The 53,404-nt window shown below is 33.6% G+C and overlaps 2 protein-coding genes and 2 long non-coding RNA genes across 4 annotated transcripts; 3 read left to right on the top strand and 1 right to left on the bottom strand.

The window, feature by feature from the left end:
• Nucleotides 1-9,902: 9,902 nt before the first annotated feature.
• LOC105341798 (uncharacterized) lies at nucleotides 9,903-52,225 on the top strand. Its single transcript, XM_066085659.1, has 25 exons — nucleotides 9,903-10,131; nucleotides 10,248-10,535; nucleotides 11,763-12,047; nucleotides 14,085-14,129; nucleotides 15,954-16,082; nucleotides 17,308-17,523; nucleotides 19,623-19,898; nucleotides 35,319-35,374; nucleotides 37,140-37,299; nucleotides 43,414-43,614; nucleotides 43,908-44,042; nucleotides 44,368-44,703; nucleotides 45,336-45,521; nucleotides 45,799-46,275; nucleotides 46,471-46,652; nucleotides 46,744-46,925; nucleotides 47,028-47,217; nucleotides 47,307-47,469; nucleotides 47,638-47,733; nucleotides 47,839-47,996; nucleotides 48,079-48,217; nucleotides 48,317-48,556; nucleotides 50,101-50,268; nucleotides 50,430-50,688; nucleotides 50,966-52,225. The coding sequence occupies exons 1-25, from the start codon at nucleotides 10,053-10,055 to the stop codon at nucleotides 51,345-51,347; spliced, it is 5,028 nt and encodes a 1,675-aa protein (XP_065941731.1). The 5' UTR covers nucleotides 9,903-10,052; the 3' UTR covers nucleotides 51,348-52,225.
• On the top strand, nucleotides 20,374-22,514 carry LOC136275747 (uncharacterized protein KIAA1958-like). The gene is made up of 2 exons (XM_066085660.1): nucleotides 20,374-21,557; nucleotides 21,826-22,514. Exons 1-2 carry the CDS (start codon nucleotides 20,618-20,620, stop codon nucleotides 22,410-22,412), a joined length of 1,527 nt encoding a protein of 508 aa, XP_065941732.1. The 5' UTR covers nucleotides 20,374-20,617; the 3' UTR covers nucleotides 22,413-22,514.
• On the bottom strand, nucleotides 27,676-31,240 carry LOC105349179 (uncharacterized). The gene is made up of 3 exons (XR_010714246.1): nucleotides 30,955-31,240; nucleotides 30,207-30,359; nucleotides 27,676-28,381 (listed from the first exon to the last, which is right to left on the bottom strand). It is a non-coding gene; the product is annotated as an uncharacterized lncRNA (long non-coding RNA).
• Nucleotides 31,387-34,792, top strand: LOC105334094 (uncharacterized). The gene is made up of 5 exons (XR_010714245.1): nucleotides 31,387-31,422; nucleotides 33,220-33,309; nucleotides 33,404-33,468; nucleotides 33,672-33,772; nucleotides 34,704-34,792. It is a non-coding gene; the product is annotated as an uncharacterized lncRNA (long non-coding RNA).
• Nucleotides 52,226-53,404: the final 1,179 nt, after the last annotated feature.

The raw sequence follows: 53,404 nt of genomic DNA on the forward strand, positions 1-53,404 counted from the left end.
TTGGCTTAAGTCCGGACTTACGCCAGGCGTAAGATTACGCCGGGCGTACGCCTTTTAGTGAAACGGGCCCCAGGTTTTTAAATTTTTAAAAATTCGGACAAAGTATATATCAAAATATAAAAAAAAAATTGGTTTACCATTTTAGCATTGTGGCCTAATTGTGTAAAGTGTTTATTCCTGCGCTTGTCCGGGATATCATCTAGTTTACCCATATATTTTTTATTTAGTTTGTGGTTTATACTAATTAACTTTTAAAGAATCGGATTAACATTTATTTCTCAAAAAAGGAATCTGAAAATGTGTTTAAAAAAATATTACTATTAAACATTTTATAAGTTTAACCATTTTTAAATTCATCGTAAATTGTATATTAATTAAAACTATTCAAGAAATAAATTTTTTAATTACTTATATCTTTATTTTGTTTCAATTTAAGGATGTCATCTGAACATAATTTCACGTGTTTTGCGATAGCATGTGTGGACATTATAAAACTGCCACTCATAGATATTTTGACTGATTGTATTGAGCCTAAAGAACTTTACAACGAAATAAAAAAATCATCGTCGTTAAGTATTGGGAAAAATAAACTTCTCCCAGAACAATTAAAAAGGTGTTCCGTTCTTCCACCCGACCAGCCAATCTACGAGAAGTTTGATGTTTCTTTGCTATACACTCTTATTAGAAATCTATGCCCTTCATTTAAACCAACACAAGGATGGGGAACAGAGCCAAAAACCACGGATACGCAGGTTGGGGATGACATCGAACGTCTCAGGTTGTTTAGAAACAACTACTATGGACATGCCGACTCGACAGAACTGCCTGACGGCGATTTTGAAAATCTGTGGAAAGAATTAAAATCTGTGATCAAAAGACTTCAAACGAAAACATGGAGTATAACTGATTATGAAGAAGAGTTGAAAAAAGTAGGAAATCAAAGATTTACAAGAAGAGATTGGGAAGAGTACAAGTCCTATCTGGAAGTCACACTCCGGTTGTGGAAACAAGCCGAAGGAAAAGGTATATAAGCTTCAAAAACAAGAAACCAATGGGCCAAATCGCTCACCTGAACAACATTATATACAAGCATTTTTATTAATGTTGGCATTTCTGCCGCAGTTGTTCTTTCAAAGAAAATTTTTAAACATTTTTTCCATGTAATTCTATGTAATTCTATGGTAAACTTTGAACCCCGCATAGGGCTTCAGCTTTTGTCCGGGGGCCACGATTTTTACAATTTAGAATCTTCGCTACTTCACTATATATACAAGCTTCTTTGTAAATAATGGCATTTCTGGTGTAGTGGTTCTTAAGAAGAGGAGTTTTAAAAACACATACCCTATACTCACTCTTTTGCGATTATCTCCCGTTTAAAAAGGGTTTCGCCCATTAATTTAATCATTTAAAATTTGCTTTCCATAAGGATGCTTTGTATCAAGTTTGGTTAAATTTGGCCCAGTGATTTTAGAGAAGAAGTCAAAATGTGAAAAGTTAACAGACGGACGGACGGACCTTCGGTTCAGGTGAGCTAATAAAAACTAAACATATTTACTTTAACAATCAAGAATATGATTTTAATTTTTTTTTGTTCAATCAATGGTATGTTTTGTATTACAGATGATCCAGAAGTTTCCTTAAGAGGTTCAAATGAAGTACTATGTGGAAACAAAGCGCGTTTTGAGTTGGAAGTGAAACACGCAGATCCCGCCGATTATAAAGTCACATGGTATAAATGGAAAGGAAAATCCAAAGAACAAATTGAAACAAGAGATGAGAAATATATTGGTAGTTCCGACGAACAGCTTATCATTAACGTCGTGTGTATAGAGGACGAAGGATATTACGAAGCTAATCTCTCAAGAGAATCAAACGGGAACACATTAATAGTCAGCAATAAAATTCATCTAATTCCTTTAGGAGGTAATCGTTTTAAGTCGCCGAGCTAGAGGATTAAATAAATGTTTAAAGTAGTCCGAGTATCGCACTACGTCATAATACGGATTTTACAATATTGGTTCGACTTTTACAAAGCGTTTTAGATACCCGGTATTGATTTTGTTCTACATCGCTGTTGTAAACAATGGCAATAATAAGCAATTAGAACGGTAATATATGTATTCTATGAGAGATAGAAATGATTAATGTTGAGAAACTCGATTCTGTTAAAGTAAAATGAAAAACGAAGTTTCTGATTAATCAGGATCTCAGGTATGCTTATATCTTCTTTGTTTTGACCCTCCCCCCCCCCCCCCCCTCCCCCTGAATTTTTCTTTTTCTTTTACTAAAACCGGTTTAAATTTAGAGACAAAAGCTATTTCGAATTTAATAAATCGTCAATTAAATAATGTTTAAATGATATCTAACATTGTTGACAGATCTAGGCAGAAAACTGTAGCAAAATGTGATTTTTACGGATTTTTTCGTCAGGGTCTACTTGGTTTAGAGCTAATAGCGTGAAAAGTAATCCGTCAACATATAATTTATTTTACCAAATCTTTTTTCTAAGATGTCAATCTATAGAATAAACACCATGAATTTAAGTTTGAGTCCATAAAATAGTAAAAAATTACCAAACGCGATACTAGCATTGCATTTTTGTATTCTATTTTGATACATCAGGTCCATAAAGCGTACTTACTTACAAAAATTTGCGCAAAATTATTAATGAGATATGGATTAAATAAATATTTATACTCTATTTTGTATGTTCAGTTCTAATTTTCCCAAAATTGGTAATTATATTTAGGAAAAACGGACGTCTGGCAAATTTCATAATTGTCAATTATTTTCGCAATGGGGTACACCCGTCTGAGAGGTGATAACAAACAAACTAGCATGTAAACATACATATTTTCTTTTGTATATGTATTGCTAGAATGTATATATATCATTTAAAGCTAAGCTTTTAATGATTGAGCCCATTTAGTGCCGAGTATAGGACTACCTTAAAATCAAAACAAATTTTCGGCGGAGAAAACTTTTTACATATTTTACACTTATCTAGTACTACTACAGGACCGTCAAACGTTCTGTTTTGGTCCAGTAAAAATAATCCTTCCTTACTGTAAAATAATAAAGTTCTCCCAATGTCAAACAGTTCACTTTTTTGAAAAATGGAAGGGTGAAACTCTGAACATGATGCAATATATCTGAATTTCAGTTTCCGAGATTCCTTCGACTATTAACCCATTCCTCCTTTCATAAAATGATGTTTGCCAACATCAAATGATAAATGTGGGGGTAACAATCAGAACAGTTCAGATTAGGTTTTAGACATGCAAACATGAGACTCCCTGAAAAGTCAATCTAAGGGCTATGTACTTAAGTGACCCTCAAGTCATGTGAGCCTCGTGGTTTTTTTTTAAAACAGTGGCCTTCGGACTATAATAATATCAAAACAGGGGTGAAGAACTCTACAAAATTAAGAGGGGTGAAGAATTCTACAAAATTAAAATAAGTTGAAAATCCTTTACACGAAAGTACATGTACATTAGCTGAATTAGTTTGTTTCTTGTACATACATAAGCATATGTCTTCTAATAACAAGTGTTGCTACAATAAGAATTAAAATATTCAAAATAGTGTGAACTTTTACTTAGTAGAGAAATGGGGTCTATAGGCCTCATATTATCAAATAAAATTAATAATTATAAAAAGTAAAACGAAATAAATATAATACAATTTGCATATTTAAATTTCAGAAAAGCCACATTTTGAAGAATGGAAGGTAACAACAGGAAGGGAAGGAATTACTATTCATTATAATTATAGAGTTCCAGAGAAGTTACCAAAAGTGCAAGAGATAAAGTGGACAAAAAATGGAGCTCAACTGGATTGCGGAGGAGATAAATATAAAGGTGGAGGTTTAAATGACAAGAGTTTCACAATTACTTCACCAGCTGAAGACGACAGAGGTACCTACTCATGTACAGTGAGAAATCCAGTGGGATCGGAGACAAAGAATTTTGAATTCGGTAAATAATACTAATGTTCAATGAGATTTTAACCAACAAACCTCCGTATACAAAACATTTCAAAAACCTTTTAAGTAAAACATTAAATAGATTTTACTAATGGTATGGAATTTCCAAGAGGTATTCTTTGATAAAAATGTACAAATATTAAATAGTTGTAGCTGCTTGGTCCGATTTTATGTCAAATTTTGTATTTGACATACATGATTGTTATGCTACATGTAAGTGAGCAATGATAGTTATGCTACATGTAAGTATGTGTATAATAATGGACATTGCAGTAGTTTTACGGTCAATTAAGCCAAATTTCAATGAAAAAGATATATACAAATTTGTTAACAAAACAAACGACATAAAAAGGGTAACGCATTATTTCGCCTCATGTTAAAATTTGCCCCTTACGTCGAGACCGGTATGGTTGTATTACGACTCTGATATAGCTATACATAAAGGTCATAATGTTCCGGAAAATAAAAAAAAACCTCTGTACATTTTTTTCGCTAATATTTATGAAGTTTGTTTTGTTTACAATCAATGCATAATAGGCGGGGTGAATAAACTCAATCATTCGGGGGACGAAACCAAACGGTGTCCTTTTTAACCGGGTTTTCCAACGGAAAAATCCGGTTATTAAAATGGTGAAAATGGCGGGCGGGCGGGCGGGCGGGCGGCTGCCAAATGGGTACCCTCATTGTACGGATAACTCCTCCTACAGTTTTCAAGATAGGAAGTTGTTCTTTTGCAGATTAATTGTACATATATCATAGGTGTGCATATTGCTAGGATTTTGATTTCCGATAATTCATATTAAAAAAATACCAGCTTTTGAACTTGGTCATTTTTTGGCAAAATATTGCATATAGGGTACCCTCATTGTACCGATAACTCCTCCTACAGTTTTCAAGATAGGAAGTTGTTCTTTTGCAGATCAAGTGTACATACAATGTATATCATAGGTGTGCATATTGCTAGGATTTGGATTTCCGATAATACATTAAAAAATACCAGCTTTTGAACTTGGTCATTTTTTGGCAAAATATTGCTTAAGGGTACTCCATTTCACTGGATACGGGTTGACATGGATTATGGATACAGTTCACATAAAAAAAACCGGTTTGCTGTCACATTGACAGCTTTTCACTTGTCTAAACATTCCCATGATGCATTTTGATTTGTTTTTTTCGTTTGCCCAAAAAGAAATTATTTTTATTTACTTTGTATATTTCTAACTTTGAAAGGAGACCGATTCTGCTGGTGTAAATAGGAGGGTGTCTTCCCACTTAGCCAACATTTTGAAAAAATACAGGTAAATTTGTGTTGGTTAAGTGGGAATGGGGTGCAGGTTGAGAACAAAAGAATTTAATTACTGGTAAGCTATAGTCTGTTTTCAGATAAAAGTAGGAGAAATAAAATATTTGTTAGCCTACAGAGAAATAAATATGAATTGAGCTTCTGTCCTAGTACTTTACATAATTAATTCAGATGAACACATAATTTTAAAAAATTAACAGTTAAATATTCCCTTATAATTTATGCCCTTGATTAAAGCTGACATGAATTCATAAAAGCATTTGGTCGCCATATTAGTTTCGATCGCTCCTCTACTGCCACTGGGGTATATATACCGGTTGAAAATGTTACGGTCGGTTGCTTTCTAATCGAGGCATTCAGGTTGCACGGACTTCTAAATGCATGAACTACACATTGTAGTAAAATGTAGTAATAAAGAATTAAGAGAACAACAGTTAATGAAATACAAAATATATTTATTCTTTGAAAGGATTTCCGAGGTATCCGTATTATTTTGCACAGACAGGGTTGCATTACTTCGCATGCACATCGAACACGTGTGTCGTTCATACAGAGAGCGTAGCGTCTGCATCTTCTTGAAAACCCGGCGGTACTACATCCAACTCAGTAGCTAAATGATAGTAAATCGAAGAAAGTAACAACGTAACATCGTTTCCATCCGTTCCTACAAAAACGCCCCGTTTCTAAAATCCATGCGATAATTGACATTGCTCGATCTGCCACAGTGTGTGGTTTGCGCATGTGCGATGATATAATATACACAGGAAAACGGTCTACAATTATCAACGAATTTTTAAAGAATCAGCCTAGCTGGATTTCTGTCTGTCTTATTTCGCCGTTCATTGGATATATCTTGCCAGTGCAATGGTTGTCATATTATTTTTCTCCAAAACGCGTTTCTCCATGTCTTTTCGTCCAAGGTAACGTGTTCAGGTGTACGAAATTCCTGAATGCGGTGAAGCATGAATAGTGCTTTTGGCCTTATATAGGGGTTTGTGTAGCGATGAGCAGAACAATAGAAATCGACAACTAATATGGCGGTAGTTGGAGATAAAAAGAGAAACAATGCGTATTTATGAATTCATGTCCGCTTTAAGGTACAATTATCTTGGTTTGTCCATTTTCATCATTTATTGAGATAATTATATAAGCTGCCTTTTAAACTTGGCCTTGAAAAATATTGTAATTATAAGAGTCACGTTTGAAATTTTATCTATAAATCATATGGCTCATATTTCACTTTTTTTCTATGATTATTTTGAATATTTCCAATCTAGATAATATGAAATTAACACTTGAGTAAATTAAGTCCTTAATTATATTCTTAACGGTGATACTTCACATTTTATGTGGACAGTTTGTTCATAATTTTCAGGCTTTTGATTCTGTAAATTAATCATAATTAATAATGCTGATCAATTTCAATTTGTTTATTCTCTCAAACCATTAAAAAACACGTGAACATGAGGTACAAAACTGTGCTATTTGCGTTAAATTGTCATGTCAAAAGTTTAATTAAATATAATATTATATTATAACATAGTAATACATGTTTCTAGTCTTTTCTTTAAAAACTGCTGATCTATCTTATTTATGTATATATACATCCAATTTATAAACAGTTTGTAATTTACATAAATGTTTTAATCATGCAAGTTCTGGGATTGGTTTATACATATAAAATGTTTTATGTAATGATCTTGCAGAAAATTGCTGATCTATTTTTGAAAAAAAAAATATGCTTTGGTTATTTTTATTTAATTATTTATTTTGATTATTATATGCATGTTATAGCTAAAACTAAATGCTATTTGTTTATTTGCATTTTTTTTCACTAAACTATTCTTAGGTACCAGGTAATTGATAACAAATACACTTACATGTGAAAACAGACTATAGCCTCCTGATCACTCAGGTGTGAAAATCAAAATGTTGGCCAAGTGGGAATTGAGAATTTCAGAATGTTGGCTAAGTGGGAATAAACCAATAGAAGAAAGTCCATAACTTTTTAAGATGATTGCTTTGTATGGAAAATTATTTGATACAAAAAAAAACCCCGGACCAAGCAGCTTTAAACTCTGTTTTTAATTCTAAAATTTGTGAGATTTAAATAATTATGATTTTAATAATTTTCAAAAGTTTCAATAGTTATATTTACTACTTCTACGCATTTAGAAAATTAATATTTCATTCATAGAATTCCAAGAATTCGTAAGAAACTTGAAAGAAATACTATTATTTGCATGAAAGTATCCGTTTCTTATTATTAACGTTAACAGGTTTTTTTAAATGCTGTTATGAGCTATGCTATGGTACATGTACAGTATATGCTATGACAAATGAAACCAATTATATGATCTGAGATTTGCATGCTATAGTGTGAGATTCTAATGTTATGGTATGAGATGTAAATGATATGGAGTATGTTGTAAAAGAATTATTTAAACTGAATGAACATATTAATAAAGATAAGATTTAAGGAAGGAGTCTTCTCGTTATCAGACAGCCTTCTTATATTAAAAATTCATCAAAATTTGACACAGTCAAACAGATCATATAACCAAATGATTCTATCAGTTTAATCAAATTTGGCCTCCTTGTTTTCGTATCAAGGTCAGGTCAAGGTCACTATCTTTTTTTCCTCAGCGTAAAGGATGATATAAATAAATGTAGTTATCTGCCGTTGTTTAGACATCTGTTTAAGATAGGAATTTTCTATTCTTCAATAAAATTAGAGAATATCAGAATGTCTATCAGCTTATCCTACTAAATTGGAAGTAATATTTAAACTAAAATTGATATTGCTTAGCCTGCATTTCCTCTAATTTTCTTATATTTTGAAGATATTTTGATTTTTTTATGCTTCCGATTTAAAAATATTTTTGATTTTTACATAATACGAAGACCTTACATAAAGATATAAATTGACAGTAAAGCTTTTATATTGACCATTTGATAAAAGAGAAAATCTGATTTTAGTGTTTTTTCACACAAATCTTTTTATAGAAAGAGTGTTTCAAAAACCTAATAAAAATGTAAATTGATAGGTAAATCATATTTTAAAAACATATTCTGAAATCCAAGTGCTTTATCATTAGTTTACGTTAGTTGAAAAAATCCAACATTAATGTTATTGTTTTAAAAATGCTAAATAGACTCATGAATCTACAGCAATTCTGAATAGCAAAAAAATGTGAAATTTTCCTACGCCAATGTTCCGCCAAAAATAAAGTCCTTGTAAGATTCTAAGCTTTGATTACTATTTCTATGCCAAGTTGTATGATTGTAAAAAAGAAAGAAAAATATGATATTTTACTTTCTTTTTATCTTGATTTAATGACCATTTAATCAAATTTACTTTTGACAAGTCGAAAACCAAAAAAAAGACTCCTTCCTTATAATGGTTATGATTTTATAAAACACAGCTTTTGTATTTGTAATACATGCAACATATCATGCAACCCTTTTATTAACCGGGTTTTCCAACGGAAAATTCCGGTTATTAAAATGGTGAAAATGGCGGGCGGGCGGATGAGCGGGCGGGCGGGCGGCTGCCAAAAGGGTACCCTCATTGTACGGATAACTCCTCCTACAGTTTTCAAGATAGGAAGTTGTTCTTTTGCAGATCAATTGTACATATATCAGAGGTTTGCATATTGCTAGGATTTTGACTTCCGATAATTTATCGAAAAAATACCAGCTTTTGAACTTAGTCATCTTTTGGCAAAATATTGCATATAGGGTACCCTCATTGTACGGATAACTCCTCCTACAGTTCTCAAGATAGGAAGTTGTTCTTTTGCAGATCAATTGTACATATATCAGAGGTGTGCATATTGCAAGGATTTTGATTTCTGATAATTCATCGAAAAAATACCAGCTTTTGAACTTAGTCATTTTTTGTCATTTTTTGGCAAAATATTGCATATAGGGTACCCTCATTGTACGGATAACTCCTCCTACAGTTCTCAAGATAGGAAGTTGTTCTTTTGCAGATCAATTGTACATATATCAGAGGTGTGCATATTGCTAGGATTATGATTATCGATAATTTATGAAAAAAATACCAGCTTTTGAACTTAGTCATTTTTTGGCAAAATGTTGCATATACATGTAGGGTACTCCATTTCACTGGATAAGGGTTGACATGGATTATGGATACAGTTTACATAAAAGAAAACCCGGTTTGCTGTCACATTGACAGCTTTTCACTTGTTTCCATTTCTCTTAGCATGGCACACAGATCTCATAGTATTACATTGAAATCTCATAGCATATCACTTTTAAAAAAGTGCATATCGTTGCATAAAATATAAATGTTATCATGTATTAAATGACTTAAATCCTTTCATAAACATATTTTCTTTAAACACTTTTTGTCTAAAGCTGAAGAAAAAACAACATATTTTGATGGTTTAAACTGACCCCCCCCCCCCCCCCCAACCCCCAAACAAATTGGATAGAAAAATGATAGTTTATATTTATTTTTCATTTCAAAGAGAGGAAAGTTTTACTTTAAATGATTTTGCAGACGTTCCAAATGCAACTATTCCAACAATACTAACAGTTTGTTATGGATCCGAAACAATTTTTAACCCCGAAGTTGTATCTTGCCCACTGCCTGACGGAGTGCGGTGGCAGAAAAGCAAATTTGATGAAAACGAAAGATTTGAATGCATCGACATCAACGAAGCAAAGTATTTTGGAAGTTGCCTTGATCCCGAGTCTCCTAAACTTGTTATAACGAAAACAACATTTGAAGATATGCCTTATTATCGTCTTCTTATTTGGAATAAAATTGGAGAGCGTTACAGTAATACTACACATTTGAACGTCACAGGAAGTATGACTTTTGCAGTGTCAATTATTACTATTTTCAAGATATATTCAACAACTACTGCAGTATTGTATATCTTTTATCTACATGTAATTGCAAAAACGAATCATGTTTTGTTGTAGGAGCTCCTCATGTTTCGACAGGTCACGAAATCAAAGACATTGTAAAACCTTGGTCGTTAAGATTAATTGGCAAAGTGTTTGTATATGATCAATCTCCTACAATAGACACTTTTTACTGGACTAAAGATGGGAAGAAAATAAAAAATCTTGAAGGAGGAGATAAATATTCCGAAGGAAGCACTGAAGATCCATCACTCTTCATCCAAAATGTCAATCCTCACGATGTTGGCACTTACCGACTCACTGCCATCAACGCCGTGGGATCAAACGAGAGCAACATTGTTCTAGGTAAATAAACACGAATCCGTTGTTTCATGAAATGTTTTGAGCGCTCCAGAGCCGAAAGCTGAAAGAACTAATGGATTTACCTCTTTCGTATATGTGCGTTTTGGATTGATGGCCAAATCTCAACAAAAGCTTTGCCATTTTTTGACTTTGTATTTTGTATTAAAGAAGAAGGTACAGTTTCTTTTAATATTTGCCCTAAAATTCAAAAGTAGTTTAAATCTCATGAAAATACACATATGCTATCTTGAACATGTATGTGTATAAAATACCAAGTTATACACTTTTATCTTGATTCAAAAAATAATTATGACTTTAACATTTTAAAATTATCGGAGAGCTTTTTATTTATCAACTAAATGAAAATAAATGAAACGATTAATTCAAAAATGATGAAAAATGGCACATTTTCTCATAGTTTTTTGAAGAGGAAAATGTGTCCGCAGCCGTCGCCCACAACAAAATTAATATATTCTATGTGTCATAACATGATAAAGTTATAATGTGAGTTTCATCGTGGGCGAAAGCTGCGGACATAGTTTTCTATTCAAAAAACTACTGAGGAATTGGTGTCTTCTGCTCAGTTTTATGAAAATTACGAAAAAATGCACTGTTTGTGACGTCACAATTACCCTTGTGAAAGTCTTATCAGTAAACTATTTATAGATTCTTAGTTTATGAATATCATTGTGTAGATAAATGTTACATTTCCATTTTTTGTGATATTTTTAAAAATTACTCTGAAACAGGGCAAAATATGACTGAAACTGTACCTAGTTCTTTATATTCTAAGGGCTTTTAAAATTACTTAATTGAGGACGTGTCCCTCATGAAAACTATATAGCTAAGAAAATAAAAAAAAGAAGTAATTGTTCAGAGATCGTTTTCCTCAGCACTACTAAATTAGCAATTAAATATTTTCGGAACGATGATATGTTTCATATTAAAAGTGTTTAAGGTGCTACCGAAGTAAAAAGGTTGCTTTTCAAACATGACCCCCACGCTGACATTTTATTATGACTTTAATATTTTGCTCACCATGTTTTATATAAAATAATACCAAATCAATTAATGCATCTTAAAACCTTACGACATTATATTAATGACAATTACTATTCTTAAAATATACAATCATCTGCAAACGATTCTGTTACGTGTATAAATTTCACTTGAGCTATAAAACATTTCTGTGGTCATGGTTCTATAATTATATACTGTGTAATTAAACAGGGGTTCCTCAAATTTTTATTGAAAGAAGTAAAAATCTGCACGACGATCAGTGTTTCACGGCGACAATCGAGTCGATCCCAGCAGCATATGATGCCTATTGGAAGGTAAAGCGCAAAGATGACGGTTTGTTTTCACCAATTGATGTCAATGCTGAGGAATACAAAGGAACTTCCAGCTCTCTACCTTGTCCCGTATTAGTTGTAAAAAAGAATGAACTACTAGAAAGCCAACAGTTCTGTATTGAAGTACATAATTTTGTTGGGAGCCAGATCAAAGAAATTTCAGGTAAGATTACTCTATGTTTTGTGTGTGCTTGACACTAATCTATAGAATTAAATGATATGAATGATTAGTTTCTTCATTTTTTATGCTTTAAAGAAAATTGGAAAGAACTTTGTTTTGTTTTAGATATTATATACAATGCAACTTTATGTAATATATAAGTATTCATTTTTTATATAAGCGGTAGTAAATCATTTATCAACAAAATTAAATCCTTAAAATCCAGGATAACAAACTATGGTTTCGCGTATACATATTTTTGTCCCCCGCCGCAACGCGGAGCGGGGACATAGCAATGCTGGGCATCCGTCCGTGCGTCCGTGTTTCCGTCCGTCACACTTTTTTGTAAGCGCTCTCATGCCTACAAATTTTGACGGAATTTCATTAAATTTATACCAAATGTTTATACCACTAATACTTTGGTCAAGTTCGAAAATCAGCATTGGTCGATACGTTTTGTTGGAGTTATGGGACTTTGACCACAATAATGACTCCGTTTTATCCAAAAATTGACCTTGTAAGCGCTCTCATGCCTACAAATTTTGACGGATTTACCTGAAATTTATACCAAATGTTTATATCACTAATACCTTGGTCAAGTTCTTAAATCAGCCTTGGTCGATACTATTTGTTGGAGTTATGGGACTTTGACCACAATAATTACTCTATTATTATATCAAAAATTGACCTTGAAAGTGCTTTCATGCCTACAAATTTTAAGATATTCATAAAATTTATACCAAATATTTTATGCTCACACAAAGACGAGCTGGAGGGGGCATATTGTTTTACTCCTTTCCGTCTGTAATTCAGTACAAACGTGCGTCTGTTTGTCCATCTGTATACTGTTATATCGCGCTCCGCCCCATCATCGAATATATTGCTAGTTTATTAACATCTGAAGACATCAGAGATATATGCCAGTATAATAATTGACCGGCTGGGGACCCAGGAATTCTATTCTTGTAGTAATTGTGAAGGAAGTGGACCAACATTTTACGGTTTGAAAGATGGTGTACATGTACAAGTTTTACAAAGAATTTTGCTGTTCATCAGTGTATAAAAGAAAAAGAAAAATAATTTTATAAAGCGCTTGAGGACTTGGAACATGCTAAGACAGTGTATAAATGTTGTCGTTTTAAAAATGGTGACAAAAGCTTCATATTCATGGTAAGGGTGGTTCAGATTCATAACGTTGAACGAATTTTTATTTTCATATAAAACAATCAAATATACATTCAAAACTCAACACACAGCCTTCTTCTTTATCAAAATCACTATTTGCAGTTTATGGATGGGGTTTTTAGGGGGAGGGGGTACACCTAAAATGTATGTACAGACTTTTAACAAACTTTAAATGAAACGACGATTGACATTTAGATAAATTACCTTTGAAAAATATGTTTTGAACTTTAACTGAAAGCGATCGAAAAAAGTATCCGCACATATTTTATAACATATGAAAAAAATGTCTACGAGTTATGAAGACCATCTAACCATAAGGAGGGGACACTCTCTTTCATGATCACCGCCTATAAAGTCTAATGTAAAAACAAATTAGAAAGAGTGGTAGAGAGGGCATGGTTTCGGCAATCTTCCGAGAAGTCGAATGCAGACTGACGTTTTTCAGAGTTATTTTAATGCTATAGCTAGTAACCGAATTGTCTACAGATTTTCCCGTTTTCCTGTTTACGACAAAGAGCGGCGGCTGTGACCGGTCAGCAGAGGATGCTAGCTCCTCCATAGCACCTGATCCAACCTCTAATTTTGTAGAGGTCCGTGTTTGCTCTACTCCTGTTTTGAATTTTTTCTTTTGAGCTTTTGATTTTGAACACTGTTCGTTATCACCCCATTTCATTTTTGATGAATTCCTTTTTCATAACTCTGTTTTTCTTTAAGTACTCGAGCAGCAGGATAAATTCTAGTTAATTTTAATTTTTTTTTAAGTTAAGTTCCCATGTTTCTATTCATTTAGATATAAAATGAGATAGATTATAACATCGCAAGAAAAGCAATGTAACCAATCATTTCAATTTTTAGCTGAGGAACATGCTGAAATCCCAGATACATCATGCAGAACAAAAGGTGAGAAAATTTTAGGGTTTCCCTCTGTGATTGTAGTTGCTCAATTTCGCTTTTTGTACATTATTTACAACACGGTATAGAAAAGTATGCTTAAAAGATATTTTCACTGTACAATTAAAGGTATCTTAAAGATATGACCTATCCTTACATCAAACTTATACTACTCTTTTGTGAGGGGTAAGCGGCAGGTTCCATGTTGCAGCAGACTGTTGCTGTTCGAATATTTAATTAAATGGGCATGGTCACGATTTTGGTCGAATATTATTTCTCCGATTTTAATGTTTACAATGCTTCAGTAAGGCATTTTTAATAGGCAACCGAAATTTGAGTATCATTTGTTGAGTTTTAAGCGAATTACAGAGTTTACAATTCTTTACTATGTAAACAAAGCTTTTGTTTACATTTTGAATGTTGTAGTGAAAATTCCCTTTTCAGACCTAAAATGAATGTGTTAAACGTTAGAAACTGTTAATTAATGCTTAGAATAAATAATAAGAAGATACAAATCAGATTGTAAAAAAGATTTTTTACTGGTATATTGAACCTATGTAAACAAAAACAGGGCATGAGCCTTGTTTACATGGCCAAGAGTTGTGAACCTAGCCTTGTATTTTGCTCTTAATTCTACGACTGACCGTCAAATTTCACTTGATCATCAGAAATACATTCCTAAAGAATTGTAAATAATAAAGTAAAATTGAATTTGACCAAAATCGTGACCAAGCCCCTTTAAGACTTGCAGTTAAATTAGAGTTAGTGTTTACTAATACTGAAAATAATGCAAAAAGATAAGCCTACCTAGTACATCTTCTAGTAAGAAATATGTGGTAAAAGCAACAAATTAAGTTAAATTTATTAAAATTCTTGTTAAAAACTTTATTAAAACAAATCTATTATATACTGGATAAAAATTGTTTTGTGGTTATTTTCAACAAAATAACAGTAGAAATATTTGATTTGAGATGAATTTGATAAATGCCGTAAAGTACCTGTACTACGTGTCATAATCACTTAAAAACTAACAATACACGTCAATTGAGATCACATCTATATTCAATACTTTCAAAGCTATCGACCAAATATATTTTTGTATCTTGTAAAACGAAGGTAGTCCTAAATCTAGCTTTAAATTTAAATTGTTATTTTATTTACTTCTACCTTCATACAAGTTCCATGCATTTCCATTGCAGGTGTCCTTAAAACAATGTTTAGGCAAAACTTTTGAAATCTCAAGAGAAAAAATATACCCCCTTTAAAGTTCACCCAACTATTGAATATATAGTTAGACTAAAAAAACTGCAGAGTTTAAAGTTTTTGAAACCTTGTGAAATATTAATGACCGTTCAATAGGAAATTTTAGATTTTTTATTTATACTACCAATAGATATGAATAAGCACATTTATATTGATACATAAACATAAAGTCAAGAAAAAAGAACCTTTAATGAATATTGAACATAGAGACATCGTTATGTAGGCTCTTTGAATATCATCAAATTAACAATCATTATGATCTTTTATTCTCGCGTTTTATAACACAACTATCAGTTTGTAAGGCAAAAGTCATTTTTTACCTCTTTTTAAAGTAGGGATATAAATCATGACTCCATGTCTGTTCAACAAATCAAACGTCTGGTGTTTACCTTATAAAAACTCTAGTCTTGCTTTGAAATTAATTGACTCTTGTCCTTTGCAGGATCAGCTGCCTTTCTCACCATTTAGATAGATTCTTTTGAAATGATTTTTTGGTGCTTAAGGCATTCTTCACTTTTTCAATCTTTAGAACAAATATGAAACTTCACGTTAGTTAATTTTAAATTGTAGATGATATGTCATCCAATATTTTCAATAAAAAAGGATTAACAATACGGTTTAATAATCTCCGACTAAACCTCATTAAGAGCCTCAAAGACAGAGATACAGATGTGCATGAACTTAGAGATTCACTTGAGGGTATGTATTTTAGAATCTGTAATGGTTACTATAGTTTTTCCCAAAGTATTTATGCAGCCCATTTGGGCATTTAAAAAACATACACTTACCTGTGAAAAAAGTGCAGTTGAAATCGATAAAAGGAATCATATCTTTGATATCTTCGATAACTATCATTTTTCACTCGTAAAAATTCACAGGAATGAAAAAAGATTTCTTACGGAGATTTAGAATGGGAAATCTTTACATCTTTTTTCCATTCAAAAGTCACTCGGAATACCTCGCACAATTTGTCAACATTATCATCCGGGTACTCTAATCTCACTTGCAATGCAAAATCCCTATAGAGTTTTTATTTTTATCCGTGTATTGAAACCTGACAAATTAGAGTGGAATTTTTAAAAAAAAGTATCTTGAGATTTTTTCACACTATTGAATGAACATCATTTGAACCCAGCTGAATTTAAAAATAAAGAATGATTTAAGAAGATGTGCGGCATAAATATCTTGGGACAGACTATAACTGTTTACGATTTAGGTGATCGACAGAAATACTTTAATTTCTATGTTTCAAACACTAATGAACATATGGGCATTTGGTCATCCTGTAAATGAATGAATTTGTTACACCATCTACTTGGATGCGCTCTTTATTTCATTTTTCCGGGAGGGAGGAATGTCAACATGTGAAGTCAAAAACTCTACGTTAATGCCTCATGGAGAACCTAAACAACGAATTCGACCAACATTTAGAACCATTTTAACAAGACCTTGGGCTTTGAGTAGGGCGTAACTATCTATTCCTTGCGTCAAAACAAATTGAAAATGACGCGATTTCAAGCGATTATGTATCGATTGCGTAGTTCTAGCTCAAAAGCCAGACACATCTTGTTGATTTCAAAGAGCCTTGGCTGAGTGGCTAGCAGTGAAATAGACAGGCCTATGTCACATTGCTGTTTGACACAACTACCCAAAGTCCAAGCTCTTGTAATTGACAGGCCTACGCCACTTTGCTGTTTGACACAACTACCCAAAGTCCAAGCTCTTGTTGAAATGGTTCTAACTTACCTGTACATATGAATTTGTATATTGTTGAATGAAAAGACCTAAACGATCTGATGAGGTCAACGATTAGCGATTAAAATCATTATATCAAGTTATAAATGACAAAAATTGATAGTAAGTGTTTGATTTTGAATTTGTTCTTGTTGGATTGATTCACATGTATCTTCTGGTTGAATTGTAGCGATTACATCGGAGAGAAGTTTATTTCGTAATATAAACTCAATTGAAGACTTTTTCCGTCAAATGTTAGACAAAGGGGTGTTGAATGAGCGCAACGTCATCATAGTACAGTATTTGATGAGACAAATAGGCCGTCCAGATCTTGAAGAAATGTGCTTTGAATATGCGTCCAAGAGCAAACAAGTTTTGTGTTATCATGAGAATCCAAGGTGTCAAGGTAGTTTTATTATAAATTTGATGGATTCTAACAAATGCATAACTTTACATTGTTATAATAACGGAGAATCGATGTGTTGCATCAAAAAGATATATTTTATCAATTTAAAAATTATTTCATTTTTTAAAAGGATATACTAGTTACGTATAAACTGAAATAAAGTACCACTCTTGAATGTATGAACTTAATACGCATTTTTAAACAATAATAATAATGCCAGATTTTTCTACTAACTTGAACTAATAACAAAAAAACTACTATTTTAGAATATGCCGTTTTAATTATGACTTTCCAAACAACTTGGTATCTCACAATTTTAGGTGCTTTTTGTGCGCCTTTTTTAAATATAATAATGTAAAGAAAAGACTAAAGCCGGATTTTTTTTTATCTTACTATATGGTCAACATATATCTTAATGTCGTATCAAATTATATCTTTCTATAAAGCCTTCATAATTAGTCAAATTGTCAAAATCAGGAATAATTCAATATTGGAAGCAACGAAAAATAATCAAAATATCTTCAATTTTTTTAAAACTGGGAATTGCGAACTAAGCAATATCAATTTATTTTTAAATATGTATTGCAGTATAGATGTAAAAACTGATATACATTGTGTGTATTCATCATCTCGTAGTAAAATAAAAACATTGCTTGTTCTGATTTATCAAATTTTATCCATGTTTACAAATAAGTTTTGTAGTATGTGTATGATAACTGACATTGCACTAGTTTTCCCAGTCAATTAAGCCATATTTAATAAAAAATTTGTTTACAAGACAAACTTTACATTAAAAGGGTACCGCGTTATTACGCTCCTTAAGGTCAAGATTTAGTAAATGAAAGGTGCCTACAAGTTTATGAAATTCAAGATATAAATTCTTTTAATGATGCTTCATAACAATATCTTTGTTTCATATGGTGTACCGAGGCTTAAATCTTTGATAAACACAATGAAAAATCATGTTTTGAACAACCATTTTCTATGAAGTATGAAGGATAAAAGTACAAAATCTCGGAGTTTTGTCCATTTTTTACTATTGAAATATCTAGAATGCCTACAGTCTCTCCAAAAACGGAAATAAACAAACTCTTGACATCCTCTTTAAAATGATGTCAAATTGAATATAGGTACCGGGATTACTTTTCCCGTGTTTAAATATAGAATGTCAAAATAGTGTTTTATTTTCTACATGGTTCCATTTAAAGCGGTAAAGTACGGGAAAAGATTCATCAAGTCAATTATGACGTCATAATGGTTCTAGCACCAAAAAGACACTGGTTTCATTTACTAGGTCTTGACCTTTTATAATAAAGATTCGCCCCTAGCGTCAAGCCAGGCGGGTATAATTGTATTACGACTTTGATATGCGCGCTATAAATAAACTGAAATTTTAAAAAATGTTAAAGCTAATCACGAAAAAACCTGAGAACCTTTTTTCCGACCAATATTTCTAGTTCACAATTAATGAATAAAGTGGGGGTTGAATAAACTCAATTCAACGGGAGACGCAACCAAACAATTATCTTTCTAAACATTTCCATGATGTATTGTTGTGTTCCCATACAAAAATTAGTTATATTTACTTTGAAAATTTTTATCTTTATAAGGAAATCTATTCTGATTGTGTAAACAGGTGAAAGTTTATACTTTTTAAAATGGTTAGTTTTTATTAAAATAACTTGATACTGTTTAAGCAAAACAATCGGACCGAGGACCTTTATATCTTATGAGGTCTAAGCCACCCGAGTAAATGTATCTATTTTTTATCATTCTTTAACAGGTCGGGCACTATTTTATACAGCTGTTTAAGTAGGGTAAAATGACGATGACCTACATTGCTGCAAAATTAAAATGTTACCATATCTTGTTAATGTATTGTCTGTTTGACTGAGTACAATTTCCATGCATTGCTGCATACAGCGTATGAAAAGGCCTCTTCCTAAATGTTTATCAAAACAAACTGGCAGTTTAAAATTTGATCAGAGTGGGACATTACAAAATATTTACTCTTTATTTTTTTTTTTACATATTTATATATTCTCATTAGAGCAACAGAAGTCATGTTGTCACGACATAAATGTATATTATGTTTGTAGACGAACCTAGGGTGTTATTGCACGTAAACGACGACATAGAACACTTTACTACTATGGAATCCCTTCTACAGACAGTTGCCAGCATCGTGGATTGTACGCTAGATGATATCAAAATTGTTAGATTGCAGCCAGATCAAAGTTTCATCATCATTATTACCATGAGGGCAGAGTTTATAAGTATCCTGAAAGATACAGATCCACATTATCTCAGAAAATTGTTACAATTTAATGTGGACTGGATACAAATTGAAAAATGTGTTGTAAAGATTGTCACTGGTAAGTACTTTTATCATGTACTTTTTATTAGGATAGTCAATGTTTCCTTATTTAAAACAATTATCATAACAACATTATCAAAAAGTATATTATCATTAGGTTTGCCTTCAATAAAATTATTAAAAATTTTAAAGATCATACTTTACCTTCCTTCTTATAACTGTATACACCAGAAAGCTAATTTAAGCTAATATGATCTGCACAGGACTACATTTTGGAAGAACAAAAGTATTTAAAAAGTATTTTATAGGTACTGATTTGAAAATAAAGATTAGAGTAACAAATTGAGATCATGTAATTAGACAATATAAAAAATAAGATGCAACTACTTATGTTAAAATAAAATTCGGGTTTAAGATATCAATGTTTTTACTATGACCTCTATATTATGTATTATTTAGAGAACAAGACAGGTTCTCTATGTTTGATACAAATTTGGGGGTGGACGAGTGCGTAGCACGAGTCTACCCCCAAATTTGTATCAAACATGGAGAAACTGTCGAGTCTCTCTAAATGATTTGTGACACGATTCAATCAAAATGAGCAACTGACACATCTAACTGATCAGAAGTGTCATGTAAATTTCACTTCTTCCTAAATCGAAAAAACGGGTGCATTCCCGGGTCAATAAGTGTATTTGAGTTAGATGTTTATTACACAATTTCCGCAGATCGGGTGAGACTTTGTATCAGTTTAGATTTGACCACAGCTAGGGTAAGATGGACGGTAAGATGGACATGAGCTCTCTTGATTTCCTAACGGACGAGGTAGACGATATTACCTTATCGCAGGTATGCGAAAGTATAGAGACAGAGCATCACGTGTTTGAAGGACTTCAAAATCTTAGTTTTTGCGACGATTCGAATGCGGGCAATGCAGACAGCTTTTTAATGGACTTTGATTGCGGGGATATTATGACTTTAATGGACTGTGACGTTCAGAAAAGCGAAATGAAAGAAAACACTGCATCTAGATTTGGACCAGTCGTAAACGATGACGAATTAAGAAATCTTATTGAAGGTCAGGAAAACCGAAACACAAAATATAATACAAAATGGGCCTTGAATGTGTTTGAAAAATGGCGCGAGCAGAGGGAAGGGGGCGTTATAGAACTTCACTTAATGGATGCTACAACCATGAACCATTGGCTTGAACGTTTTATTGTTGAGGCTCGAAAGAAAGACGGATCAGAATACCCCCCGAAATCACTGTACCTTATTTTGTGTGGACTTTTGAGGCATTTGAGACAGAGAGGTGTCTATGATAAAAACTTTCTTGACGAGAAAGAAACATTTTTTATTGGAATGAGAAACGTTTTGGACGCAAAAATGAAATCGCTCATTGATCGGGGAGTGGGATGTGAGATCCGCCAAGCTGATCCTATATGGCCGGAAGACGAAGAGAAATTATGGCAAGAGGGTGTTTTTGGTAAAGAGAACAGCGAACAGTTACAACATACACTGTTTTTTTATTCGTGTAAATTGTTTGGTTTAAGGGCGTGTGATGAACACCACAAATTGCAGTGCGAACAATTCTCCATTGGAAACGATGTTCATGGACAGTTCATTCAGTTTCATGGGAGAGCATCGAAAACTTACAAAGGCGGTTTGGGGCAGATGAATGTACAGACGAAGAATTTGAAACATTACAGTGAGCCTGGTATGTATTAGCGTTTATTTGATTCAATTTATGGCGGGGTGTCACTAGCTTGTATTTCAATGGCTAATCATCATAGGCGTCAAAACCGGGGGGGGGGGAGACAAGGGGATGCTTAGCGCCCACTTTTTTTGGCAGACATTTTTTTTTGCTGTCATTATTTCTGATAACTTTAGCCTCCCCCCATCCCTGCTTTCAGTTTGCTTCCAACGCCACATATTATTATTACACGTATATATATCTTAGCAATGTATTGTTTTAAAATTTGCAGGTAATCGGTGCTTAGCAGAGTATTTCCGGATCTATCTTGATGCTCTAGACGGCCAGGGGCCATTCTATCGACGTTCTCTACCTGGAACCCCCGACAGGCCAATACGCTACGGCACACAGGTTGTGGGAATAAATAAAATAAAAACTTTTATGAAGTCTATTGCGAAAAAAGGGGGACTACAAGGGAATTATACAAATCACAGCGGCAAAAAGACGTGCGCAACACAGCTTTACGTAGGAGGAGTCCCGGAGGCCGAAATTATGTCCGTGACAGGGCACCGATCACAACAAGGAGTGAGGAAATACATGCGAAGTAACGTTGACATGAAAAAGAATATTTGCAAGATCTTGGGTCCGCCTATATCAACATGGGAGGAATCGCTGGAACCGTCAACAACCCAGGAGTCGCTGGAACCGTCTTCATCATTGCAGGAGTGCAGAAAACGGTCCTTATCTCCGGTAAATTCGGATAATTCTGAAGACGACGCGAAAAGGTTTTGCCCGGAAAACCAACACATTTTAAAGGAATTGTCCAACACTGCTTCAGTTTTTAATAACTGTCAGTTTTCCTTTTCGTTCGGACCTTAATAACTCTCAGTGGAATTAAGTGTATGTGTTCCTGAATGTTAAAAATGTCTTAATTCTCTTTGGGAATTTTTATTGAGATGTCCAAGAAGGACCCCTACTCCCTTTTTTGCTATGTTTATTTTAATAGTTTTGAATATTATTTGCATATTGATTTCTTAAAAATTGAAATTAAAATTGAATCTGTTGTACTGATTGTTGCATTGATTTTTAGATCGTTCTGTATTTAAGATACAAAACAGTTGGCTAATACAGAATGGTTTATTCGGTAATACAGTACAGTTTATCACCTAATCAGTACAGCAAATAGCTCCGCCCCCAGAAGCCTTGTACTGTGTTGTTAATACAAAATGGTAAACTTCAAAGAAAAACACCGCCATTGTGTCACAAGTAAAATATATAGACCGGGAAAGATATTTTTTTTAAATTGTTATCAGATATTGTGACACGATGGCGATGTTTTTCTTTGAAGTTTACCATTTTATATTAGCAACACAGTACAAGGCTACGAGGGGCGGAACTATATGCTGTACTGTTTTAGTTGATAAACCGTTCTGTATTAGCCAACTGTTCTTTATCTTAGATACAGAACGATCTAAATATAAATCAATGCAACAATCAACAAGAGGCCCAGGGGCCACATCGCTCACCTGAGCCTTAACTCTGATCAAATTAGCAGTATAGTATCAAAATATCTTGACAACTAAGTACAGCAGATCTTGCTAAAAAAAAAATTCAAAATCTGCCAATTTTTATCAACATCTTTTTTTTTTTGTAAATACCAAGCCCCTTTTGTTGTTGTACCTGTAAGAAGATTTTTCTCTATTCCTATATACCCCCCCCCCCATTTCGTGGCCCCATTTTTCTCTAGGGAATCATGGTTTCATCAAACTTAAATCTGCATAACCTGTGCTTTCAAATTAAGTAGGCCCCCTACTGACTTTTGGACCGAAAACTTTTCCAGAAGATTTTCTCTATGTATTCCTATGTAAAAATTCAAACTGCCATCGCGGCCCCGCCCTACAGCTAGGGACTGTGATATTGCAAACTTGAATTTACACTACCCAAGGATGCCTCTACACAAGTGTAAGCTTTTCTTGCCAAATAGTCTTTAAAAAGAAGATTTTTAAAGATTTTCTCTATATATTCCTATGTAAAAATTCATCCCCCATTGTGGCCTCACCCTACCCCTGGACTATTATTTAAACAAACTTTAATCTATACGATCTGGGGATGCTTCCACTCAAATTTGGGCTTTCCTGGCCTAATAGTTTCTGAGAAGAAGATTTTTAAAGATTTTCTCTCTATATAAATTTATCCCCCATTGTGGCCCCGCCCTACCCCCAGGTACCATGATTTGAACAAACTTGAATCTACATTATCTGAGGATGGTTACATGCCAATTTGAGCTTTCTTGGCCTAATAGTTTTTAAAAGAAATTTTTTTAAAAGATTTTCTCTATATATTCCTATATAAAAATGTATCCCCAATTGTGGCCCCACCCTACCCCCGGGGACCATGATTGTAACAAATTTGAATCTACACTATCTGAGAATGCTTGCACTCAAATTTGAGCTTTCCTGGCCTAATAGTTTATGGGAATAAGATTTTCTCTATATATTCCTATGTAAAACTTGATCCCCCTATTGTGGCCCCACCCTACCCCCCAGGGACTATGATTTGAACAAATTGGAATCTACACTACCTAAGAATGCTTCCATTTTAATTTGAGCTTTTCTGGCCTGATAGTTTTTGAGAAGAAGATTATATTCCTATGTAAAACTTGATCCCCCTATTGTGGCCCCACCCTACCCCCGGGGACCATGATTTGAACAAACTTGAATCTACACTATCTGAGGATGCTTCCATTTTAATTTGAGCTTTTCTGGCCTGATAGTTTTTAAGAAGAAGATTTTTAAAGATTTCCTCTATATAATCCTATGTAAAACTTGATCCCCCTATTGTGGCCCCACCCTACCCCCGGGGACCATGATTTGAACAAACTTGAATCTACAATACTTGAGGATGCTTCCATTTTAATTTGAGCTTTTCTGGCCTGATAGTTTTTAAGAAGAAGATTTTTAAAGATTTCCTCTATATATTCCTATGTAAAACTTGATCCCCCTATTGCGGCCCCACCCTACCCCCGGGGACCATGATTTGAACAAACTTGAACCTACACTACCTGAGGATGCCTCCACACAAGTTTAAGCTTTTCTGGCCGAATAGTTTTTGAAGATTTTTGAAAAATAATAACAAATTTTCAATAATTCTCAATTATCTCCCCTTTAAAGAGGGCATGGCCCTTCATTTGAACAAACTTGAATCCCCTTCACCTAGTGATGCTTTGTGCCAAATTTGGTTGAAATCTGCCCAGTGGTTCTGGAGAAGAAGAAGAAAATGTGAAAAGTTTACAACGACAACGCCGCCGACGCCAACGCCGACGACAGACAACGGACAAATTTTGATCAGAAAAGCTCACTTGAGCTTTCAGCTCAGGTGAGCTAACAAAACAGATTTAATTTCAATTTCATTTTTTGCAAAATCGATATGCAAATAATATTGAAATCTATTTAAATACACGTTACAATAAAAGGAATAGGGATCCTTCTTGGACATCTCAATAATACTCCCCAAGAGAATGTAAAACCTTTTGTTTTACATTCAGGAACACATGCACTTAATTCCACTGACAGTTATTTAGGTCCAATCGAAAACGAAAACTGACAGCTGTTAAAATCTGATGCAGTGTTAGTTAATTCCATCATTAATTAATATGTCGGTTTTCCGGGCAATACCTTTTGCGTCGTCATCAAAATTATTATCCGAATTTACCGAAGATAGGGGCCGTTTTCTGCACTTCAGAGATCCCTGCGATGATGAAGACGGTTCCAGCGACTCCTGGGTTGTTGAGAACGGCTCCAGCGACTCCTCCGATGTTGATATAGGCGGACAAATCTAGAGGAAGTGGTTTTTTCTCTTCGCTTTTCTGAACGTCACAGTCCAATATCTCTGCAATCAAAATCCATAAAACCGCTGTCTGCAGCGTCTGCATTCGAATTTTTGCAAAAACTAAGATTTTTAAGCCCTTTAAATACGTGATGTTCTGTCGTCTATATTTTTGCATGCCTGCAATATAGAGAATAATACATACCTTTTTCAATATCACAGCCAGTATAAGCCTGATACAGGCTGTGATATGGAAAGGGTATTTATCATTATATTTATTACATACTTTGTAATAAAATTTTTAAAAAATAAAATTGAAAAAAAAAGATTTTAAACATTATTTGAAAGTACATGTACTCTGTACATGTATTAAATCAAAATATGGGATCTTAATGTTTTACCAAACATGTAGCTACAGAACCGGAATTTCCTCAGCTTTTAAAATTTACTGCTACAAAAAAATGTTGACTTTAATAACAAATGTTTTATTTTTTTCATAAAAACCGAAAAGAAACCGCAAGGGGTGTGATACGGATCCGTATCAGCCATATGGCTGATAACCTGTATCAGCCTCGGAGGCCGATACGAGTTTTGTACTGCCATCTGTATCACATATGTAAACAAGCAAAACATATTGACGCAAAATATAATTTTTGTATGAATCATCATTGGTTTTTTCCCAAATAAAATTATTAATCTTATCTACACTTCAGTTTATGAAGATAATCATGGTTATTTAATTGCATGGGGTTCTCAAAAGTATTAAATATAAACCAGGTCAGCTCAAATTTTCAGGTCAATTCAAATGTTCAGGTCTTTCTTATTTTTCGTAAATAATTGATATGGATGTCATTTCATGATATTTTCTACCACATCTCACATGGAAATATTATAAATACTTACACAAAGTCATTTATATAAAATATCATGTCATTCAGGACTTAAGTATTCGACTTTAGTATGTCCCGTATGCCGATCCCGATACAATGTTTTGAAAAGAATGAAAGACTCCGAAATTTTCCGAATAGATTATGGTCTCGATAAAAACGCACTTACATGTAACACGACAGTCTATGACCTAAATTATTTACATTTACGAGTAAAACAAATATTATGTAATATTTTTTAAAGGCATACAACATATTTCTACATGCAAATTTACCTTTAATTCATAAAAATAGGCATAATAATAATACTATATATAAAAACTATCCCGCAGAAACGCAGTTACAATATTTAAATTATATCATACAAGCATTCTGAGAGTATTTCATAAGTAATACACGTCCCCTACCGGTTTGTGGAAATTGTGAAAACAATGCACTGTTATGCAGAATATCGAACCCAAATATTAAAAAATTGGAATATAAAAAATCATTTATCTCGAAAATATGTCAACCAGATGCTAAAAAAGTGTAAACTTGATCTGTAGTTTGACATTTTGAAGCTGTTCAGCAAATTTCATATTATTCCTCAGACGCATAAAGAAAGAAAGTGTGGAAAACTGAAGTGGAACAGACAGACGGACAGACAAACGGACGGACAGACGGACGCAGATGAAAGATGGGGACTAATAACGGACCACCTTCCTCGTCCGTTAGGAAATCAAGAGAGCTCATGTCCATCTTATCCTAGCTGTGGTCAAATCTAAACTGATCTGCGGAAAATGTGTAATAAACGTGTAACCCCCAAAAATGTATAAACCCGGTAATGCACCTGTTTTTTTGTTTTTGTTTTTGTTTTGTTTTGTTTTGTTTTTTTATTTAGGGAGGGGTGAAATTTACATGAAACTTCTGATCAGTTAGATGTGTCAGATGCTCATTTTCTTTTAATCATGTCACAAATCATTTATTGATACAGATTTGGGTGAAGACTCGTGCTACGCACTCGTCCATCTCCAAATTTGTATCAAACATAGAGAACCTGTCTTGGTTTCTAAATAATCCTTATAATTTGCACATTCTGTATTCTTGAACTACAACCCTCAGAGCATTATAAGGGCCAAAGGAGAATTTGGATATCTACACAGGGAAAAGTGGCTCGCATAATTTTCATGCGATTTCCTTTTCGCATGAAAATCATGCGCTAATCATGCGAAAATCAGATGAAAAGTTTCTCATGCAAATATCATGCGAATATGTTCGCATGATATTCGCATGAAAAATGTACAATTTTCATGCGAATAATTTTTCGTATGTTTTTCATGCGATTAGATATTTGTGTCATATTCATATAAAATTCATGCAAAATTCACATGAAAATTGCATGTTTTTCATATAAAATTTAATTATGACAAATCAATTTATAACACTTTAAAAACATTCTTTCATTCATATATTGACATACTAGTGTCTTTTTTGTTAACAAATTTGACATTAAGACAACTAAACAATTTCTACATGTGTTGGAATTAATACATGTATAAATAAAAATTAGAATAGAGTGTACATTTCATCAAAATATAAATGTTTTCAAAACTTTAAAAGTCTTTGTTTATGTAAACATGTAAAACTTTGCCTTTACAATAGTCATTCACACCAACTGAGAGTTATATCTCTCTTCTTAGAAGGTCAGTAAACATTAAGATTTTATTACATGTGTAATACTGTGCTGATTGCATTGGTCATTATTTAGGATACATACTTTAAGTCTTATGTTTTTGAGATACAATTTATGAGTTTGCGTGTACCAAACCTGTTGAACGCAGTAAGTGAATTACATATAGGAAAATTTCCAGCTATATATTCAAACATAAAATTAATTATTTCTATGCTAGACATTGAAAATTCACTGAAAATTGTTAACACTGTGATACAAGTTTTCCATGATTCCAAGTGATATTGCACAGATGACAGTATATTTCAAAAGAATCCAGGCCTTTGTGGTCTCAAGTTTCAGGGTGTACCAATGTTATTGGACTGATGTTGGTGTAATCACTCTGGTGTCTGTATCATGTGCCTTTATCTTCCTTATTCTGTAGCATGTCTCTTTATCCCTCTCCATATTTAAATATCTTTGTCAACCTTGTGTATATGCAAGACAAAATATAATTCATAATGAAACATGCAAACAAATGTACATGTATTGAGTACATGTATAACAGCGTAAAAGCACAAGATTTATACACTCAGATAAAATTAACAAAAAAAACCCATCATAATGTATCTCCGTATTGAAATAACTTACAGTATGTTTTATTGATCAAAAGCAAATGAGATCAAGAGGTATGTCCGACCTCTTTTATCAAATATATGTTAATCCATGTCTGATTTTATTTAAGGAATGAATGTAATATTTTTTAGTTTTATACGATATAAAATGGTTTGGGGCAGTTTACGCTTTATAAACCGCGAAGCGGTTTATAAAAAAGCGTAAACTGCCCCAAACCATTTTATATCGTATAAAACTAAAAAATATTACATTCATTGCTTATAATTTAATTATTTTTGCTATTAATTGTAGATAAAAACGGTCATTTGACCATCAAATTGATATCAAATTGTACAAAATTCAAACGTTACGTCAGGCGGATTAATACATTTTTGACGTTAGTCTTACTATGACGTAGGCAACATTCTTTATACAATATAAAATAATTTTTTTATCCAATCAGAAAACGCGTTACAACCAGAATTAAATTATTAAGAAATGAAGATAATAATTTTTCTATTGATCGACGTATCAAAGAAAAAATTGACCGGAAAACTTCATCAATGCGCGTAGCGCATTGATGAAAAAGTTTTCCGGTCAATTTTTTCTTTGATACGTCGATCAATAGAAAAATTATTATCTTCATTTCTTATCATTTAATAAGACATTTTCAAATAAAAAAAATGTGAAGTGTCATTGATCAAAAATGTAAATAATGTAAATGAAGCGGCGCGTATGAATACAAAACAACAACAGCAACAATATTCAAAATGGATGCGCCTTTAGCTGATGCAGAGCTATTGAGCTGAATTTAAATGATTAAACACAAATAGTGAGTTAAAATCTGAACCGGCTGAATTGAAAACGATAGGAAAATACATGCGATAGCTTGTGATATTATTCACTGTGCAGAAAAACTCGTAATAAAACTAGTTTTCATGTGAGATCGCTGGAATACGCAACTGGACATAACCATCCAAGGAAAGGCAATCGTGGACGAAAATAGCTGATATGTCGACAAATAATAGTATGTATAAGCGACTTTTGTAAACATTGTGGTAACTAGATAGCCAGTGATGTACTTAAATGGTATATCTGCCGCTTGGAATGCACCGAAGGAGTTGATGCATTACTCATAGCTTTTCTTTACGACGCTTATTCTGATGACCGATCATGTACGTGTGTAAATTTAAAAATCATTGTTACCAAATTTGAACAGCGGTGTTACCGTGAAAGTTTATAGGCATATATATGTTCGCTATAATATTCCTGGAAAAGGGAGAGTCAGCTTAGCTGTAAATGTTGATTGATCTCAAGCAGACGAAATCGTGAGAAGACGCTTAATTTTCTATTTCGTGAATCAAATAATGTGTTTTGTTTATTTTTGAAGGTTAAACTTTCAAGATTTTATATTCACAAGGTTGCATTTTGTTTGGTGACAATAAAACAGACACAACTTTGCATTTTGTTGACAGTGTTTATCTTGGAAATTCCCGTTCTATAAATAGTGTTAGATCAAAACAGTTGAGAAAAGTAGATCCGGCAAAATTTTTATTGATGCAGGTATCAAAGAAATTTTTCGACCAATCAGAAGCGCCGATATCTCATCAAACGAATGAATATTAAATTATATACATGTAATTACAAACTTTAAAAATATTCAAAACGCAAGGCATATTTCACCAAATAAATACTTACATGGTATCATCATATGGACAGTTTGTTGTGCATGATTTCCCAAGTGATATACATGTATGTTATTGCTATAGCCATCATATATACAACATATACTGGAACAGCATTCACCTATTCTTCTGTCTGTGTAACATTGCTTTGGATCTTAAAACAACCCTGTAGGGGAAAAAATAAAATGTTATGAACATTTTCACACTGCATATATACTCCTATAAATGGATTCACCGTGACAATATGCACAAAAATTATACATGTAGACCGGATCTAGGAGGGGTCAAGGGGATCTAGACCCCCTTAAAAACTCTTTAAATTTAAAGTTTAAAATTCATAAAAATATGGCTTACTCCCCCTCCCAACCTTGTTACTCAATCAATCACCCCCCCCCCCCGTCCGAATTTTTTTTTCTGGATCCGCGCATGAAATCAGATTGCATGCTTGCAACCGTATGTTTAAAATATATATCTGCAGATTTATTTCGTAATCATTACGGTTACACTGTGTTCATTCATTCTTGTATAAGAAATACACAATAGATAGAAATTTATCCGAAGCTCTTCGGAGAAAATTGACAGACCCTCTGTCAACCCGAATTTCCCCGTACATTGTATAGTTACATATAAAGACCTGCATCTAAGTTTAATAATAACAGTAGATTTTTTAGTGTTTAAACACGTATCTGGAAACGTTAGTTAACATATAACATGTAAACATACAATATGCACACACTTGAAACATCGTAGTTCTAGGGTACCTGCATGTTGACGATCCGCTCCTCTCCAATCCAGGATCACGAACTTTTCAATCGCTGAGTATATAATCGTTCGATAGATCGGACACATCTTGATGACGTTGATGTAAAGTTTCTGCTGGCTTGCATCACTGATCAGCAAGTGCCGATGTACATAACTTTGCAGCTAGAGAAAATTCAGTCTGTCTGCATATGAGTTATCGCGGGAGATAACTCGAACGGGATTTCGGAAACGAATAAAATGTTTGCAAGGGCTTACAAAAAAGATGCACATCAACCCGTAGCGCTTTAAATTATTAATGATTATTATTCTAATCATATCTAAATTTCAAAATCTGATCTGATCTATTGATTTTTGGTATTTTGCTCTATGTAAAATCAAACACCATCCTGACGGTTCTCAGTACCAAAAATTTACGCACTATGTGACGTCAGCGGGAACGAGACTCGGGTAAAAAGTGAATGACAGAGGTAAGAAACATAGGCCTAAATGACATATTTATGTATTATCGGAAGATATCTGCTTCCCGTTTTGATAAATAAAAACCATCATTCGAAATTTTTGCAAATTATTATAAAGAATTCGTTACAATTATTTATAACTGCAGTGTATAGACCAATCCACACTTTGCAAAAGTTTTTCCCCTTTGCGGGGGGATTGGCTGTTCGTTCGCCCTAAAACGCGCTCGCCCTTGACGCCGTTCGCTCTAGTTTCCGTTCGCCCTAGGTCCGTTCGCTCTTGACGCCGTTCGCACTGCGTCCGTTCGCCTTATTTTTATATAGGATTAATTTATATATTTGTTGTGTATTCTGATCAATTTAAACATTATGAAGATATATATAAATTAATGAAAATAATACCACTTCTATAAATAATGACCATTTGACTTACGGTGGCATTATTATATCGTTACGAAAACTTGTGAATTGATTTATTTTATTTTTTTAATGTTACTAAATCTAATTTTCTTATGTATTTATTTTGTAATTATAATAAATTTTACCTCATAATATAACCGTATCATAATTATGAAATTTGTGGTTTTCGACAAGGGACCTATATATCAGAGAGCAGTCTTTGCAAAGTTACAATTAAAAAAAAACATGTACAGTTGCTGTATATAACTTTAAAAAGGATATACCGCTACATGCTTGTCTCCCCACACACAGTTATAAATAAGTATGCAGACCCGCCCGTTATAATTGCTCTGGAAAAATAATGAAGCTTTGAATGAAATTACGAATTCAAATAGAACCAGGTGTAGTTTTCCTATGCTATGACAATGTATGTAATGTATACGCCGATAAACTACTACTACATATAAAATCATACACAAATTTATGATTGTTCAAGCTATTTAATTCACATTATGTCTTATGTTATTTATCAATAATACGTATACATATATATATAGCTATTAAACTTAATTTACTCACGATATATGTTTATATCTTATGGCGCGTTATGTATCTCATTTAGAGATCAAAGGATTGCGTTACGTAAATAGTAGAATAGGTGATAATCATCTGCTAAGCTTCTCAATGAGCCAAGTAAGGTCTCAATTTCTTTAATTGTTTAAAAAAACCACCAAGCGGATCATTATAAAAACAAGACGGTTATCGACAATTTACGGCAATAAAATCTTACAATTATACCAGGTACGTCTTTTTTTATGAAGAAAAAACATAGAATATACGAATAATTGATAAAAGTTTTCAGTTATTAAGGTAAATGAAATAACTTATGATGTGGTTTATTAATAAAAATAAAGGGGCGAACGAGGTTTAGGGCGAACGATAATTTGGGCGAACGATAATTAGAGCGAACGGACCTAGAGTGAACGGACTAAGGCGAACAGGTGGATAGGGCGAACGAACCCGATACCTTGCGGGGTCAACCCAAAGGTCAAAAGGGAAAAAAAAAACTTTTCCCTTCTTTATTCAACCAAATATTTGGGTGTCCTGTGAAGAAATCTCTTGGAATTTAATGTATTCCTTTGATGTGTGGGTTGCCCCAACTTGGGGCAATAAATTTCACAGCGGAAACGGATTCCTAATGCCAAATGATGAAGTTACAACCCTCTAAACTACAAAGGCTACTGTGAGAAATATATGGGATTTTCCCCAAAGATGGCGGCCAAGGGACATAACTTTTGTAAAGTGTGGATTGGTCTATTGTGATGATGAAAAAGAGCAAACTTTGCTTATATCCTTAGCGTAATGTTATGGGCTTATGCAATAAAATATCTGATATCTTTTCCATTGAAGCATGATAAAAACATCCCTACACGGATATGGAGTTGGTACTATTTGGATGGAGGTGTGAACATGATGACATGCCTGTTGGCTGTATAAAAGGTGAGGATAAATCAAAGTACTAAATATACTGAGATTCTATACTCGAGCCAATCCTGAAAATTGTTCATTATATATGCTTGTTTTCTTCCAAAAGTCAAAAGAAGAGAAGAAAAGATCCTTCCATATTTTTCCAGAGTGTCTTTCCGCCATTAATAGCAGGTTGGTAATTGAGTAAGCACAACAACTGACATGTAGTTTTGTTAAGAATTTGTGTAGGAGATGTGAAAAATATTAAATAAGAAATTCATTAATGAATATCAAGATTACAATAGCTGTATTACTTAATTATATCTACCGTAGATATTTATAAGATCAAACAGGAATGAAATCATTTAATAATTATACAACAATAATATTTGCAGAGAACCTTAAGTTTGCACATGCAGATTTGCAAAGACTCTTTGGAAAAGATTTTAACAGCATGACAACCAACAACATTCCGGAAGAATTCATGGATACAGTGGTAAGTAATACTTCTTCTATTTAAGAATTGTATAATAATTTGGATCAATGTTTAACATTGAAGCTCATTTAAGTGATTCAAACAACCGGCTTGAGCGAAAAGTTCATGTGTTGATCACTATTGTCTGTCTTAATTCTGTCCCAGGACAGTCTCAATCCCTCTGTAAACTTTTGACATTTTCTCTTTCTCCAGAACAGTTGAGCCAATTTTAATCGAACTTGACACAAAACAATATTAGTTGGAAGGGAATTCCAGTTTGTTAATTAAACAATGAAAAGTCACACTTTCTTTTAGTGAAATTAGAATGATAAAAAATGTGTTATTTTTAAAAAAAATCTTAAAAGCCTTTGGTCCAAATAGCTGAAACTTGTATGCAAGCATTTTGAGGTATCGTAGATTCAAATTTGTTCATATACATGTAATGGTTCCTAGGGTTGGGCCACAATAGAAATTGTTTTTGACATTTAGAAATATTTTCCTAAAAAATTGAAATAACAAAAGGGGCTTGATGATTATGTGAGGAAAAATATGAAAATCCTCTTAAACAAAACGAACAGTACTCTTTAAAGTTGTCCAAATGTTTTGTATTTGGCAGCATAAAGTAGATTTGATAAGTTATGGCTATTGATGCTCAGGTGAGAGATTTGGTTTATGTAATAAACTCACAAACTGAAAGCATAAAATAACAACAAGGACATGGATCAGAGTGATATTTTAAAGTGAGAATGGTAGTATTCGGACATTTATTGTATCTGATCAAATCTGCTTTAACGAGCATTTATCATGTTATCAACTGCATGTCATATATCAATGAATTTAGTTTTTATCTGCCAATACATGTATTAATAATTCACATTCAAAATAGATACCGGTATGCCATTCAGTAATAGGTAAATTTCAAGAACACTGCATTATGTATATTTTCTTGTAGATTGATGAAGAAACAAGCCTTTTCGAGAAGTGGAAGAAGAAGAAATTTGAATTATGTTCTTATCTAAATAAAGAAGATTTTCCTAAGAAGATTATTGTCATTGTTTTCTGTTAATGTTAATTCTGTATAAAGCAAATTATTTAGGATTTCAGTTTTCTTTTCAAAATATAACAGATTATATTCTCAAATTTAGATAAAAAGAGATCAAGATTTCAAGATTATTGGATTAAGCTGCATAGTATTTTGTATGAAAATTGCATGATATTTGCATGATATTCGCATGAAACAACAGTGAAACATAAGATATACATTTTCGCATGAATATCGTGCGAAATTTTTATCATATGATATTCGCATGAAAATTATGTCAAAATCGCATGAGGTTTTTGCATGAAATTCATGCGTGTTACTTTTTGTCTCTTACTCATGCGAAGAATTTGCATGAACTTCATGCGAATTTCACATGAGATTCATGCGAGCCACTTTTGCCTGTGTAGGGGAAATCTTCTACATCTTTATGATCGTACCTTAGGTCAATGTAAAAATTAAGTTTAAAAGTAGTAACTGATATAAACAATTTGACTTATGGCCTCTTGCTTTTTGTTGTTTTTATAGAAACCAGTTCCGACTCGGTATGCGATACGGACGGTAAACACAAACAACTTCCCCAGGTATGTTACAACTTTTAGTAGACTTTTCCGTTTTAAAATCAAAGTACTGAAGTACTGACGGGAGTTGATTTTATCGATCATCATTTATTTTAAAATCAATTTATCTTGCATGGCAATTAGTTTCTAGTTTGTATTTGAATTATGCACTTTTTTATGATATGAATTTTTAGACTTTTCCAACAAGAATTTCGAGAAACCCCATATGAATCAGGTTGTGTAATATTTAAAGATAGATTTCAACTACTAGTATGTATTAGTTATCAGTTATCAAAACAATTCTATAAATTGTGTGGATCCAAGCACCATTGATATCGAATTCTAGTCTCGTTTAACTAGACGCTCGGCTGTCTCCGACAAGCAAGAGAGCCCCTTCTCTGCCTGTCGCATATTTACGGAGACAGCCGAGCGTCTGGTTGAACGAGACTGTATTAACTCTGGTGTAGGAATATATGAGACTACAAAAATATCTAAATTGTTCATAGTTAAGGTTGATGAAATGCGACTTTAATATTAAGATTCTCTCAATTTTACTTTATCGAGGCCTTGAATAATTTTATTACGGACATTGTAAAGTCTAACCCACAATACAAGCTACTAGTATAACTTTAAAAATCTGAACTTAATGGACTTGGACACGATTTGACTTAAAATTTTCAAATTTTATTTTTCCATTATCAATGTTAATACTGATACACATGTAAATATAGACGTTTATAATGCTACGTCAAAATTTGAAAGTCAGTGTTCTCAATTCTTTGTTTTGTAAACAAAGCTCGAATATTGTCATTTTTTACATTTGTGTTGTATTGGTACTAAGTTTCAATCAAATGTATCTTTCTTTTGTTGTTACATGTAATAGTATATATGAGGATATTGAATAAGTTTAAATTGTTTTTTACATGCCATTTTGTCAAAGAAATCGTAATTCTCAACATTACATTTTTTTGTAAACAACTATAAGACTCGAGCTTTGTTTACATAACAATTAATTCATACCTCTGTATCTCCCTGATTTTAACATTTACTTTAACAATATTTTGGTCAATCATTTAAAACGCACCAGTAAACCGTTTATACATAAAAAGTAAAAATAATTTTTTGATCTCAAATCGTGTCCAAGTCCCTTTAAAACAAAATATAATGATATGATCTTTCGCGTTATTTTTACAATGCTTAATTTAGAAATCAATTATCACGTGATATCCTTTATTTTCACCCATCAGCATTAATTTACATCTTTGTACATTTCAAGTACAATTTATAAAAAAATTAAAATTGTTTTTGAAATATCTTTTCTGTGTTCAAGTAGTTAAATACTATGCTTAATGACCATCGATCATTAAGAAATGTAAACTTATTGTTAACTTTAGCAGCTTTATTGTATGATATAATATTTAGTAGTGTTAAGCATTTCCGTTTAGCGACCTCTGTTTTGAAAATGTCAACAGGGCTTGGTTATAAAGAAAATGAAGCATCCCTAATATGATTTTGTAGGCAGTTTATTGTAGATATAATGGTAATAAGCACATGACAACTGATTTTTCTCTGAAAGCGTAAATAATTGGTGTTTACATAGGGACCGCATTCCATATTTATAGAGTAAGATATCGTATGATATTGCAGGTTAATAAGAAAAATCCATGTATTTAACGCATGTAGATCTCTATGATTTTTTTAGCGAAGTGGTTATTTGAAATTTTTTCCCAGTTTAGGATAGATTATTTATTATCGCAGATATTACGTATGAATTTTCTTTTCAAATAAGATTGTTGGTCTGACAGAATCGGACAACGTGGTAAGAACAAAATATGAGAAAGAAGCAATGGATTTCGTCCTCAGCTATTTTGATAAGTTCAGCACCGATCGTCTTCGTGTTGGTGAAGACAAGATGGAATTAGCACAGCAAGTCGAAATTCCAGATCAAGGTAACTGATCATTTCTACTTCGTTAAATACATATGCGCTTATAATAATAATGATATACATGTAAATTTAGTTACATGTAAAACAATTTTCATATAGTGCCTGTTTGGAAGGGTAACTGTTGAAATTGACACCCCGAGAAAACCATTGTCAACCGACGCAAAAAGAATTATATAGAAATGAAGTGAATTCTACGGCGAACCGTGCGCGCATAATTTACGCGCATGCAACAATTCGTTTTATTATACTTTCATGTTAAATACCGAAATCTGATTGGATTACACGCAGTTGATAATCCGTTCTATTACCCTCAGCGTTAGCAACACACCTAGCAACGGGTAACACAACAAATTGTTACATGCGCGTAAATTATGCGCGTACGGTTCACCGTAGAATTCAAGTCATAAATATATAAAAGCAGTAAAAAATTTTCTAAAATTAAGACATTCAGTATAATAAAATAAATAGTGCCTGTTTGGAAGGATAACAGTTGAAATTGACACCCCTCGCGTCGGTTGACAATGGTTTCCTTGGGGTGTCAATGTCAACTGTTACCCTCCCAAACAGGCACTATTTATAAAGTGTTGCCCGCTGCTAAGTGTGTTGCTAACGCTGAGGGTAATAGAACGGATTACCAACTGTGTCTAAACCAATCATATTTCAGTATTTAACATGAAAGTATAATGATGGGCACCGACTGTAACAAACAAATTTTGTTAGGAAAATCTCGCTTGCGCTGTTAATTCTTTCACTTGTCAAGGTTTAATTTTAGTCTGGATATATTAGATTAATCACTCACGAAGTTGAGTTGGACAAAACAAAGTTCTACCTTATATTAATTGTTAAACACATATGAGGAATCACGGTTTGCTGTCGTATTAACAGATTTTTCTTCTGGTACCTGCAAAATTACATTACTGCAGCTATAATCTGTCCCAAGTACCTGCTTCTATAGATTAACTTTAAATTCAGGCAGTTAAAGTTGACTGCAACTTATCAGAAAATATTGATAAAACAATTCAGATTGATAACGATTAATATTTACATAAACAATTGATATAAAGTAGTTCGTGTTTGTAAAACTTTTCCACTCCGACTCTCAGCAACACTAGAAATGTCATGCCCGAAGTAAACAAAAACATACAAGCGATGAATTTATTTTTACAATATTATTGTTAAGTTGCATTTATAAAAAAACATATTAGATGTCCTTTTAATTAATAGTTATGATCAACTTATAAACATAAAAACTATCACCTTTAGAATACAGAATAAAAAAAAGTATTGATGTCACTATACATTTTCAAAAATAGGAATGGAAAATCCCTTTTTTAATCATAGATATGTTTCTAAATTTAGATATAGGTGGAAAATAAAACGAAAGTGAAATAACAATTTTGTGAGAGTGCCGTAAGCTAAATCATTCGCTGGGTATTTGGAATATTCTCATGTAGGTACTTACTATAGGTAAGAAATTTATTTACTGGGTATATAGTGAAGTTTTATAAGATAAAGCATTATTTTCTTAATCTCAAGAAGACACACCCTCTTAGAAGGGGGATATTACTAAAAAGATATTTAGCAATAATTTCTCCTCTACTGCACTTTTTATAACAGGCTTTGTCAAATATCTTCCATGAGGTGTAGATTAAAAACCATCAAGACATGCCTCTCTGTAAAATATGGGTCACAGTAGGTACCTATTCAACGTTAATATTAGCTCACCTGAACCGAAGGTAAAAGTGAGCTTTTCTAATCACCCGTTGTACATTGTCCGTCCGTCCTAGAAAGAATAATCTTACCGTGACCAGGCTACGCTCAGGTCACAGTAAGAATTCGTCCCATATACTTGCAATGTAGCAGCCGCGAAGCGGATCTGCTTCGCATCGATTTCTGGTCCGTAGGACATGTCATTTTAACGATAGAACATTGGGGAACATTAGAACACCCCAAGTCCGTCCGCCATCGTCGGAAACCTACGGTTGATTACGCATCATTTCTCCATCACTCCCTCTTAAATTTCGATGGTCTTATTAAAGCACGTAAGTTGATAAGTGGCTCATAGAACACCCCAGGTAAATTGGTGCAATCAAAAATCGCTTTTAACGCTCGTTCGTTACTGTAGATCTATACGAATGCAGTAACCTACGAGCAGACGAAATCGCAGAACGATTTGTATTTATAGCTAGACTACATGTAGTACTGTACAGTAATGCAACCTTTATTAACAGAAGAGTTCCATTTCTGTAACGACTATATTGTAATTTGATTAAATAATATTTATGAATATTTGCTTATTGAAACGAGCGTCGATATTTAAAATGACCCTTGGATGATGGAGAGAGAAACGACGCGTAATCAGTTCTGGGTTTCCGACGAAGTCTCACATTTTCGACTTCTTCTCAATAGCCTTTGGACCAAATTTTACAAAACTTGGCACAAAGCACCCTTATTTGGAAAGGTTTAAAAATTGTTAAAACAAAGAATAAATGAAAAAGTAAAATTAGAGTGTCTTTAAAATTCTTCGCAAGAACAACTGTACCAGAAATGTCAATATTTTCAAAAACGTTTGTACATATAGAGATGTAAGATATAAGAATTGTTCAATTGGTGACCCCAAGACTAATACAGAGGTCCCCAAAAGGGTTAAAAAGATTAACTTGCAAATATTTAAGGAAAATGGTTTCAAGAACTACAACACTACAGTAACTTGCGCAGTTATCATGGTACATATAGTGTAGAATAAATATTCATGACCCCCGGAACAATACCGAGGCCCCAAGAGGGGTTTTAAGTTCAACATTAGAAAATATATATAAAGAACATTTGAACATTTTAGGTCACCTGAGTAACTCGGGTAACTTATTGCGATTACTGTCCGTTCATCGACGTTTGTCGTCCTTCCTGCGTGAACAATTTTACATTTTCACCTTCTTAAAAACTACAAGACCAATTTAAACTAATTTTATTGTGACGCATCCTATGAAAAGATAAATTAAATTATGAATTGCCTTATTGAACTGAGCATTTGTCTAAATGTTAATTGTCATCCATACTATTGAACTGACTCCAAATAACAAAATTTTAACCCAGCGGTATCCAAAGAAATAACCTTTTCCGGACCCACCTTTAGAACACTGAGAACATGAACACTGAACGAAAGCCCCGAAAAAAATTGAATATCAGGTCGTATACTAAATATCGTTGTCTACTGCGAATAAATGGGAAACATTTAAAAAGAACTTTTGTCGTTTTATTTAAACCATCTTGTATTCATTAAAACCGTTTATCGTGGTTAAAGCATATTAGAGACTCAGTTTAAATAATCAAACAATCTGAAAGGCCCAAATCACTTAACAATGAAAAATCAATCGGAGCAGCAAAGACCATCATTGACAGATATGAATAATAACTGTAAATCAGATTGCAAAAATAATAAACATTTAATCGGATAGTATTTTAAGATTAAAAAAGAATACATAGGTGCAAGGAAGGTTTTTGCGAGGTAGACCCCATATATTTAATGGTGAACAAAATCGAAAGCAATTTCTAATTTAAAAAAAAAAATTATATATAGTTTATGAATAGTATAAAAAAATTGCTCTACATTAAATTATTACAAGGGGGTGAAACTTCCTTCAATTTTTATGAACCAGAAGGATAACTTGGAACTAAAATAACTGACTCACTAAACAGAGCAAACAACCTACAATTGCCAAAAGCTGGAAAGCAACAACACTGTGCCGGATAATTATGCCTGTGCAAAGATGGCATTTTTGAACCCGCTTAAATGCAGTTTCATGAACATTCTTATCTATACCTATTGAAATAATAGACAATTGTCAAGAGAGTATATCACCACTTTTGATTTTAGTGTGTCCCATTTGACAGGTGAGATATATACCTTTAAAAATTAATATCGCATAGGGAAAAAAATAATTCTCATGAGAGAAATAATCTTCCTGTAGGAAATATTGAAAATCCTTTAAGATTTTCTAAAAATCATATAGGAATCAAATATCCCTATGGGAGAAAAGTATTTCCTTTAGGAATTGTTTCAGAAGGATAGGAATCCTATAGGGAATTAGATTTCCTATCAGATCTTAATATCCTAAGGGGGGTTTGTCCAAATCCTATCGTAATTTAAACTCTTTTTTTTAAATTTAAAAATTCTTTTAATCCGGTAGAAAATTCCAAATATCCAATAGGAAAATTGTTTTTTTCCTTGGCAAAAATTATTTTCCTGTAAGAGTTTATTTTGTAAAGGTAGATATCTCACCTGACACCTAGTGAGATACATGTACATTGATAACAACGGTGGTTACAAACTCCTTGATCAATGGTCTATAATATGTCATATTTGAATTTTTCGACACCTGCAGCTTAGACGGGTGCAATAATGCCACCTTAGTACCAACATAAATATCCGTCACAGGGTTCAACAACGAAGGTTTTGTACGGAATTTTCTTTGATCTTAATAGTGTAGTTGCTCAGAATCCCAGCAAGAAGACAGAATGTGTTACAAAGTGTCTTTATAGCATATAATATTATCCGATGTACAAAAACTATTGCATGATCAAAAGACCAAAACAGAAATGAGAGGGGTTAAACTTTTACATACTAATGCTCATGTGTACACTGCAAAGTACACACATGACTATGTACTTGAATTGGAATACAATAATAAAATTATTGATTAATCTTCATATTCATCAGATAAAACATGATTGGGCTTTTTTCTATTTCCTTAAATGAACAAATTGTTATCTTGACGTTGTTTTCACTTCCGTTCGCCACTAGGACACTAGGTTTAGCGGTTTTCCAGTGTCAGAAGGGTATACCTCTTTCGGAGTACAGAAGGGTTTAAAATCTGGATTACAAAAACTCAATAACTGGTTTGAAGTAAATGGTATTATCTTAAGAGAATGTAAAGAAAATAAAAGTTGAAAGTACATATTTCTGCCAATAATAGCAAAAGTCTCACTATTTAATTAATAACCCTCGTATAATTCAACCATAATAGTTTTTCAAAATGAATTAATCATGAGAGGCTTTCCATGTTCAAAATACATGACTGATTCTGGTTGTTTAAGAGAAGATACTCTAGAATTTGTTAGCAGTATAATTTGAAAGGAGTTTTATATTGCAATAATTTGTTTATTCATGTTCATAACTCTTCTTATCTCTTGTTTTTTACTTTGTTAAATATTGTATTCAGTATTTACGTTGCACTGTTTATCCTATGTTTGACTTGTGTAAAAGATATATAACAACTTTTTTAAAATATTTATTGCCTGGTCCCTAAAATGCAATTCAAATTAGACTCTTTGACGTCTCTATTTAAGGGATCTGGACTCAGCTGACGTCAAGCTTTGTGGACATTTTGTAATAAAAAAAAAACTTCATATTCTTTTCAAAGTTTTAGAATAGTTTTTAACCGGGGTTTCCAACGGAAAAATCCGGTTATTGAAATGGTGAAAATGGCGGGCAGGCGGGCGGGTGGCTGCCAAAAGGGTACCCTTATGGTACGGATTACTCCTCCTACAGTTTGCCAGATAGGAAGTTCTTTCGCAGATCAATTGTACATATATTAGAAGTGTGCATATTAATTGCTAGGATTTGGATTTCTGATAATTTATGAAAAAAATACCAGCTTTTGAACTTAGTATTTTTTTTATTGCAAAATATTGCATATAGGGTACCCTTAGTGTACGGATAATTCCTCCTACATTTTTCAAGATAGGAAGTTGTTCTTTTGCAGATCAATTGTACATATATCAGAGATGTGCATAATGCTAGGATTTTGATGTCTGATAATTTATGAAAAAATACCAGCTTTTGAACTTAGTCATTTTTTAACAAAATATTACATTTGTGTACTCCATTTCTCTGGATACGGTATGTAGTGTTTATCAATTCAGGGTTGACATGGATTATGGATACAGTTCACATAAACGAAAACCCGGTTTGCTGTCACATTGACAGCCTTTCACTTGTCTCAATATGAATTAAAGAAACTGTGTAGCAACATCCAAAATAAAGTGAATTTCGCTAACCTCAATGCCATTTTAATTACTTTTTTAAAGTTTTAACTGTAATCAGTAATCTGGTTGCAGCTTTTTTGGACCACCATAACGAATACATATCGGTGATGTGCTCTAACGGTCCAGTCAGCACCCTCTCTGGGATGGTCAGTATAAGGTGTACACTAGGCACCCGTGATGTCCCGACACTAGTTGGTCTGTATAGGCCTCTGATCGTTCGCTGTGCCCGGGGAATAGAGCTACTCTTTCACTTAAAGGATGCTATTGATGAGCGTATGTGCACTTTATGGTTATTGTTAACCATTTTTAAAAAAAAAACATATATAAGCTTAATATTCTTATGATTTATTATTGTACTTGAATTTGGCACCTGAGTAAAGTTTTTCTACATATTTTGAATAGAATTTTTTCTTATATACAACAAGCATAAAATTTGTTTAGTTGTTTAAAGTTTTAACAAAAAAATAGCTTGTTTTGAAAAAGAGATAGTCGGAATTGCAAGTGGCGACCCACTTGATCAATATCTGTTGTGTATTGTTTGACTTGGTACTTTTCTCTTCCAACAGAGGGCCGACAAGAAGTACGTCAAGCCTTCAGAAATCTAGGGGACATCGCCTCTATGGAATGCTTGCTTACTCATTTAGAAGTCAGCGAACATCCTCAAAAATGGCAAATGTTTGTGGATGCTTTGGATAATAATGGTTAGGGTTTGTGATTTTAAGAAGGCTAGTTACCATTTTAAGGCTATTGTACAATAAAAAACACCTTTAGACGAAGGGCTTTGAATACAAATATAGGAATTAAATTTTAAGATTTTAAGCAAAAAGCTCAACTACCGGGTATTATATAGGAATTTTCTTTAATATAAATGATGATTTAAAAATTTGAGGCTGATCTGATAGAAAAGTTTTTTGTGGACCATTCAGTCTCCTCAAAAGATTTAGTAGTATGTTTGAAAAAAACGGACAGGCAGATGATAAAATCAATTTAAAAATCTCATGGCTTCTGAACAAATGTTGATTTAAGACTACCACTACCTCGCGGACGCTCTGAAAGGCCAGGAAGTGCCAAAAGATGTATTCATCAAATTTCGGAAACTTTTGATGGAACACAACGTTGAGATCATCGGACAATTAAATCCAGCGGAAATCCTTCCAGAACTTTATAGCAGGAAAGTGTTGAATGATATGGATAAAGAAAATATTATGGCAGAACAAAGGATGCTGGGAAACATGGGCGCTACAAGCGTTCTTCTTGATCGAGTATGGCGGCGCCATCCAAACTGGTTCAAAGAGTTTTTGGATGTTCTCTGCAAAGACTATCCGGACATTGTCAGAATAATGGACACGGATTTTTATGAGGGTATGTCTATGTATTTTTTCCTTTTAATTCTTTAAAATTTTAATCAAGGGTATTTGGTATAGTTTCTTATTAGGAATTAGAAAATAAGAGATCAAAATAATGCCAGTTTCACATACAAAGTATCATTCAACCAAATTTTTGATATGATTTATTCCTAATGTACTTATTTGTAATTTTGGGTTTTTTATTCTAAATACTCCTGTTCGCATTGCATTTCCGTTTTCCACCGAACGATGAGTTATACAAGAACCGGTGTCTGATATAAATAGTAACTTGCATTTTTGTTGATCAATTAGGATTTTATTAAGGATAATATTTACGTTTTCAATCTTTTACTCGAATAAATTAGGCATTATTATTAGATATTATACAGACTAAAAAAAAACAACATATGTTTAAAACCGATACGTTTATCGTTTATACTTCTGTCTAAGAAGAGGTAGCATGGCCGTATGCAAAATCATTGTACTTTATCTTTAGATAATGTGAACGTGTATTGGTGTTACATTTGTTAAAATGTTAAAATTGATCAATTTAAGCTTATCAATAATCGTTAATAGATTGGCAAATTTTAAACTGTTAATGTAACAAAACAACTAAATAATAATAATTTACAAATGAACTGTTTTCAGAATGGCAGATAGCAAACAACAGGAGAGTTGAACTTCCAGTAAAACAATTTACTAGGTCTTTAGAAATTAGCGACAGCAAAAAAGAGGATTCAGATATGGCACCACCAGAATCTTCACCTAGCTCAAACAGATTGGATTCTTTTGGCAGGAAGAGTTCTTCCTCAATTCGTGAGGACTATATGTCAGGTAAAATATTTTTTAAATAACTTTTAAAGAGTTAATCGAATTAAATCATATTATGGAATTGATCATTAAGAGTGTTGTTAAAGTTCCACAAAAGTTCCACTTTCAATGGGTAAGATGATATGCATTTCCATACAGTTTCGATAAAGTCTTGTGTAAAATTTCTCTGCACAAAATAAACAAGCCATTATTATGCATTCAGTTTTAAGTATTTTTGGAAGGGTGAGAAATAAATAGCCACCATTGTTTTGTTCACTTGTTTACTTTATTTCTTTTTCAGTAACGGGTGATCCCCAAAATACCCTTGGTGATCGTTCCACTCCCCCACAAGATAGCATTGCTTTTGAACCGAGTGGCGAGCTGACGTTGAATAGCTTCAACAGTGATTCTGGTGATTATGACGATGAAATAACTCACGAAAAGAGAAGGATTGCAGAAGAACAACTAAATTCCCTGCATTCAGTTCAGAAACGGGAACCGGAGGATAAATCTATTGAAGATTTGGGGATTCCAGACACGTCAGGAGGTCATACCTTGAGTTTTGTGTCAACCACAGGTTCAAGGTCAACAAATCTGAGGGCAAACATCCAGGCTGGTGACCATGAAAACCTGAGTAGTATTCCCTCCCTTAGCGGCGGTGCAACTTCATCTTTGGTGGGCCGGCTGTTACAAAGTATAGAGAACTGTGTCAATGAAGATTTGCAGAGAGAAGGGGGCGCTGTTCCCAATATCGTAGGACCTGAACATCCAATCATCGGTATTGAATGATATTTAGATCAATTTCGTTGTTTTGATTCATGAATAAGATCGTTATACATGTATCTTAACGTAAGACTACGGTCTTGTTAAGATCACACTTAAATGATTAAAAACAACACTGTTTGATATGGAGAAAAAACAAAAGATAGTCCAAGGTGTACATACAGTTAACCTTGGTAAATTGTTTTTATAGATACAGAGTCTGTTGACGAAAACAACGAGAGTTCAGACGAAGAAGAACGCATCCCTGCTAAACCTCTAAACTTGCGCAGCTATCAAATGGAGTTGGCACAAGCAGCCCTGCAAGATAAAAACTGCATCATCGTTGCTCCTACTGGAAGTGGAAAAACACATGTTGCTATGAAAATCATACAGGTGTTTATTTTACAATAATGACTGCTGACTGTCCTTATGTGCATTGATTTCAGGTCTGTAGGAAAACCTTCTTCTTCTTTGCTAATTTCAGAATCATCGTGAAAAACGGAGGCGTCTGAATATACCGAAAGTCGCTTTTTTAGTTGAACAAAGCGCTCTTGCAGAACAACAGGGAAAAGTTTGCAAAGAGTATCTGGGTTGTAAAATTAAGGTTATCACTGGAGAGAAGCAACGCACAGAGAGCCTCCAGAGCCTTTCGTGTTGGATTCAGAAGTATGTGACGTCCTGTACAGTTATAGTTATGTAATCGGCAAGAAGACATTGGTAAGAACCACACAAGATGAAGGAATGTAATTTATTATGTTATGATTACAGAAAGGATGTACTGGTCATCACTGCACAGATTTTGGTGAATGCGTTGGCTACGGGGGACGTTCAGATTGAAGCTTTCTCCTTGATAGTTTTTGACGAGTGTCACCACTCGCATGCCAAGCATCCATACAATCAAATAATGGCGTACTATCTGGATCTTAAGCTGGAAGATAAGCACAAGCAACTCCCCCAAGTATGTTAAACTAAAAATAATTTATGATAAAAGTGAGATTTTTTTTGCATATAATTGTAATTGCATTTAATTTGTTTGGGTCCAAAAAGATTGTAGGTCTGACAGCTTCAGTTGGAGTCGGTAAGGCGAAAAATGAAGAGAAAGCAATGGACTGGATCTTTAGCATGATGGCCAATATGGACGCCGAGGAACTTTGTGTTGTTGAAGAAAATAAGGCGGAATTGGCCCAACATGTTAATATTCCAGATCAAGGTAGGATAATTATGATTTTATTTCAGTTCATTTCTATAAAAATAGCATTAAAAGGTATATAATATGAGTACTTGGCTAACCCAACTACCAACCCACACCTCTCCACCTCTCTCTCTCTCTTTCTCTCACACATACAAATGTCGGGTAAAATTAATGTATACTTTGTAGGTGTGGTAAAAACTAACTCAAGAAAGAAAAACGACTTCGGGCGAATCATAGATGGCATCATGAAGGCGATTCATAGATGGATGATTCAATCTATACGTTAGTATTAGAAGAGGTTTTTTTTTTAAGGTGACAAGTTGTAATGCAATTAATGTTTGCATTGGCAACATATTGAAATGAAAACTCTGAACTAAATTTCTGTAGATGCCAAGGCTCTGACGGACCAGAGCGTTCTGAAGCCCCCGGCGGAGTGTGGCAACGATCAGTACACACAGTGGCTTAGTCGACTGTGGAAGGAGGGGGCAAAAATAGTAGACGAGAAGGCCAGGCGCTTCATCCATTCCTGCCGAGTCAATCTGGATGTAAGTTTGCATAAAGTACACCTTCGACTTAAGTATGTAAATGATTTTGTGGCTAATCATATTTCATTCTCCTTGTTTTCAGATGTATAACAAAGCCTTGATTATATATACCGATGCACGCACCTCTGATTCTCTTGCCTTCATCAAAGATGAACTGAAGCGTTGGGACGAACACCAAATTCCTGACGATACGGACAGAAAACTCAGATCTTTCTTCGAAAGTAAGTACATGTATGAAATTCCTATGCTCAGTTAATTTAATTTTTCTCTTTTCCTTCTAGTGAATGATATATTTTTATCAAATTCAATTTTTCGTTTAGAAACCCAAGGTAGACTACAGACATATACAATGGATCCAGATCACAACAATCCAAAGCTGATGGAACTACGGAGGTTGATATTGCAAGCATTTGGGAATGATGCTGATTCACGAGGCATTATATTTGTTAGAACCAGAGATTTGGTTAAAGCAATTTACCGTTGGATGATGGAAACGGATGATCTACGACATCTCAAACCTGTCATGTTTACCGGAGCGCAAGCCAAGAGCAGCGCAGGAGGTTCGAAATCTTCTAATGCTACTAAATTTTTAGCTCACCTGAACTGAAAGCTCAAGTGAGCTTTTCTGAAAACATTTTGTCTGTCGTATGTCAGTCCGTAAACTTTTTACATTTTCAACATCTCCTCAAGAATTACTTGGCCAATTTCAACCAAGTATTTTCACAAATCATTGTTAAGCAAAAAGGATTTAAAGTTGTGAAAATTAAGGGCCACACCCTTTTTCAAGTGGAGATAATTAGAAATTAATGCAAAATTTTGAGAAATTTTCAAAAATCATATTCTCCAGAACCATATAGCCAGGAAAGCTGAAACTTGTTTGGAAGCGTTCTCAGGTTGTGTAGATTTAAAGTTGTGAAAATCATGACCCCCGGGGGTAGGGTGGGGTCGAAGTTTTACATAGGAATATATAGAGTAAATCTTTAAAAATCATCTTCTCAAAACTAATCAGCCAGGAAAGCTGAAACTTGTGTAGAGGCATTCTCAGGTAGTGTAGATTCAAAATTGCGAAATCATGACCCCCCCCCCCCGGGGTAGGGTGAGGCCACAATGGGGGGTCAAAGTTTTGCATAGGAATATATAGAGTAAATCTTTAAAAATCTTCTTCTCAGAAACTTATCAGCCAATAAGCTAAAACTTGTGTGGAAGCATCCTCAGGTAGTGTAAATTCACAGTTATGAAAATCATGACTCCCGGGGGTAGGGTGGGGCAGCAATAGGGGGTCGAAGTTTTACATAGGAATATATCGAGTAAATCTTTAAAAATCTTCTCCCCAGATAATAATCAGCCAGGAAAGCTGAAACTTGTGTGGAAGCATTCTGGGGTAGTTTAGACACAGTTATGAAAATCATGACTCCCGGGGGTAGGGTGGGGCAGGAATTTGGGGTCGAAATTTTACATAGGAATATATAGAGTAAATCTTTAAAAATCTTCTTCTCAGAAACTAATCAGCCAGGAATGCTGAAACGTGTCTGGAATCATCCTTAGGTAGTGTAGATTCAAAGTTGTGAAAATCATGTTCCTTGAGGGTAGGGTGGGGCCACATATGGGGGGGGTGTTAAAGTTTTACATAGGAGTACATGTAGATAGAGTAAATCTTTAAAAATCTTCTTCTCAGAAACTAATCAGCCCGATGATTCTTTATAATTGTTAAGACTTTGGCTCCAGGACAATTCTTCGGCCTCACAAGAAGGTTCAGAGTTTGTAGCTTTATATCCCATACATAAACAGTTGTTAAGGATCTTTTCGAGAACTGCAATACTCAACATGTGATATGACTATAAAATCATCCTGTTAGAAGGGGACTAATGATTATAAACATAAGAATATCCAGGGGAAAAAATGGATTTTATTTATACATGATCTTCATGTATTATTGTACATTGTCCAGATAGTTTGTATTATGACTCCATTAAGCTGGTTTATCATACCTATTGTTCCTCAGGTGAGCGATGTGGCACATGGGCCTCTTGTTAATTAAAATATCAGTTAAAATTTGTCAGTTGACATGATGAGCTTATTTAGTTCTTTCTATCTTATAAAACAGGAATGACAAAGGTACAGCAGATTGATGCTCTAAGCCTGTTCAAGGAGGGTCGACATAAGATTGTCATTGCTACATCTGTGGCCGAGGAAGGTCTGGATATCCAGAAATGTAATCTTGTGATTCGGTATTCCTACGTCAGTAATGAGATCGCCATGGTCCAGGCAAGAGGTATGCTTTGCTAAGTTACATTCAATTGCGGCAGAAGAAGTTAGATTTTTAAGTTTTACCGGAAATTTAATGTTGGAATATGAAGGAATTATCTTTTGCATAAGTAATAACTAGATACAACACATATTACAGATTTCATGTTTATGTTTATTTGTGTTTAGGGAGGGGAAGACGTGAGAATGGCAAATACTTTGTGGTGGCTGAACAGGGAGATAAAACTGCTGAGAGGGAGGAGTTGAACATCATCAGGGAAGCTATGATGAACAGTGCCATAGACCTGCTGAGGGAGAAATTCAGGAGGGAGCCCAGAGAATGTCTGAACATCATACTTGACTTGCAGAAAAATGCAAAAACAGAGCGCGACCTTGCGGCGAAAAATAAAGAAGGATTCTTAGTCCGTCAGGGCGAATACGTGCTCAGGTTAGTATTGAGATAGTAATGATATTGTGAATGTGGAATATTTGTGTAACATACTAATTTGCAAAAAAGGAACGAAAAATAGTATTTATATAATGAAGATGCTACTGATAAGGACATTCGATCAAATTTATTTACACCTGAGAACTTTAAATTTCTTGAAAATAACAAACTTTTGCTTGTTAAAATTTACACGTTTATGGTTATGCAGAAAAAACGGAATAAGAAGATGGCTTTTCCGAAAAGATTTTTTTTAATATCATGTAAATTTCTTTAACAGATGTCAAAAGTGTAGTAAGTACATATGTATGTCAAATGAGGTCAGAAAGATCCAGAACGCCCACCATGCCTGTATTTGTGACGACATCAAAGAACGAGTCCTGGGGCAGCGCCTGCCCCGCCCCCAGTTCGAGGACGTGGACCTTAAGTGTGCCGTCGGCAAGCTCCTCTGTCGATCCTGTGGGTCAGATCTAGGAAATATCTCCATCTACAAAAATGCCCAGTTCCCGATCCTGAAGATTGAGGGGCTCTTGATGGAGGACAATATGGGAAGACGAGACGTAAAGAAGAAGTGGAAGAGCGTGCCGTTCTTGGTGAAGGAGATAACTGCTGAAGATATATCGCAGCGGGCCCGTGGAGAGAAACTCATTGATATGATGTAAATTATTGTCAAAAATGATGGGAAGTGGGCGGAATTCGTTTTAACAGCTTTCAGTGATTTGTCTTTCATGCATTGTAGTTTCTGCTTGCATACTGTTGTACACTTGACTTAAGACATTCGAGAATGCGGAGATTTACCAGTTTTACAATATACATAATATACAGTCATTCGTTTTGCATGACTGAATATCATACATTTTAACTATTTGTAAAGAGGTAGGAAAAATGAATTGTAAATTCCGATTTGCTGGTGCACTTCATCCTCTTTTGGACTAGTGTACAAATTTTACCATATTCAATAATTATGTAAAACATATTGCATATGCATTTCTGTGTTGATTTTCATGTTGCCTCTATTTTCTCGTTAACTATTATAATATTTATGAATAAAATCTATATGTAATTAGCCGTCTCTACCTGTAAATAGATTTAATGTATTTATGACCTTTTTAGGCAAATGACATATAACAATATGTGGTTCTTTAAATGAAATGTATATTTGAATGTTGTGAGCATTTTTATTTAATACTGAAAGCAATTTGCACAAATAAGAAACACTTCTACATGTATAAAAAAGATTAGAATAGATAATTACATGTACACTGTTATGGAACGATCTGCCTCTTGATGAAGAACACGTTTGTGAAAGCAAGAAGCATTGGCCACGTCGTGTAGACATGGCATTATGATTTATCTTAAATGTACAGTATTTATAATATTTTATGAATAATTGTGATAAAACTGTCTTTCATTTTGTTATACATTATGTATGCACATTCATTTGATGAAATAGATTACTGAATTGATGAACACAACATGTACATGCTATTGTGCCATTGTCTTACAGAGATTTTCAATAAAAATGAATTAAATAAATTAATAGCTATTTTTAAAACTTTTCTGTGTATAGACCTTCGATTCATATGAGACTAAATACCATGTCGTACTCCTAAAATAATTCCTCTAAAAAAGAATCTGATTAAGTAGAAGCACTAATGGTTGTTAGTATGGCGGCTATGTAATAGAATTTTTCTTATTAGCGTCGCTAGTTTTATCTGTTCTTTCATAAAACGAGAACTTCTATGGTTATAATTATAAAAAAAATATTTTAAAAATATCCTGGCCATTGGTCTATATGATCAACAAAAATTGTTTCATAAATATTAAAATTGGAGATATAGAAAGTATTTCATCGATAATTTCTTGTTGGCTAATGAGCATCACATGTATATTTGTTATACTTTCATGTTAAATACTGAAATCTGATTGGTTAAGACGCAATTCATAATCCTTTCTATTACCCTCAGCGTTAGCAACGCACTTACATGTAGCAACGGGTAACATTATACAATTATTTAATGCTTGAGCAGTCAATAGACCAGAATATTTTTCCCGAGGTGCAGGGAACAGCTCAGTATGATCTATTGCCCGAGGCCAACGGCCGAGGGCAATAGATCATACTGAGCTGTTCCCTGTACCAAGGGGAAAAATTCTGGTCTATTGACTGTTCAAGCATTAAATAATTGTTTTATTACCTAATTCCTTTTTTAGTTTTCGGGGTTTACAATTTGCATATTGCAGATGGTTTTCGTGCCATTATGTAATATACATGTACTAAGATTTTTTTTCATCTTTTACATGCACAAAACCTGTTGCATGCATTACAACATCTCAATTTAATATTAGTTTACACAAAGAAGGGGGAGTCTTCAACCCATTAGATTTTAAATAGTCTTTTACCTTATATGAGGCTTTAAAACTGTTGATTATTTGATACTCTATTTTGATAATATTGAATTTGGTTTCACCAAGTACTAAAAACAGCGTCTATGTAAAGGAATATTCATTCCCTGAGAACTATCGAAAGAATGTAACATTAACATAACCGCGTTCTGAAATACGTTGCCGGTCCAATAGATCGCAGTCTATTGACCGGCGGTCCAATAGATCGCAGTCTATTGACCGGCGGTCTAATAGATCGCAGTCTATTGACCGGCAGTTCAAAATAGACGCAAATATTTCATTTGTAATAAAACAACAAAATCCCTTTGATTAGGTA

This window comes from Magallana gigas, chromosome 5, assembly GCF_963853765.1.
Source record: "Magallana gigas chromosome 5, xbMagGiga1.1, whole genome shotgun sequence".
In the NCBI taxonomy this organism is placed as follows: domain Eukaryota; kingdom Metazoa; phylum Mollusca; class Bivalvia; order Ostreida; family Ostreidae; genus Magallana; species Magallana gigas.

Bases quoted from the DNA above. Each gene is read 5' to 3' on its own strand.
- LOC136275747 (XM_066085660.1), top strand. From the start codon at position 20,618: ATGGACGGTAAGATGGACATGAGCTCTCTTGATTTCCTAACGGACGAG. The intron at 21,558-21,825 runs GTATGTATTAGC...TAAAATTTGCAG, and splicing joins GAAACATTACAGTGAGCCTG to GTAATCGGTGCTTAGCAGAG.
- LOC105341798 (XM_066085659.1), top strand. From the start codon at position 10,053: ATGCCTTATTATCGTCTTCTTATTTGGAATAAAATTGGAGAGCGTTAC. The intron at 44,704-45,335 runs GTATGTCTATGT...AACTGTTTTCAG, and splicing joins GGACACGGATTTTTATGAGG to AATGGCAGATAGCAAACAAC. The intron at 47,470-47,637 runs GTAGGATAATTA...TATACTTTGTAG, and splicing joins TGTTAATATTCCAGATCAAG to GTGTGGTAAAAACTAACTCA.